Source organism: Oncorhynchus tshawytscha, linkage group LG24 (assembly GCF_018296145.1).
Source record: "Oncorhynchus tshawytscha isolate Ot180627B linkage group LG24, Otsh_v2.0, whole genome shotgun sequence".
In the NCBI taxonomy this organism is placed as follows: domain Eukaryota; kingdom Metazoa; phylum Chordata; class Actinopteri; order Salmoniformes; family Salmonidae; genus Oncorhynchus; species Oncorhynchus tshawytscha.
The window spans coordinates 1,077,538-1,149,626 of NC_056452.1; the positions used below are offsets into that span (position 1 = coordinate 1,077,538).

Genomic DNA, 72,089 nt, shown 5'->3' on the forward strand with positions numbered 1-72,089 from the left:
CTTCATGGTCAAATTGCTGCAAATAAACAACTACTAAAGGACACCAATAAGAAGAAGAGACTTGCTTGGGACAAGAAACACAAGCAATGGACATTAGACTGGTGGAAATCTCTCCTTTGGTTTGATGGGTACAAATTTGAGATTTTTGGTTCCAACCGTCATGTCTTTGTGAGACGCAGAGTAGGTGAACAGATGATCTCTGCATGTGTGGTTCCCACTTGTGAAGCATGGAGGTGTGATGGTGTGGGGGGAGCTTTGCTGGTGACACTGTCTGTAATTTATTTATAATTCAAGGAAAACTTAACCAGCATGGCTACCACAATATTCTGCAGTGATATGCCATCCCATCTGGTTTGCGCTTTGTCCCACTATCATTTGTTTTTCAATGGGACAGTGACCCAAAACACACCTCCAGGCTGTGTAAGTGCTATTTGACTGAGGATGGAGTGCTGCATCAGATGACCTGGCTTCCACAATCACCCAACCTCAACCCAATTGAGATGGTTTGGGATGAGTTGGACCGCAGAGTGAAGGAAAAGCAGCCAACAAGTGCTCAGCATATGTGGGATCTCATTCAAGACTGTTTGGAAGAGCATTAGAGCATTCCTCATGAAGTTGGTTGAGAGAATGCCAAGAGTGTGCAATGCTGTCATCTAGGTAAAGGGTGGCTACTTTGAAGAATCTCAAATAAACGCAGTTGACAGAGGACGTTTATTTGTTTTAATATATATAGAAAAAAGTAAAAATAAAGAAAAACCCTTGAATGTGTAGGTGTGTCCAAACATTTGACTGATACTATATATTACAGTAGGTAACTGTAATGTATAATACAGAATTTTACTTGCCACATTAACACCTTTACTTACCACACTAACACCTTTACAGTGTGTCAGTAGAGCAGCCCTGGGTTCAAATACTCGAAATTTTTCAAATACGTAGTTTGCTGCAACCTGCCTGGAGTGACAGATGGGCGGGGGTTGTAGTTTTGGGACTATCCTATTGGTCCATTAAGCCAGACAAACTCAATAAAGTACAGATTAAGCGTTTGAAATAATTTGCAATAGTATTTGAACTCAGGTCTGTATTGGAGGGCACAGTGCATGCCTGGAGTGGGCGTCAGTTAGTCAATCTCTTGGTCCCAGACATATCCACCATACCAATGCATTGACGTGGCATTGTTATGATTGCTTGGGAAAACTATTTGTTGCAAATTACTGTCACTATCTCCTACTTTATTAGAATCCATTCACAGGGATCAGGTGGCTAGGACTTTTCAAATTTCTCCTCTTCCATGGAGGAATTGGAGGGAGAGCTGTGAGTAGAGGTAGAGTTGGCCACATGACCAAACACTATTCTAAATAATCAAATAACCTTTTATTTATCACGTGCTGAATACAACGGGTGTAGACTTTACTGTGAATTGATTGCTTACGAGCCCTTTCCAATGATGCAGAGTTAAACAATTGTTAAAAACAAAAAATAGTAACACGAGGAATAACCTACACAAGAATGGAGCTACAGTTGAAGTCGGAAGTTTACATACACCTTAGCCAAGTACATTTAAACTCAGTTTCACAATTCCTGACGTTTACAGTTTTTCTCAATTACTAAAACACTAAAACCCATTGGCTGAACAAAGTTCTCAGTTGCCTGGTCTCATTTAGCTAATTATGCACTGTTGTCAATACCTTAAACCATTTCATATGGTAAAACATAATTTGCAGATCTCACTTAGACTTCTCAGCAAAACTCTAAACACATTTTCATTCTCAAAACACATTCTGCACTCTAATGCACATGTCATCCATACTGGTAAACACAAGTGGCAACAATCAAATACGAATAGACAATACATGTCATTGATTGAACACAACCACTCAAAATTGATTTAACCTGTTTCAAATGATGCTATACAAGCAAGCAGTTCAGAGAGCAAACAGGTTGTTGAAGGTGGGAAGGAGAAAGCCTGAGAATGGATAGAATAAACAATGTGAGAGGGCGAGGGCGTATGCGAGGTGGGCGACGAGGAGGAAGAGGAGGACGAAGAGGAAGAGGAAGACAAAGAGTGCAAATATCTGATGAAATTCGAGCAACAGTTAAAGACCATGTTCTTGTCCATGGACTGACAATGAGGGAAGCAGGACTTAGAGTGCAACCCAATTTGAGCCGATTTTCTGTGTCCACCATAGTAAGGACATTCAGAGAAGAGAACAGGTACAGGATACTACTGTATTTTTGTAATTGCAAATTTGCTGTGCTACTCTATATGCAGCTGTTTCAATAGACATTTGTAAAGTTAATCACTGTATGTATTGTACTGCATGAATATGTTTTGTAACTGCTCAACTACGTTTTGTAGAATTGCAAGGCTGCCACATGCAGGTGGAAGGACAGCTATATTCACTCGGGAGCAAGAGGCCGTTACAGTTGGCATGGTCCTTCAAGGTAATTCCAAGGAATCGACAGTGTGAGCATTTCCACAGTTGACCGTGTCCTCCATCATAACAGGATGCGAATGAAACAAGTATACAGAGTACCTTTTGAGCACAACTCACCAAGGGTGAAAGAACTGCGAGCTCAGTATGTCCAAGTTAGTGTACATTCAGGAACATTTACTGTAATCCAGATTGTCTACAGTACTAACACATACTATGTGAATGACATTACTCTTCAGTACATACAATGTATATGAATCAGAAGCCTAATTATACTGTCTCTGTACGACTTACAAAATCCTACATACAGTATATTGTATTTCTACACAGACAATATTTGACTTGGAATCCTTGGACAGACCCCATGAGTTCATCTTTGTTGATGAAGCAGGCTTCAATCTAACAAAGAGGAGAAGGAGAGCCCGAAACATTTGGACAGCAGGCCATTGTTGAAGTCCCTGGTCAACGAGGTGGCAATGTCACAATCTGTGCTGCTATCAGCAACCATGGTGTTCTACAACACCATGTTACACACGGGCCATATAACACCCAGCACCTTCTAAGATTTATTGTCAAGCTAAGATATATTTTATTTGAGCAGCAGGTTCAAGAGCAGCAGGGTCAAGAGCTAAATGAGAATCCCATTCCCACCTATGTGATAGTGTGGGACAATGTCAGTTTCCAACGAGCTGCTCAGGTAAGGGATTGGTTTAACATCAATGGGCAGTTTATGAACTTGTACCTCCCTCCATATTCGCCTTTCCTGAATCCGATTGAGGAGTTTTTTCTTGCTTGTGATGTTGACAAAGTGCTCTGGCCTGACCCAGCCCAAAGACAAGAAGAAGCACATTGATCACGTTTACACCTTTGATTTTTGTCCCTTTTAGTATTGTATACTGTAGTACAATGCATTGTAGACTGTATACTGTACAATGGACAAATTGTATGGCCCTGAACATTGTGCTTTCCATGTATTAACAGTACTGACTGCTCAATAGATTTTGACTGGTTGCAGGTTCATATCAACAAAGAACAAGAATTGCAGTATCACAGAGACAAGTTTGTGAGATGCAGGGTACAGTACTGTAAAAATAGGGGTACAAGGAGGAAGAACAAAAAACAAAATTGCAAAGAGCAAAGCAGAGTAGTAATTTCTGATCAATTTTGAGCTTCTTTGATAGAACATGTTTTCATTCATCAAAAGACAATGACGGAAAAATATAAATATTTTTTTAGATTAAAAATGTACATCTCCCTGAGAATTGTGTGTTTTGAACAATATGTTTTCTATTTTTCGGGGAATTGTTTACTGACTGCTTGAGAATGTATATCATTTTGATCACTTGGTTTATGATTTGAGAGCAGTGTTTGATTTTGAACACAGGTAAAACTGTTTTGAGGCGAATGTTTCATTTTGCGAGAGGAGTCAGAGGCTATGTAAATAGTGCTTGAAGATGAGGTTGTGTTTAATGTTTTCAGGAAATGGAGCAAGGTTTCAGAAATTGTGTTTTAGCAATTGAGAAAGACAGGGAATTTGTACTAGTATTACAGTTTAAGGTCAGTTAGGATCACCACTTTATTTTCAGAATGTGAAATGTCAGAATAATAGTAGAGAGAATGATTTATTTCAGCTTTTATTTCTTTCATCACATTCCCAGTGGGTTAGAAGTTTACATACGCCCAATTAGTATTTGGTAGCATTGTCTTTAATTTGTTTACAGTTTTTTCCAACTGCTTACACGCGTTTTTCAAAACCGTCTCCTTTTTTCAAAACTCTACACACAATTCCCAAAACTGCACACACAAAATGCAAAATGCTTCATATCTCCTTCAAAATGTAACACTGCATTCAAAATGCCATAAACACATGTCAGAATGAAGCATTTGCATCATATGGAAAACACTGCTTTCATAATAGTACATTTTTGGATATACCATGTTGTTATATACCACTGTTAAATCTTAAGCTCTTTGGTCTTTCATAGGCTTATATCGACATTTCAATACAATGTTCTACAGTGAAAGTAATCTGCTTAGAGGGGTAACAAGTTTTTTTTCAATTTTTTATTTTACCTTTATTTTACTAGGCAAGATCAGTTAAGAACAAATTCTTATTTTCAATGACGGCCTTGGAACAGTGGGTTAACTGCCTTGTTCAGGGGCAGAACGACAGATTTGTACCTTGTCAGCTCGGGGGTTTGAACTTGCAACCTTCCGGTTACTAGTCCAACGCTCTAACCACTAGGCTACCCTGCCGCCCAAAGTACACTGTAGAAATAGAAAATATTTATTAGGCCAAACATTACTGTTGTATACAGTAGCATACAACAAAACCATAAACATATGTAAACCAAAAGTATATTCTTTAGAATACAGTAAAGAACACAACTGTGTGTGTGGGGTCCCGGGGGGGCAGTCCAGGAATTGGTATGGGGGGGCAGTCACCAGTGATAAGCTTCATCTCTTCTCTGGCCTGGGTCTGGCCACAATACTTTGTCCACATCACAAGATACGTTTTCTCTTGCCAAACATCGAAGGAAGTATCTCCTACCATGGCGTGTCCAACCTTGGACAAAGGCAACCTCTATGTCCCCACATGCGTCCTCCATTGTCTGGAGAAGCGGCATGCGGGCATAGGGTTGGCGATCATATACTTTCCAGTGCCAGGCTGAGAAGAATTCCTCTATGGGATTTAGAAAGGTGAATATGGGGGTAGGTACAAAACTACAAATTGTGGATGGGTGGCAAACCAGTTTTGGACCAGAACCCCCCGGTGAAAACTAACATTGTCCCATAAAACCACAAATCTAGCAGGCTCCTGATCTGGATCAGGGACAAGCATTGTGTAAATTGCATCCAGAAAAGTGAGCATATGGCCGGTGTTTGAGTGACCCCATTTGAGTGATGGCAGCACACATAGTTAGTTATATTACCCACACGCTGCCCTCGGTCCTATTACATTTCTTCCGCGGCGCCTGGTTTTGGTGAGGTTGAAGCCAACCTCATCCACATAACTATATTCATGGCGAATTACATGGGCATCCAGCTCCAATACTCTCTGTAACAGACAAAAGGATGTACAGATGAGTAAATATGGTATGTCTGGTACTGGAATTAGTGTTGCATACATACATCTACAAAGTCATGTTGCATATTATTGACTCTGTCAGAGTTTCTCTCAAACGGCACCTTGTAAAGTTGTTTCATCGTCACTCGGTGCCGTTGGATGATGCGTTGTATGGTCGACAGGCTTACATCATTGATGTTGTTAAATATGGTGTCATTATTCTAGATATGCTCTCTTATCTCTCAAATCCTAATTGCATTGTTGGCCAAAACCATATTTACAATTGCAGTCTCTTGTACATCTGTCCTCGTCCTCCATCATGTCTTTGCCTTTCCACTCTGTACAGAATTCAAACACAGTATGTGTTCAGCATAGGAACTGTAAACAATGTACAAAAATTTTTTAGTACAGCATGATAACCAACCTCATTCATTCAATGCAGTACAGTAAATGGATGGCTTAGAGTTACAAATGTTTATGCAATACTATGCAGTCATACGTATTTTACAGTACATTACTGTAATGCTAAAATAGCCATTAGATAGTTGCATACCTGTTCTCATTTCTGAAGGTTCGAATTATGGACGCCACTGTAAATCGACTCAAGTTGTGCTGGACTCTCAGTCCAGCCTCTCTCATGGTCAAACCGTGGTTGATCACATGATCAACAAGTGTTGCCCTAATCTCATCAGACATGGCTCTCCTTCCTTCTCTTCTTTGCCCTCGTCCTCTTCTTCCTCTTCCTCTCCCTCCTACTCCTCTTGCTCTCTGTCCATTGTTGGCATCCATTGTTCAAAACAGGTAACCTTTGACCTATTTATAGGCCAATACTACAGGAAAGCAGTGATCTGTTCGTGGTCAGTTAAGCTATTAGTGTTTGCACATGTGAGGAGTGTGTGTGTGACCTGGTGAATAAGTGTAGCATTTTGATTGGTTGTGTTTGGAAAAGGAAAGCAAGTCACTTCGTGTTAGATTTTTGTGTTTTAGGTAGAGAATTGTGTGTAGTGTTTTGAAAAAAGTGTTTTATGCAATTGACAACTGAGTCAAAGGCTGAGTAATAGATTATGGTTTTGGATATTTGGTGTGTAGTTTTGCACTTTGAGTGAGAGGTTTCAAAAATCGTGTGACATGAAAAGATTTTGTGTGTAAGCAGTTGGAAAAAAACGGTAACTTGGTTCAAACATTTCGGGTAGCCTTCCACAAGCTTCCCACAATAAGTTGGGTGAATTTTGGCCCATTACTGCTGATAGGGCTGGTGTAACTGAGTCAGGTTTGTAGGCCTCCTTGCTCGCACACGCTTTTTCAGTTCTGCCCACAAATGTTCTATAGTATTGAGGTCAGGGCTTTGTGATGGCCACTCCAATACCGTGACAGGAATACAACAATGAGTCTTGCAAGAAAGCCCCTGTTGTTCCAGGTGTCTGTGATCTTGAGCTCTGTGGCCGATGTGAGTAAAACTTTGCAATAGGTTTATACTCGCAGGGGGTCCAGGACAGAAGGAATACCAGGGCGCGTTCTCAAAGCATGCCGGCTAGGGATGCCGTCTGGGTCAGCAGCCTTGCGAGAGTAAACACGTTTAAATGTGTTGCTCACGTCGGCCACGGAGAAGGAGAGCCCACAGTCCTCTGTAGCGGGCCGCGTTGGTGGCACTGTATTATCCTCAAAGCGGGCAAAGAAGGTGTTGAGTTTGTCTGGAAGCAAGACATCGGTGTCCGTGACATGGCTGATTTTCTTTTTGTAGTTCGGAATTGCCTGTCGACCCTGGCACATACCTCTCGTGTCTGAGACGTTGAATTGCAACTCCACTTTGTCCCTATACCGACATTTTGCTTGTTTGAATAACTACACTGTTTATATTCGGGCATATTCCCACTCATCTTTCCATGGTTAAATGAGGTGGTTTGCGCTTTCATTTTTGCACGTATACCGCCATCTATCCACGGTTTCTGGTTAGGGTAGGTTTTAATAGTGGCTACAAACAGTGGCTACAACATCTACAATGCACTTCCTTATAAACTCACTCCCCCGAATCAGCGAATAAATCAATGTTATTCTCTGAGGCTGTCCGGAACATTTCCCAGTAGGATAAATGGTTTCTCAGCCTCCAGTATTTATGCTGCAGTAGTTAATGTGTCGGGGGGCTAGGGTCAGTTTGTTATATCTGGAGTACCTCTCCTGTCCTATTCGGTGTCCTGTGTGAATCTAAGTGTGCGTTCTCTAATTCTCTCTTTCTCTCTCTCTCTCTCTCTCTCTCTCTCTCTCTCTCTCTCTCGGAGGACCTGAGCCCTAGGACCATGCCCCAGGACTACCTGACATGATGACTCCTTGCTGTCCCCAGTCCACCTGGCCGTGCTGCTGCTCCAGTTTCAACTGTTCTGCCTTATTATTATACGACCATGCTGTTCATTTATGAACATTTGAACATCTTGGCCATGTTCTGTTATAATCTCCATCCGGCACAGCCAGAAGAGGACCTACATAGTCTGGTTCCTCTCTAGGTTTCTTCCTAGGTTTTGGCCTTTCTAGGGAGTTTTTCCTAGCCACCGTGCTTCTACACCTGCATTGCTTGCTGTTTGGGGTTTTAGCTGGGTTTCTGTACAGCACTTTGAGATATCAGCTGATGTACGAAGGGCTATATAAATAAATTTGATTTGATTTCCAGTAATCAAAACAATCTTGAAGAGTGGATTCCGATTGGTCAGAACAGCGTTTATTAGTACTTGTCACGGGAATATCCTGTTTGAGTTTCTGCCTGCAGGACGGTAGGAGCAAAATGGAGTCGTGGTCAGATTTGCCGAAGGGAGGGCCTTGTATGCATCGCGGAAGTTAGAGTAGCAGTGATCCAGTGCATTGCCCGCACGAGTGCTACAATCAATATTCTGAGAGAAAAAAGGTAGCTGTGTCCTCAAAGTTGCTTTGATAAAATCCCCACTTAAAATAAATTTGATTAGATTTTAAATAAATACAGCCATAGGATAAATGGTTTCCAGTTTGCATAGAGTCCAGTGAAGTTCCTTGAGGACCATCGTGGTATCGGCTTGTGGGGGGATATACAGTTGAAGTCGGAAGTTTACATTCACATACAGTGGGGCAAAAAAGTATTTAGTCAGCCACCAATTGTGCAAGTTCTCCCACTTAAAAAGATGAGAGAGGCCTGTAATTTTCATCATAGGTACACTTCAACTATGACAGACAAAAAATAATCCAGAAAATCACATTGTAGGATTTTTTATGAATTTATTTGCAAATTATAGTGGAAAATAAGTATTTGGTCACCTACAAACAAGCACGACTTCTGGCTCTCAAAGACCTGTAACTTTTTATTTAAGAGGCTCCTCTGTCCTCCACTCGCTACCTTTATTAATGGCACCTGTTTGAACTTGTTATCAGTATAAAATATACCTGTCCACAACAAACAGTCACACTCCAAACTCCACTATTGGCAAGACCAAAGAGCTGTCAAAGGACACCAGAAACAAAATTGTAGACCTGCACCAGGCTGGGAAGACTGAATCTGCAATAGGTAAGCAGCTTGGTTTGAAGAAATCAACTGTGGGAGCAATTATTCAGAAATGGAAGACATACAAGACCACTCATAATCTCCCTCAATCTGGGGCTCCACGCAAGATCTCAGCCCGTGGGGTCAAAATGATCACAAGAACGGTGAGCAAAAATCCCAGAACCACACGGGGGGACCTAGTGAATGACCTGCAGAGAGCTGGGACCAAAGTAACAAAGCCTACCATCAGTAACACACTACGCCACCAGGGACTCAAATCATGCAGTACCAGACGTGTCCCCCTGCTTAAGCCAGTACCTGTCCAGGCCCGTCTGAAGTTTGCTAGAGAGCATTTGGATGATCCAGAAGAAGATTGGGAGAATGTCATATGGTCAGATGAAACCAAAATATAACTTTTTGGTAAAAACTCAACTTGTCGTGTTTGGAGGACAAAGAATGCTGAGTTGCATCCAAAGAACACAATACCTACTGTGAAGCATGGGGGTGAAAACATCATGCTTTGGGGCTGTTTCCTGCAAAGGGACCAGGACGACTGATCCGTGTAAAGGAAAGAATGAATGGGGCCATGTATTGTGAGATTTTGAGTGAAAACCTCCTTCCATCAGCAAGGGCATTGAAGATGAAACGTGGCTGGGTCTTTTGGCATGACAATGATCCCAAACACACCGCCCGAGCAACGAAGGAGTGGCTTCGTAAGAAGCATTTCAAGGTCCTGGAGTGGCCTAGCCAGTCTCCAGATCTCAACCCCATAGAAAATCTTTGGAGGGAGTTGAAAGTCCGTGTTGCCCAGCAACAGCCCCAAAACATCACTGCTCTAGAGGAGATCTGCAAGGAGGAATGGGCCAAAATACCAGCAACAGTGTGTGAAAACCTTGTGAAGACTTACAGAAAACATTTGACCTCTGTCATTGCCAACAAAGGGTATATAACAAAGTATTGAGAAACTTTTGTTATTGACCAAATACTTATTTTCCACCATAATTTGCAAATAATTCATAAAAAATCCTACAATGTGATTTTCTGGATGTTTTTTCTCATTTTGTCTGTCATAGTTTAAGTGTACCTATGGTGAAAATTACAGGCCTCTCTCATCTTTTTTAAGTGGGAGAACTTGCACAATTGGTGGCTGACTAAATACTTTTTTGCCCCACTGTAGGTTGGAGTCATTAAAACTCGTTTTTCAACCACGCCACAAATGTCTTGTTTACAAACTAAACTTCTTTGTCCATAACACAAGTTATTCCAACGATTGTTTACAGACAGATTATTTCACTGTTTCACAATTCCAGTGGGTTAGAAGTTTACATACACTAAGTTGACTGTGCTTTTAAACAGCTTGGACATTTTCAGAAAATTATGTCATAGCTTTAGAAGCTTCTGGTAGGTAAATTCAAGGTGTACCTGGGAATGTATTTCAAGGCCTATCTTCAAATTCAGTGCCCCTTTGCTTGACATCATGGGAAAATCAAAAGAAATCAGCCAAGACCTCATAAAAAATTGTAGACCTCCACATGTCTAGTTCATCCTTGCGAGCCATTTCCAAATGCCTGAAGGTACCACGTTCATCTGTACAAACAATAGTACGTAAGTATAAACACCATGGGACCATGCAGCTGTCAAACCGCTCAGGAAGGAGACGTGTTCTGTCTTCTAGAGAGGAACATACTTTTTTTGCAAAAAGTACAAATCAATGTCTTGAGGAAAAAGGGGGATGCTTGCAAGCTGAAGAACACCATAATAACCGTGAAGTATGGGGGTGGCAGCATCATGTTGTGGGGGTGCTTTGCTCCGTGAGGGACTGGTGCACTTCACAAAATAGATGGCATCATGAGGGAGAAAAATTGTGTGGATATATTGAAGCATCATCTCAAGATATCAGTCAGGAAGTTTAAGCTTGGTCGCAGATGGGTCTTCCAAATGGACAATGATCCCAAAGCATACTTCCAAAGTCATGGCAAAATGGCTTAAGGACAACACAGACAAGGTATTGGAGTGGCCATCACTAAGCCCTGACCTCAGTCCCATAGAACATTTGTGGGCAGAACTGGAAAAGTGTTTGTGAGCAAGGAGGCCTACAAATCAGTTACACCAGCTCTGTCCGGAGTAATGGACCAAAATTCACCCAATTTATTGTGGGAAGCTTGTGGAAGGCTACCCGAAATGTTTGACCCAAGCTAAACAAATTAAAGACAATGCTACCAAATATTAATTGAGTGTATGTAAACTTCTGACCCACTGGGACTGTGATGTAAGAAAAAACAGCTGAAATAAATAATTCTGACATTTCACATTCTTAAAATAAAGTGGTAATCCTAACTGACCTAAAACAGGGATTTTTTTACGAGGATTTACGTCAGGAAATGTGAAACTGAGTTTAAATGTATGTAAACTTCCGACTTCAACTGTACACGGCTGTGACGATGACTGACAAGAATTATCTTGGGAGCTAATATGGTTGGCATTTGATTGTAAGGAATGCTAGGTCAACAAAAGGACTTGAATTCCTGTATGTTGTTTTCGATTACACCACGAGTCATTAATCATGACACATTTACCCCCGCCCTTCTTCTGCCCTTAGAGATGAGATGCTTATTTCTCTCGCATGAAGAATCCCAGGTGGCTGTACCGACTCTGACAACATATCCCGAGAGAGCCATGTTACCATGAAACAGAGAATGTTACAATCTCTGACGCCTCTCTGGAAAGCAACCCTTGTCCTAATTGTGTCTACCTTGTTGTCTAGAGACTGGACATTGGCGGGTAATATACTCTGAAGCGGTGGGTGGTGTGCACACATTCGAAGTCTGACCAGGAGGCTGCTCCGTCTCTTCTGCGGCGACATTGTTTTTGTGTCGGCTTCTGGAATTAGATCCAATGTCCTGGATGGTGGTGCGAACAAAGGATCCACTTCGGGAAAGTCGTATTCCTGGTCGCTCTGATATCCAATAGTACTTCCCGGCTGAATGTAATAACATCTTGAGATTTTCTGGGCTAACAATGTAAGAAATAACATACAAAAAAAAATCTAAATAGTGCTTAGTTTCCTAGGGACTAGAAGAGAAGCGACCATCTCTATTGGCGCCATCTTGAGTTTTCCTTTGTAATCGTCTGCAAGCCCTGCCACATACGACGAGCTTTGGTGCTGGTGTAATAGGATTCCACCTTCCTCACCTTCCTTCCTCTTATATTGTCCTTCTGCATGTTTGATGTCTGACGGCGCAATTTCTGCACAGTGCAGCTTTAATCGTGTTGATTTACATTTGTCATTCTCTCTCTCTTTCACACGCTCTTTGTAGACATACACAAGTATACGCATTCATTTCTTCATTCCAACAGACACTCACTGATGCACACAAAAAAACACACTATGACGCATGCACAGGCGCAAGCAAGCACGCATGCACACACATACACAATATCTGTGCACGTGTCACTGTCCACACACTCTGAAGGTCACCTTTCTCTCAAAGACAGAATTAAGAAGTTTAATAAATGAATGGCATGTCCAGTTCTCATAGTTTATCTGTCATCACTGTTCATTAAGTTTCCTGGGTCTGTCAAGGGGAAGCAGCCCTCTCTGCTCTCGTTCTGTCTGGTCTGGAGACCCTTACAGAAAAACCATGTAATTTTCCACAAGTGACATCATGTGGTTTTTCTGGAAGGGGAGACTGTGCATGGCCTCCACGCTATGTACACACTATTCATGTGAACACACACACACACACACACACACACACACACACACACACACACACACACACACACACACACACACACACACACACACACACACACACACAGCCCCTGTAACTTCACAGGTGTCCCACAAGACCAGGTAAGGGAAGAATCTTTACTCAGGTCACAGGTGTCATCTCAAAACCTTTAATTAAACAGTGTTGAGATAAGGGCCCATTGACTGGGTTGATTCTGGGTCATGGTACATCTTACTTTCTGTGTGTGTGTGTGTGTTCGTTTGCATGCATCTGTGCATGCTTGTTAGTGTGCACGTGTATGCCCACATGCACAGTAACTGAGGTCGTCCACCCTGCGTAAACACTCCATGACTGAGCAAAAGCCAGGACCAGAGAACCCAAGGCTACGTCTCACATGGCACCCTACTCCATATATAGTGCACTACTTATGACCAGGGCCTATTGGACACAGCCAAAGACAAGAGCCAGACCCTCTAATGTCACCTCGGAGACAGGCGCCATGATACAGTGACAGACGGATTCCGCTCAGGAAAACCCCAGGAACACGGATGCTGGAAGTGTTTAGTTTAGACTTCTTCATTTCCCGTCTATAACTCACCAAGATTCTTCCGTCCATTCCCTTCCTCTAATAATTCTTCACCTCCACCACGCCATGAGTGTGTGTGCCAGAGGAGGCTCCTCAGAGGAGGAAGGGGAGGACCATCCTACTCAGTGAATTTCATAAAAATAGTGAATGTTATCCTTTTTTACATGAAAGTATACAAAATATATTCACATAACCAAATAACTAATTTAAAACACACTGTCTATAGTAACCTCAACAACACTCTGTATGGTTTCACTGTGTACATTGACTTCAATACCAAACCTAAGAGGCTTAGGGTTCTCACCCCCTTCCATCAACCTACACAGTATTATGATGACTTCCAGAGGACGTCCTCCAACCTATCGCAGCTCTTGCAGAATGAACTGACATGTTGTCCATCCAATCAAAGGATCAGAGAATGAATCTAGCACTGAAAGCATAACCTACAGCTAGCTAGCAATGCAGTGCATAACATGTAGCGGGTAATTGACTCAAAGAGAGAGAAAGACAATAGTTGAACAGTTATGAACAAATGTATTTCTTAAATTAAGAAGAAGCGAGAGAGTTTTTTTCATCCAGTTTCACTTTCACTAGCTAATTCAGCAATGTTAGACTACTCAATAACCTGATTTCAACAGAGGAAATAGTTGGAATTGGAAGTGTATATACATCTAGTTTGGAGTCATTAAAACTCGTTTTTCAACCATTCCACACATTTTTGTTAACAAACTAAAGTTTTGGCAAGTCGGTTAGGACATCTACTTTGTGCATGACACAAGTAATTTTTTTCAACAATTGTTTATTGACAGATTATTTCACTTATAATTCACTGTATCACATTTCCAGTGGATCAGAAGTTTACATACACTAAGTTGACTGTGCCTTTAACTTCTTATGGCTGGGGGGCAGTATTGAGTAGCTTGGATGAATAAGTTGCCCAAAGTAAACGGCCTGCTCCTCAGTTTCAGTTGCTAATATATGCATATTATTATTAGTATTGGATAGAAAACACTCAAATTTCGAAAACTGTTTGAATGATGTCTGTGAGTATAACAGAACTCATATGGCAGGCAAAATCCTGAGGAGAAATCAAAACAGGAAGTGAGAAATCCGAGCTTCTCAATGTGTTCACCATAGTTCCCAATGAAATCCCCTTGAGATATTAAATATGTTGCACTTCCTAGGTGTTCTACTAGATGTCAGTCATCTATAGAAATGTGAATGAGACTTCTACTGTGTTGTGGGACTGAATGAGAGCAGAATCTATCAGGTGACTGGCAGTCAGCAATTTTCTGATCTCGCTCATTCCGCATGGTATCCACTTGCGTTCCGTTGCTCATCAAGACACAAAGGAATACTCCGGTTGGAACTTTATTGAAGCTATATGTTAAAAACATCCTAATGATTGATTCTGTACTTAGTTTGAAATGTTTCTTCGAATTGTAATATAACATTTTTAAGATTTTGTCCGACGTAATGCTGACCAGAATGAGCGTTTGGATATGTATACCAAATGCGCTAACAAACGGAGGTATTTGGACATAAATAACGGACATTATCGAACAAAACAAACATTTATTGTGGACCTGGGATTCCTGGAGTGCTTTCTGATAAATATCATCAAAAGGTAAGGGAATATTTATCATGATTTGTTGTTTATGTTGACGCCAACACGGCAGCTATTGTGACTATTTCTTCTCTTATTGCATGGTTTGCTTATTCCATAAAGTTTTTTTGAAATCAGACACAGCGGTTGCATTAAGGAGAGGTATATCTATAATTCCATGTGTATAACTTGCATTATCATCTACATTTGTGATGAGCATCATCCGCCATACCGCTCAGGAGGGAGACGTGTTCTGTCTCCTAGAGATGAACGTACTTTGGTGTGAAAAGTGCAAATCAATCCCAGAACAACAGCAAAGGACCTTGTGAAGATGCTCGAGGAAACAGGTACAAAAGTATCTATATCCACAGTAAAACAAGTCCTATATTGACATAACCTGAAAGACCGCTCAACAAGGAAGAAGCCACTGTTCCAAAACCTCCATAAAAAAGCCAGATTAAGGTTTGCAACTGCACATGGGGACTAAAATCATACTTTTTGGAGGAATGTTGTCTGGTCTGATGAAACAAAAATAGAACTGTTTGACCATAATGACCATCGTTATGTTTGGAGGAATAAGGGGGAGGCTTGCAAGCCAAAGAACACCATCCCAACCGTGAAGCACGGGGGTGGCAGCATCATGTTGTGGTGGTGCTTCGCTGCAGGAGGGGCTGCGGGACTTCAAAAAATAGATGGCATCATGAGCGAGGAAAATTATGTGGATATGTTTAAGCAACATCTCAAGACATCAGTTAGGAAATTAAGCCTTGGTTACAAATGCATCTTCCAAATGGAAATTGACCCCAAGCATACTTCCAAATTTGTGCCAAAATGGCTTAAGGACAACAAAGTCAAGGTATTGGAGTGGCCATCACAAATCCCTGACCTCAATACCATAGAACATTTGTGGGCAGAACTGAAAAAGTGTGTGAGAGCAAGGAGGTCTACAAACCTGACACAGTTACACCAGCTCTGTCAGGAGGAATGGGCCAAAATCCTCCCAACTTATTGTCGGAAGCTTTTGGAAGGCTACCCGAAAGTTTGACCCAAGTTAAACAATTTAAAGGCAATGCTACCAAATACTAATGGAGTGTATGTAAACTTCTGACCCACTGGGAATGTGATGAAAAATAAAAGCTGAAATACATTATTCTGACATTTCACATTCTGAAAAAAAAGTGGTGATCCTAACTGACCTAAATCAGGGGATTTTTACTAGGATTAAATGTTAGGAATTGTGAAAAACTGAGTTTAAATGTATTTGTCTAAGATGTATGTAAACTTGCGACTTCAACTGTACATTTATGTTATCTAGCTGCTAAGGCAATCCAACACTTCATCCTGTCCAAGTCAAGGTACATTTTCGGTTTTATTTCATTTTGCCACTGGGGCCCGCACATTACTGCATGATTGAACACATGGATTGGATTGTGGGTTTGCTAACGTGTTAGTTCTAATAGCTATGACTATGAAGTTAGCTAATATGGTGACAATGATGTCGGCTGTGTGTAGTGGTTGTGGCATGAAGGTTTTGCTAGGAGAGGTTTTTTCACCTGATCACAGACAGCTGTTGTGTTGTGCTGGGAACATGTGAGAGGAGGAGAGCGCGTAAATGTTATGATGCAGTTTGTATGGCTGCCATTAAAATGTACTGTGTGTGATCAGGGTTTTATTCATTCTGCCAATTCTGTTGTGAAACTTTTAACGGGATGATATGACAACAGGGCACCATATTCAAAACAACAGAAACCTCATAATTCAAATTCCTCAAACATACATGTATTTTATACTGTTTTAAAGGTAATCTTGTTGTTAATCCCACCACAGTGTACGATTTCAAATAGGCTTTACAGCGAAAGCACCACAAACAATTATGTTAGGTGACCACCAACTCACAGAAAAACCCAGCCATTTTTCCAACCAAAGAGAGGAGTCACAAAATGCACAAATAGAGATAAAATGAATCACTAACCTTTGATGATCTTCATCTGATGACATTCATAGGACTTCATGTTACACAATACATATATGTTTTGTTTGTAAAGTTCATAATTATTTAACAAAATCTCAGTATACATTGGCACATTACGTTCACTAGTTCCAAAAACATCCGGTGATATTGCAGAGAGCCACATCATTTTACAGAAGTACTCATTATAAATGTCGATAAATACAATTGTTAGACATGGAAATATAGATATACCTCTCCTTAATGCAACCTCTGTGTCAGATTTAAAAAAAACTTTACGGAAAAAGCAAACCGTGCAATAATCTGAGACGGCGCTCAGAAAATAAAGAAAATTATCGCCATGTTGGAGTCAACATAAACAAGAAATTACATTATAAATATTCCCTTACCTTTGACGATCTTCATCAGAATGCACTCCCAGGAATCCTAGTTCCACAATAAATGCATGATTTGTTCGATAATGTCCATTATTTATGTCCAAGTAGCTACTTTTCTTAGCGCGTTTAGTACACAAATCCAAACGGTCGTGCAGGTCCACCCAAATGTCGGACGAAAACTTCAAAAATTATATTACAGGTCGAAGAAACTTGTCAAACTAAGTATAGAATCAATCTTTAGGATGCTGTTATCATAAATCTTCAATAAAGTTCCAACTGGAGAATTCCTATGTCTGCAGAGAAGCCATGGAACGCAGGTTGCTATCATGTGTAATGCGCATGACCAGGATGACCAAGAGCTCCCATCCGGCTTCACAACACAGTAGAAGCCTCATTCAAGTTTCTAAAGACGGTTGACATCTAGTGGAAGCCCTAGGAAGTGCAACTTTATCCATATCCAACTGTGGATTCTATAGGGGCTGGGTTGAAAATCGACCAACCTCAGATTTTCCACTTCCTGTTTGGATTTATTCTCAGGTTTTTGCCTGCCATATGAGTTCTGTTATACTCACATACGTCATTCAAACAGTTTTAGAAACTTCAGAGTGTTTTCTGTCCAATTAATAATAATATGCATATATTAACAACTGGGACTGAGGAGCGTATGTGTAGGTATGTTCAGCAGGACCAAATCAGAAAGATAGGTAGGAGCAAGCCCATGTAATGCTTTGTAGGTTTGCAGTAAAACCTTGAAATCAGCCCTTGCCTTTAACAGGAAGCCAGTGTAGGGAGGCTAGCACTGGAGTAATATGATCACATTTTTTGGTTCTAGTCAGGATTCTAGCAGGCGTATTTAGCACTAACTGAAGTTTATTCAGTGCTTTATCCAGGTAGCCCGAAAGTAGAGCTTTGCTGTAGTCTAACCTAGAAGTAACAAAAGCATGGATTCATTTTTCTGCATCATTTATGGACACAACGTTTCTGATTTTTGAAATGTTACGTAGATGGAAAAAAACTGTCCTTGAAACAGTCTTGATATGTTCGTCAAAAGAGAGATCAGGGTCCAGAGTAACGCTGAGGTCCTTCACAGTTATATTTGAGAAGACTGTACATCCATAAAGATTAATTGTCGGATTCAACAGAAGATCCCTTTGTTTCTTGGGACCTAGAACAAGCATCTCTGTTTTGTCCGAGTTTAAAAATAGAACGTTTGCAGCCATCCACTTCCTTATGTCCGAAACACAGGCTTCTAGCGAGGGCAATTCTGTGACTTCACCATGTTTCATTGAAATGTACAGCTGTGTGTCATCCGCATAGCAGTGAAAGTTAACATTATGTTCTCGATTGACATCCCCAAGAGATAAAATATATAGTGAAAACAATAGTGGTCCTAAAACAGAACCTCGAGGAACACCGAAATTTAGAGCTGATTTGTCAGAGGACAAACCATTCACAGAAAAACTGATATATTTTTTATGGTCCAGAATTATAATTTCACTTTGTAATGTCACTTCCTGAGCTCTTGGTATAATAAATACTTACAGTGCCTTGCGAAAGTATTCGGCCCCCTTGAACTTTGCGACCTTTTGCCACATTTCAGGCTTCAAACATAAAGATATAAAACTGTAAATTCAGTCTCTCGATGAGACATACCCCAAGCGACTTACAGCTGTAATCACAGCAAAAGGTGGTGCTACAAAGTATTAACTTAAGGGGGCTGAATAATTTTGCACGCCCAATTTTTCAGTTTTTGATTTGTTAAAAAAGTTTGAAATATCCAATAAATGTCGTTCCACTTCATGATTGTGTCCCACTTGTTGTTGATTGTTCACAAAAAAATACAGTTTTATATCTTTATATTTGAAGCCTGAAATGTGGCAAAAGGTCGCAAAGTTCAAGGGGGCCGAATACTTTCGCAAGGCACTGTATATTATTAAAGCCCAGGGAGTCTACTTATACTTAAGTACATTTTGATGTATTAAAAATACTCTGAACAAAAATATAAACTTAACATGCAACATTTATAGTTACAGTTCATATAAGGAAATCAGTCAATTTAAATACATTCATTAGGTACTAATCTATGGATTTCACATTACTGGGAATACAGAAATACATCTGTTGGTCACAGACACCCTAAACAAAAAGTAGGGGCGTGGATCAGAAAACCAGTCAGTTTCTGGTGTGACCACCATTTGCCTCATGCAGCACTACACATCTCCTTTGCATAGAGTTGATCAGGCTGTTGATTGTGGCCTGTGGAATGTTGTCCGACTCCTCTTCAATGGCTGTGCAAAGTTGCTGGATATTGGCGGGGACGGGAACATGTGTTATACAAGTCAATCCAAAGCATCCCACACATGCTCTACAGATGACATGTTTGTTCACTGAGTATGCAGGAGATGGAAGAACTCCGACATTTTCAGCTTCCAGGAATTGAGTGCAGAACCTTGTGACATCGAGCCGTGCATTATCATGCTGAAACATGAGGTGATGGAGGCGGATGAATGGCATGACAATGTGCCTCAGGATTTCGTCAAGATATCTCATAACTTTCCGTCAATAAAATGCAATTGTGTTTATTGTCCATAGCTTATGCCTGCCCATACCATAACCCCACCGCCACCATCAGCTTTTTGATATGCCACAACTGTCAGGTGGATGGATTATCTTGGCAAAGGAGAAATGCTCACTAACAAATTGAAAGAAGTTAGATTCTCGCACACATGGTCATGGGCTTAAAAAAGAAAACACCTGTACCATGTCTAATATAGAGCTGAAATGTACAGTATTCAATTTTGAATTTTGCATCCCAATATTACACTTAATATACATCACAGACAACTGAAATAACTGTTTGGCATAGAAACACTGTATTTCTGTCCCCAATTTTTTTTTTATTAATTATGAAATTATGATAAATATTAGTAACATTCCACCCATGAGGTAAAAGAGGACACTTATGGTCATTGACTACAGGAAAGGGCTACTTAAACATTAATGCCTTGTGCAAACATTCAAAATAAATTACCTTGTTTATAGCAAACCAAAAAATATATTCCCTGATATCATCTGTCTTAAGTGAGTATAACCTTAAGTGTTTCATATGAGCAACACCCATCAAAATAGCTCAGTGTTAACCTGAGGAGAACAAAAGATGAGAAATAACAAAGCTTGAGCTAATATGCTCCCAATTCCAAGAACATGCCTTTCATTGCACGGTAAGCAAGCCATATGAGCTACATTTCCTATGAGTGCTGTGACCATGCTGAATGAGAGCAGCAATAACAGTTGTTGCTCTCCAGTAGGGCCCCGGGATGTCTTTTTTCAGTGACGTTATGTTTGTGCTCTCAGGTCCTCGCAGCCACCTTGAACGCTCCCCTTATCTGAGGCCCAGGTTGGTCTGGGCCAACATAGCACAGACCTAACTCTGAACTCCAGCTATGCAGATACAGGCAAATAATGGAAACACATGAGTAAATGAGGGAATCAACGTTTATTGAAAGCAGGTGCTTCTACACAGGTGTGGTCCCTCAGTTAACTAAGCAATTTATATCCCATCATTCTTAGGGTCATGTATAAAAATGCTGGGCCAGTCATCAGTTTGGCTAACATTGCCATGTCCACATAGGATGACAACGCCCCTATCCACAGGGCACGAGTGGTCACTGAAGCTTTTGATGAGCATGACAACGATCTCACCAAATCTCAACCCAACTGAACACTTATGGGAGATTCTGGAGTGGAACCTGAGACAGAGTTTTACACCACCATCAACAAAACACCAAATGATGGAATTTCTCATGGAAGAATGGTGTCGCATCCATCCAATAGAGTTCCAGACACTTGTAGAATCTATGCCACGGTGCACTGAAGCTGTTCTGGCTGGTGGTGGCCCAATGTTCTATTATGACACTTTATATTGGTGTTTTCTTTATTTTGGCAGTTACCTTACCTTAATGGGGGAGGATGGGCTCATAGTAATGGCTGGAACGGAATAAATGGAATGGTGTCAAACACATCAAACCATGGTTTCTATGTGTTTGATAAAATTCAATTCACTCAATTCCAGACATTATTATGAGCCATTCTCCCCTCAGCAGGCTTGGTTACTTTGTACAGTGGTGTACACTACCACTGCAAATAAGCCTCACACAAAGGAACAAGACAGAGAGAGACAGTGGAGGTGAAAAAGAGGGAAGAAAACAGATAAGAGCCTAAAAAGGGCTGGGGTCTTGATTGCTTTCCATTTGGGACCTCCATCTCTCTGTGAGAGGGAGTGGTGTGGAGAGGAAGGTGGGTGTGCATTCCTGTCTGTGTGCCTGGGAGGGGAGAGGACTATGGCTGCAGCCTGGGAATGAAGGCAGACCTAAGCCTCTAGGATGTTTAGCAGGTTCTGGGGCCACCTTATCTGCAGGCGTTCTGGCTGCAGAGCCTCCAGACTGACTCCTGCTTAGGTGGCTGGCTAGAGTCCATCTTCGCTGACTCCTGATCAATCTAAGTATACCAGAGCAGCAAGACATAACCATAACACCAATCGGAAGCATGAGACAATTGCCATAATCTGACTATATAAGGAGTAAAATGTGTAAGAGGGAGATCTGACTGGATACAGAGAAAAAAGTGTAAGAGGGAGATGGTGTCTCACCCTGATCTGTTTCACCTGTCTTGTGCATGTCTCCACCCCCACCAGGTGTCTCCCATTTGCCTGCCTTGCCCTAGCGATTGCCTGCCTTACTGCGAATTGCGACCCTTTGCCTGCCTTGCCCTGCCATCCTGTACCTGCCTGACTCTGATTTTGATTAGAATTCTTTGCCTGCCCTGACTTAGCTTTGGCCTGCCACTTGTACTGTAATCAACTCTAATACTATTCGCCTCCTGTGTCTGCATCTGGGTCTTAGCCTGAGCAGTGATAGTACAAACTGACCATGACTGACCCAGCAGACTCGGACGGACTCTGCAACACTGTCTCCTCCCAAGTAGCCACCATTGGAAGACACGAGGAGTTACTGAAAAGCCTTGTGGAGGGACTCCATACCCTGGCAGAACACCATGACCATGCAATCAATACATTACTGGAGCAATTCCGCAGATTCCCTACTTGGCAGCAAGCCACAACAGTAATCTCCCAGACTCTCAGCAATCCCGCCACCAGCGGCGCTTTTCCCCAACCTAACCCAGTGTCCCGAAAACCTTGCTTACCTCCTCCGGAGCGCTACGCTGGAGATTCTGGAACCTGCAGGGCTTTTCTCTCCTAGTGCTCCCTCATCTACGAGCTGCAGCCTTCTTTGTTCCCCTCGGACTGCTCGTAGATAGCGTACCTCATAAAGCTGATGTCCAAGATGGCGCCTGCCTGGGCTACAGCGGTGTAGGAGCAACAGTCCACCATTTGCCTCAGTGTGGAGGAGTTTGTGGCGGAGGTAAGAAACGTGTATGATTCGCCGTTGTCCGGGAGAGAGTCAGCTCGTAAGCTGCTCCAACTATGTCAAGACTCCTGAAGTGTGGCAGACTTACCGGTGGATTTCCGCTGTTCGACACGTTCCTTCATGGATTATTGGAGGTGATTAAAGACGAGCTCGCAGCCTGGGAGCTGCCCATGAACCTCGACTCCCTCATAGCCCTGACCATTCGGATTGATGTGCGGCTACGGGAACATAGGAGGGAATCTGTTTCCTGTCGCCTTTGCTCGTCCTCGATTTCCACCTTACCTCTGAGGAATTCCAGAAATCCCCGAAGTCTACATTTCCGAGTGAATCCGATGTCACCCGAGGTCTCTCGTAAATCACAGAGGGCTGTCGACTCGCCTCCTCCGGAGCCCATGCAACTGGGCAGGGCTAGGTTGTCCCCAGCTGGGTGCTTACGCAGATTAAACAACAAGAGCTGTCTGTATTGTGGAGCTATGGGACATTTCTTATCTACCTACACATAAAAATACCAGGCTCATCAGTAGGTATGAGTACACTGGTGAGCCGTACGGGGAGTATCTCTCACTACTAGCCGTACGGGGAGTATCTCTCACTACTTGTAACACCCTCTATGCTAACCTGTTGTGGTGAGGCTAATCCAAATCCATCCGGGTGCTCATTGACTCTGGGGCCGTCGAGAGTTGTATGGATGGAGCTGGTTATCTCCACTCAACCCCTTTCCATCCCAATGGATATCAGTGCGCCCATCCAGCGCTCTATCGGCAGAGTCACCCACAATATGGTTCCTATCCACCTGCTTGTGTCATGCAACCACAGTGAGTCTATGCAGTTTCTGCTCCTGGAGTTTAGGTACCCATGGTTTTGGGGTTTTCATGGCTCCAGAGGCACAATCCCCTAATCGACTGGGCTACGGATTCCATCATGGGTTGGAGTCAATTTTGCCATCCACATTGTCTGAAGTCGGCAAAGCCTGCCCCTGGATTTCTCCCTACTGGCTTGGGTAAAGCCTTGGATCTCTCCTCTGTTCCCACAGAGAACCAGGATTTACGGGAGGTTTTCAACTCTGCCCGTGCCACATCTCTTCCTCTTCATCGGCCCTACGACTGTGCTATCAACCTTCTCCCGGGCACCGCACCGCCTTGGAGGCGACTTTATTCCCTGTCGGGTCCGGAGAACACAGCGATGTGTCTCAGCCTCCAATATTTATGCTGCAGTAGTTTATGTGTCGGGGGGCTAGGGTCAGTTTGTTATATCTGGAGTACTTCTCCTGTCCTATTCGGTGTCTTGTGTGAATCTAAGTGTGCGTTCTCTAATTCTCTCCTTCTCTCCTTCTCTCTTTCTTTCTCTCTCTCGGAGGACCTGAGCCCTAGGACCATGCCCCAGGACTACCTGACATGATGACTCCTTGCTGTCCACAGTCCACCTGGCCGTGCTGCTGCTCCAGTTCTGCCTTATTATTATTCGACCATGCTGGTCATTTATGAACATTTGAACATCTTGGCCATGTTCTGTTATAATCTCCACCCGGCACAGCCAGAAGAGGACTGGCCACCCCACATAGCCTGGTTCCTCTCTAGGTTTCTTCCTAGGTTTTGGCCTTTCTAGGGAGTTTTTCCTAGCCACCGTGCTTCTACACCTGCATTGCTTGCTGTTTGGGGTTTTAGGCTGGGTTTCTGTACAGCACTTTGAGATATTAACTGATGTAGTACGAAAGGCTATATAAATACATTTGATTTGATAGAGGACTGAGGATCTTACAAATATTGAAAGTGTGTAAATGTATACATTTTTCGCATCATGTTTTTTTTCCATATTTTTTTCTCCATTTTGGGGGGGGGGGTGTGTTAGAATACCATTTTGGTATTTTGTATATAGTTATTTGTTTCAAAATGTATACCTTCACCAATTTGGCCACTTGGGTACATTTGGGCTACTTGTGTGGGACACCTAGGTGACTTCATGATAAATATCATGTAGCACACTCATTTTGGAAGTTATCGTTCTGAAACTTTGCACAAGTACTGGTGCCCTCTTATGTTTTTTGAAATTGTCCCCATCATCCTATCTGAATGTTTGTTATATCTTGTTCATTTTAAAGATGATGATACAAAAATAAAAAACATGTTTTTTTTCATTTTATTATCTAAACCAGATCTATTTTGATATATTCTCCTACATTCAATTCACATTTACACAAACTTCAGAATGTTTTCTTTCAAATAAGAATATGCATATCCTTGGTTCTGTGCCTGAGCTACAGGCTGTTAGATTTGGGTATGTCTTCAGGCGGAAATTTAAAAAAGTAGGGGGTAGCTGTAAGAGGTTATTAATTAACATCCCGGCCATCCTATAATCTAAGCTTGATGCCCTCAGTCTCACACAAATTATCAATGAACCTATCAGGCACAACCCCAAATCTATAAACACGGGCACCCTCATAGATATCATCCTAACCAACTTGCCCTCCAAATACACCTCTACTGTTTTCAACCAAGATCTCAGCAATCACTGCCTCATTGCCTGCATCCGTAATGGGTCCCCGGTCAAACGACCACCCCTCATCACTGTGAAATGCTCCTTTAAACACTTCAGTGAGCAGGCATTTCTAATCGACATGTCCTGGGTATCCTGGAAGAATATTGACCTCATCCCGTCAGTAGAGGATGCCTGGTCATTCTTTAAAAGTGCCTTCCTCACCATCTTAAATAAGCTTGCTCTTTTCAGAAAATGTTGAACCAGGAACAGATATAGCCCTCTCTCCAGACCTGACTGCCCTTGACCAGCACAAAAACATCCTGTGGTGTTTTTTGTGCGTAAATGCACCCCCCCCCACCCCACACACACATTATGTTTGACAGTCTATGTCCTCTTCAGTTTTGCAGTTTTACACAATGTATGCTTTTCTCACACTTTTATGAGCGAGAGTCACTCTGTCTCTGTAGAAACACAATCTCAAAATCAATCATTCATTCAGCATTTACATGGGTGGGTACATAAGCTGTAGATTCATGGCAAAGACATTATGTGGTGGAACAAAAAGTTAAAATAAATTATACAAAGAGAGAATATAATTCATGTACCAATACTTTCATACTGTTTTTTTATCATTGTGCTTTTTAATTTTCTTTTTCCTGCCTTTGTGTACAATGCTAGATGTGAATTTGTGAACATAATTTTATTGGTTCTCTGCCTTCTGGAAAGTATTAATGTGAGCCGCTGCTTGCCAAGAGGGTTATAGGCATAAACATGTATGGCTCTTTATCAAAACAAATTAGGCCATCCGGAGCCAAACATTAACGGTATGTTGTTTGTGAAATAAAAATAATTGTCTCAGATACGGGGCAGGCTGCAGAGGGTGTGCAATTAGTGTCCTGCACAGTCTCAGGGGGTAGGCAAGGCAGAGTATTGCGATTTACCCAATTAGTAGAGTACAGTACAGTATTACCGATTATCTTACCAACAACAAACTACCTCCATCCACCACAAGCCTCATATCACTAAAATCCATGCCTTGCTTGCATTACTATGTACACTACTGTTCAAAAGTTTGGGGTCACTTAGACATTTTCTTGTTTTTGAAAGAATAGTACATTTTTTGGTCCATTAAAATAACATCAAATTGATCAGAAATACAGTGTAGACACAGTAAATGTTGAAAATTACTATTGTAGCTGGAAACAACAGATTGTTTTAATGGAATATCTACATAAGCATTCAGAGGCCCATTATCAGAAACCATCACTCCTGTGTTCCAATGGGCACATTGTGTTAGCTAATCCAAGTTTATAATTTGAAAAGGCTAATTGATCATTAGAAAACCCTTTTGCAAGTATGTTAACACAGCTGAAAACTGTTGTGTTGATTAACCTCTCTAGTTGCAAAGAAAAAGCCATATCTCAGGCTGGCCAATAAAAATTTAAAGATTAAGATTGGCAAAAGAACACAGGAGTGATGGCCTCTGTACGCCTATGTAGATATTCCATAAAAAAATCAGCCGTTTCCAGCTACAATAGTAATTTACAACATTAAGGTCTACACTGTATTTCTGCTAAATTTTATGTTATTTTAACGGACCAAAAAATGTGCTTTTCTTTCAAAACCAAGGACATTTCAAACTGACCCCAATCTTTTGAACGGTATTGTACGTTAAAACTTCTTATGGCTAGGGGCAGTATTGAGTAGCTTGGATGAATAAGGTGCCCAGAGTAAACTGCCTGCTACTCAGTCCCAGAAGCTAAGATATGCATAGTATTAGTAGATTTGGATAGAAAACACTCTGCCATTTCTAAAACTGTTTGAATGATGTCTGTGAGTATAACATAACTCATATGGCAGGCAGAAATCTGAGAAAAAATCCAACCAGGAAGTGGAAATCTGAGGTTTGTCAGTTTTCAACTCATTCCTTATTGAAGATACAATGGGATATTGGTCATGTTGCACTTCCTAAGGCTTCCACTAGATGCCAACAGTCTTTAGAACCTTGTTCGATGCTTCTACTGTGAAGTGGGGGCTCATAAGGGCTGTTTGAGCCAGGTGTCACACACGGTTGCATCTAAAGTTCCATGTATAATACTTGTATTATCATCAACATTTATGATGAGTATTTCTGTAAATTGATGTGGCTCTCCGCAAAATCACCGGATGTTTTTGGAACTACTGAACATAACGCACCAATGTATACTGAGATTTTTGATATAAATATGAACTTTATCGAACAAAACATACATGTATTGTGTAACATGAAGTCCTATGAGTGTCATCTGATGAAGATCATCAAAGGTCAGTGATTAATTCTATCTTTATTTCTGATTTTTGTGACTCTTCTCTTTGACTGGAAAAATGGCTGTGTTTTTCTGTGACTTGGCTCTGACCTAACATAATCATTTGTTGTGCTTTCGCCGTAAAGCCTCTATAAAATCGGATACTGTGGTGGGATTAACAAGAAGTGTATCTTTAAAATTGTGTGAAATACTTGTATGTTTGAGGAATTTTAACTATGAGATTTCTGTTGTATTGAATTTGACGCCCTGCACTTTCACTAGCTGTGGTCACATCAATCCCGTTAGCGGGATCTCAGCCCAAAGAGGTTTTAAGTGATCTGACGTGCCACATTTTAAAATAATTATTTATTTCACCTTTATTTAACCAGGTAGGCTAGTTGAGAACAACCTGGCCAAGATAAAGCAAAGAAATTCGACACATACAATAACACAGTTTCATATGGAATAAACAAACACACAATCAATAATACAGTCGAAAAATCTATAAACGTCATGTGCAAATGTGGTAGGATAAGAGAGGTAAGGCAATAAATAGGCCATGGGGGCGAAGGAATTACAATATAGCAATTAAACACTGGAATGTGTGCAGAAGATGAAATACTGGGGTGAAATTGAGCAAGATAAATAAATAAATACAGTATGGGGATGAGGTAGATTGGATGGGCTATTTACAATTGAGCTATGTACAGGTGCAGTGATCTGTGAGCTGCTCTGACATCTGGTGCTTAAAATCTCTTATGGCTGCGATCCCCATAAAGGGATCAACATCAGGGGAAATTTCAGAGTGACAACTAAAAATACAACGTCGTAACATTAAACATTCTTGAAAATGCAAGTGTCTTACATCCTTCAAAAGATTCGGATCTTGGTAATCAAACTACGTTTTCCGATTGAAAATAGCTATTACAGAGAACAAATACCATGCTTTTGTTTGAGAAGAGCAATCAACAACAAAAACATTTTCCGCCATGACAGTTTTTACATATTCACATCTGAAGGTAAAATTATGACTGACATTCTGATATCTTGCTCCTTTTTCTCTTCCTGAGGGTCCCAGTGATCAAATGAAGTGCCAAAACGGCACTTTGATAAAATCCATTTTTATACCCTAAATCGAAACATTTTGTTACCCGTTTGCGCCGTGAATTCCATCTCTATCATTTTTTTATGGAGCATTCAACATAATTACACATGGTAAACAATTGTTTATCTAGTCATGGTTGGTTTCAGTGCATTCCTCTGGATGTTTGCAACACAGCCAAACATCATTGTTTTTTTTGCGGGGAGTATTGACCGAAGTGAACTGATTTGAAGACAAAGAGCAATGACTACCTTGCGCACCAATAATTTTAGCGAAGCTTCGGTGATTGACTGTATTTCTGCCCAATGACCACTGATCTTCTTGAAATCTAGCTGGGTAGATAGCCAATGAGCTGAGGTAAACGCCAGTATGTAATGGTTTTCGGTTGGACCACCATTCCTGGTTTGTAAATGCACACGTAAGGAACTCCATTCTCGCCTTGACTATCAGAGGAGTTGCTGTGACGCTTGTTACGCGCAGCAGTATTTCGGAAAGTTGTATTTTCAACGATTTCATTGAATACATCATGGCAAATAAATCAGGAAAAACGGAGTCAAAGTCTAAAGTGAAAGTGAAAAAGTGAAAGTGAGACAGATTTTTTGTTTGAGGAATCTTTGAGTGTTATGATTCAAACAGGAAATGAGGAGCTGTTTCTGCAAGGACAGGACGTACTTCTGGACTGGCAAGTGCTAATGCCGTTTTATGAAATATATATAGATATATATATCTATATATATATTCCATGTCAGATATATATATATTTTCCATGTCAGATATATATATTTTCCAATTTTGTATTCAAATGGAATGGAGTAGAACAGCAAACACACACATGGCCACTGCGCCTGCTACTCCTCTCCGTTTCCATATGAAATAGGCATTGGGTGCTGTTCAGGGGAGGGCAGGCCCACAACAATGGCCAGAGTTGAATGGAACAGCACTTCACCTTAGTGACTGTTCCCTCTGCTCTATACAATACATATATGTTTATTTTATGTGATGATAAAAGGCTCAAACAATACAAATATTTTTTTAATGTTTTCTTTCACAGTGATAGCGACTCCGACTGGGAGCACCCAGTGCCAAGCTGCCCGCTCTACCTCTGCACCCTCTACTCTTGCCTCCAGTGGTGTTCATATGCCACAGTTCATTACTGCAGGCATGACTGTGCCTCAGGGCCTAAAGGGCACAGCATGGAGGCGTGTTATGTGTTATGTGTCGCATGAACTGCACCACTTGTTCAGTTTGCCTCTGCTTTACATCAGAAAGAGACTGCTATGGGACATGGCACAGGCAGAAAAATATTGTGTAGAGGACTTCCAAAGGGTGTACTGTTTTTTAAATAATTTATTTTCTAATATTTTTTTTTACATGTTTTTTTTTGTGTGTGTTAGAATTGCTTTTTGATATGTTGTATATAGTTATTTCCACTGTTGTATATAGTTATAGGTCATTTCACCAATTTGGCCACTTGGGTACATTTGGGCAACTTGTGTGGGACACCTGGGTGACTTCATGTTAAATGTCATGTAGCTCACCCATTCCTGAAGTTATCAGTCTGAAACTTTGCACACCTACAGTTGCCCTCTTGTGTTATCCATCAAAATGATCTCCAGCATCCTATCCGACTGTGTGGCTATTCTAGTACGTGTGAAATATGCTGCTACAACAACAAAAAACAGAAAATATATGTTATTTCTTTCTCTTTTCTTCCACCAGATCTACTGTGTTATATTCTCCTACATTCAATTAACATTTCCACAAACTTCAGAATGTTTCCATTCAAATGATACCAAGAATATGCATATCCTTGCCTCTGTGGCTGAGCTACAGGCAGTTAGATTAGGGTATGTCTTCAGGCAGAAATTGAGAACAAGGGATGCAGCCATAAGAGCTAGTGAGGGGGGTAAGAGTCCAGCTTCAGAGATTTTTGCAGTTCGTTCCAGTCATTGGCAGCAGAGAACTGGAAGGAGAGGCAGCCAAAGAAGGAATTGGCTTTGGGGGTGACCAGTGAGATATACCTGCTGAAGCACGTGCTATGGGTGGGTGCTGCTATGGTGACCAGTGAGCTGAGATAAGGCGGGCTTTACCTAGCAGAGACTTGTAGATGACCTGGATCCAGTGGGTTTGGCGATGAATTTGAAGCGAGGGCCAGCCAACGAGAGCATACAGGTCGCAGTGGTGGGTAGTATATGGGGCTTTGGTGACAAAACCCATGGCACTGTGATAGACTGCATCCAATTTGTTGAGTAGAGTGTTGGAGGCTATTTTGTAATTGACATCGCTGAAGTTGAGGATCGGTAGGATGGTCAGTTTTACGAGGGTATGTTTGGCAGCATGATTGAAGGATGCTTTGTTGCGAAATAGGAAACCGATTCTAGATTTAATTTTGGATTGGAGATGTTTAATATGAGACTTGACCGAGAGTTTACAGTCTAACCAGACACCTAGGTATTTGTAATTGTCCACATATTCTAAGTCAGAACCGTCCAGAGTAGTGATGCTGGACGGGCGGGCATGTGCGGGCAGTGAACGGTTGAAGGGCATGCATTTAGTTTTACTTGTTTTCAAGAGCAGTTGGAGGCCACAGAAGGAGAGTTGTAATGGCATTGAAGCTCATCTGGTGGTTAGTTTACACAGTGTCCAATGAACGGACAGATGTTTTCAGAATGGTGTCGTCTACATAGAGGTGGATCAAAGAATCATCAGCAGCGAGAGCGACATAATTTATGTATACATCATACATTTACAATTTATGTTTTTAAATGTATACATTTAAAACATTCATTAAAGCAAAATGACTGCCCCGCCACTTATTTTGTATACAATTCTGGGATGGGTTAGATGGGTTAGATTCCCATATCCCAGACTGTAGCTTTAATGTATTCCCCTATAGATACACTCCAACCAACCACAGAAAGACAAATTGTTTCCTCAGGTATATAAAAGCATAAGGAAGCACAAAGAGTACAGCCATTCCGGTGTGTGTTTGCTCAGGTTGAGGCAAGGCCAGCCCTGAATTGGAGAGGACTGTAGGTTCATGTCATGAGAAGTACATACACCTGGGTAGAGGAGAATGATTCATGATTCATGAGTCCTTGCACACCTGCTCTCTGTTTGGTCAATAGTGCCATGTTTCTCCTGTAAACCACAGGCACAATGCTATCGCTACCCTGGCAAAAAGTCCCAGTCCTTATCTCTTATTGGCTCTGATTGCACCCATTTGGGTCAATTAGGAGTTCTCTCCATCTCGGAGTGTGCGGTTCCTGCTCGGCAGAAGCAGGCCACTGAATGGCTGCTCCGGTTCCTGTGATGTTCAGGCAGGGAGGCCATCAGGTGAGTTAAGAGTTCAGCAAATATCACGAGGCATGTTGTGCTGTGGGCTCACTCCCACACATGGCTGGTTGGATGGTGTGTGTGTGTGTGTGTGTTGGGGAGGGGGGGTTGGTATTGTTGGACATGGCATAATGTGACCTAAAAAACTGCAGTGTTGATAGATACTGTATTACAATACATAACTGTGATATGATGATAGTGAATATGTAAATTCTCACTATGTCACGCCTGCTCCTGCTCTCTGTCGCTCTAGTTTGCCAGCCATTCATTACACACACCTGTTACCATCATTAAGCACAGCAGCACTTATTGGATGCACCTGGACTCCTTCCCGTTGTTGATTGCCCCATCTATAATTGTCTGCTCCCCGGTTGTTCCCTGTGTCTGCATTGGTGCCGCTATTTTTCCCATCCAGACATAATTCCTGTCCTGTTCATGTCCGTTGTTCATGAAATGTTCTCCCTGTACCTGCTTCCTGTCTCCAGCATTGATCCTCACACTATGACTGCAGTACCACTTACAAAACAGTTATTTTCATACAGTATATTGTTATAATTTTGTATGAGACCTGCGCACTGCCTACATCACCAATACCCATCCTGTGTAAGCACATTTTTCAGAGGAGAGGCAGCCTGGCCCTGTTTGCCACAGTGGGCCCTGCCATGTATCAGCTCTAGCCCCGCTTACTATTGTGGGTGAGAGAAGGCCCTGTGTGTGCGCACACACCTGCACGCACACACACGTACACACACCTCCAATGTGTTTTCCTTGGACGGGTTCACTGCGCATCAGGGCTTCACCATCGTGATGAAGCACAGTCCAGCCATTACCGTGGCCGCTGGCAACACTGACAAACCAAGACACGGCCCTGTCCTGTGTTACCTAAACACATATCATACACACACACACATACATTCCATATGAAACCACTTATTTTCAATTTCTCAAAAAGTTGCATTGATCTATTAATTGCTAGAATTTCGCTCAATGCCAGTTTGAGAGCATTCTACCCTACTCAACTTTGTATGACCTTTTCTTTATCCCATACCCACCTGAGAGGGAGCGAGAAAAATAAATAAAAGTGAGACATTTTTAGTTTTAAAAAGTCACATGAATGGTGCAGACTCTTTTGCTGGAAAAAGTACTTTTCACTATTTAAACAGGTGTGCCGTGCACTGTCTAAAGTTGACCTAACGAAGATCCTATGCAGTGGGATCAAAATGTTGTCTGTTTTGTGCATGTTGAATGAATCAGTAGGGAGCTTTACGGACTTCATTCATCCAAGACAATATTCGATCTCATAAGGGATTTTAACAAAGGAGTTGAGAAATAACAGTCTTCCCTTGATGTAACATGTGAGCAAGAGAGGAGAGGGTGTGTCCGAGGGCTGGAGATTACTGTAGGTGCCATATAAATCAGAGAGGTGTTAATGAAGAGGAAGCGAATTCATCTCACGTGTGCGTGTGTGTGTTTGTGTGTGTGTGTGTCATACTCCACCTCATCTCCCCCAGCACTGTGGAGTGTCATTCCCTGACAGGCCCGGGAACAAGGAGCGTTCCAGAAGAATCCTGGAAAACCAGGACACTAACCAGTGGCACTAGCCAGAGGGATGACTGGCCACAGAGGCCTCGGTAATAAAATCTATTTTGTGAGAGACCTGGTCAAGATTGAAGTTCTTCTCTTTCCTGCAGCAGTAGTTGTGTGGTATGATGTGGATGTGTGTTAGCGTCTTGAGTTGTGTCTACACTTGACACTTCTGCTATCAGAATACGAAGATCGCATTGAAAAGATTAGTCTAGATGCACAAAAGTCGCTTTGTGTTCAGATCTGGCTGACCACTACATGAGGTTTTCAGGGATGCATTGTGTCTGGACTCAATCAGGCCCCGAAAGTACATACAGTGGGCGACATCATCAGCACTCTCCAGAAAACGTATGTTTTTTCATTATAGCGTGTGAGGAACGTGTTTGCTGGCCTAATATTTAGAAAAAGGTTTTTGTTTGGCTAGAGTTATGCAAACACGTTTGCTAGCAGGGTAGTATCGTCTTGAGTTGTGTTACGTGTTTGATCTTACTATTCGTATCTCAGACCCATTTGCTTGGCTAACTAACATTGAACCAAGTTAGCTTGGTTACTTGACTGAGTTGGGATTATGGTTAATTGTTTAGCTAGCTACCTAGCTACATATCTTAACAAAAGACTCCACGATGCAAGTATCCATTTCAAGAGAATACCACTGCGACAACTGTTGATAGACATTGGTTAGCTACCTGCAGAGTCATGTAGGGCAGTAATGTCATGAGTTGTGATTATGGTTCATTGTTTAGCTATCTATCTAGGTACATGTCTTAAAAAAGACTCCACTATGCAAGTAACCATTCCGGGTGCGTTCGTAAATTCAGTCTGGCCATCTACTCTGATTTCAGAGCACCCTGGTCTGAGTGTGCCCGAGCACAGAATATTTGATCAATTTACGATCACTCAGCACCAGTTGAATATGGATGGTGTCAGTAAACGTCTGCAAAAAAACTGTCAATAAATTGTTGCCAGCAGCACAGTTTCACCAGCTCTGCTAGGGCGAGTAAAATGGTCAGAGTGGGGTGTTCTCTCATTATCCTGTTTTTGGAGACTAGTTTTTGTTCGGAATTTCAGATGACTGACGTGCCCAAAGTAAACAGGCCCAGAAGCTAGGATATGCATATAGCCTTGGATAGAAAACATGCTGAAGTTTCTAAAACTGTTAAAATAATGTCTGTGTATAACAGAACTGATATAGACCTTTTTTTGAGGTCACATGCCATTTCTGTGCTAGCCTATGGGATATACAAATAGATAGGACTCAGATTGCAGTTCCTATGGCTTCCACTAGATGTCAACAGTCTTTAGAAAAGGTTTCAGACTTGTTTTTTGAAAAATGAGCAAGTAGTTGGAAGAACTACAAGGAGTCTCTCATTAGAAAAGTAGTCTTGTTGGCGCGTGAATGAGGTGCACACTCTTCGTTATTTATCTTCCCTATTGAACATACTGTTCTCCGTCACAAATTTAATCATTTATTTAGATATTAGAGTACCTAAGGACTAATTAGAAACATCGTTTGACTTGTTTGGACTAACTTTACCAGTAACTGTTTGGATTTGTTTGTATGCATGTTAAACGCATGGATTACTGAGATCATTGGCGCCAACTAAACTGACTTTTTTGGATATAAAGAAGGAATTATCGAACAAAACGACTATTCATTGTATAGCTGGGACCCTTGGGATTGCAAACAGAGGAAGATCTTCAAAGGTAAGTGATTTATTTAATCGCTGTTTGTGATTTTGTGACGCCTGTGCTGGTTGAAAAAGTATTTTGGTGTGGGGCGCTGTCCTCAGATAATCGCATGGTATGATTTCGCCATAAAGCCTTTTTGAAATCTGACAATGTGGTTGGATTAACAAGAAATTAATATTTTAAATGATATATGACACGTGTATTGTCATGAATGTTTAATTTTATGATTTTTGTATTTTGAATTTCGCATTCTGCAATTTCACAGGATGTTGTCGTAGGTGTCTCGCTAGCGGTTCACGCGTCAAAAGAGGTTGTGTCTGGAAGTAGCTAGCCAGTTAGCTTGGGTGCTTGTCTGCCGTTTTGAGGTCAGAATGTTCGGATCGATCCTACTCATCGGCAAAAGCATCCAGTGTGCACTCTGAATACATGGAGAGCGAAACGGCAGTCAAGCACCCAAGCACCCAAGCTAACTGGCTAGCTTGCTAGCTACTTCCAGACACAAAATGAGAGAACAATCTGACAGCACAGTTGGAGTCACCAATGCTCTGGATCAGTGGCAGATTTAGGTATAGGTGACATGGGCAGCTGCCCAGGACGGCATCTTAGTGGGGCAGCCCTGGGCACCCGCAGAAAAAAAAATTGGAATGGTAACATTTGCGCAATCGGTTTTCTATCGCTCATTTTGCACGTCACGTCAAAGATATCATGTCACTGTGTGGGACGGTGGGTCGATTAACCCTGTCAGAGTGGGCACCCTGATTCTAGTTTGTGACCTAGGCAGACTACTGCCTGGGAAGGTCTCCCACTCAGAAGTTCGAGATAGTGATGGGGGCGGGGGTAGGTTGACCTCAGGTTTCCCCACTGGAAGCCTGAGGTAGGGGGAGCAGGGGAATCTATCAAATAGCTTACCTCTAATTTTATAAATGCAATTTGTAAAATCAATCACACTACGAAATGCTACCAAATAAACCACAATTCATTCATAATACTGTGAATATATAGCTTCACAGACATTGTTGCATTTTCTTCTGTTTTTTGCCAAATTGTTTGGTTTTATATTATTCTTCACTCTTGGTTGACAGTGTTGGGGGATGTATTGATGCTTGAGTGCCAAATCAACACATACTTATTTTTGAAATGTATGAGTCTTATTTTTTATATATACTTATATAGTTTTAAATGTTATGATTATTTTTGTGTTGTTACAAATGTCTGAATAAAAAATTACAGTTAGTGCAGAATGTTGCTTTTTTATTGGGGGGTGGGGCAGCGGTGGGCTGAAAGGGGGGTTCGCCCAGGGAGCCATTCAAGCTAGAACTGCCACTACTCTGGATAACATAACAGCCTAACCAGCTCTGCTATGGCGAGTAATGTTCAGTGAGCTGTTCTCTCAATTGTATCTGGAAGCTGCTAGCAAGTTAGCTTGGATACTTGACCGCTATATATTTTATATTTGTATTATTATGAACAAAACAAATGCAAAAAACAGAAATATACAAACAAGAGTACAGTGGTTGCTCAACTAAAAGTTTTACGATTATGCTGCGGGATTTGGAGGTAATTTGTGGTTTAGTACTACGTCTACGTCACATTGCTCCAGACCATTTCAAGGGGGAGTTAGAGCACTGATTATGCTTTTGGGTCCCAAGGCACTACTGTGTCTTTAACTGACAATGAATGGGCAACATAAACCAAATAGAAACTGATAATTGTGCATGACAAAATTGAATTTCAATTAACTGAATGATGAGGATGAAGGTGATTGAATTTAGAACCGTGTAACAATTCTGCCGACATTACTCGCTCATCTTACCCCGTAAATCTGTCATCATCATCCATAACTTCATAATATGAAAACCGGTCATTTTTTGTCAAACCACTCACCCCCATCAGAATTTGAACCTGATTCTTATACCCAGAAGGGTACATGTTATCCAATACACCACAGGAGTACATTTTGGTTTGTCCCAATATATTATAGTCTGTTAACATCAAATCTTAATTTTCACTTTTGTTTTGATGGTAAATCAATAAAATAGCCTTATTGAAGATACACAGAATTGCAGAAACGTGAGATGGCGAGTATGCCTACAGTTGTCCAATTGTTTGAAATCAGTGGACCTAATAAGAATTTACAATATGCACACATCAAAATAAAATTGTTCAGGCAATGTAGCATTCTGACAAGACTGACATGAATTGGTCAAATGTAATTAAAGCATTCAGCTAAGGGCTTTTGTGTTCAGATTTAATTAAGTCATAGTCCCCCAGAGCATTCCACAGGTGGCTAATAAGGGTGCATTCTTGCATGCTGAGGGCCATGAAAACGGTGTGTGACCAGGTAATCAGCAAAGTCCTGGATTGCACCATAACCTCTGAAGTTGTCTGGGCCAACAGATTCCTGAAATACACATGGGTGTTGAAGGATGGCTGGGTGGTGGAGGATGTCTTTTTGTTGGACTTAATCCGGATAGCATCCCGGCCCTCAAGGAAGAGCTCCATGTATTCCTTGAAAGCCATCTTATTCATAGCATGGTTTTTGAAATTACTCCAAACTTGCTGAGAGGCAGATTCTTTGTGCATTGATGCCACCAAATACCCAGCCCAGCACATTTTTAACCACCCACTTGAAGGACTGCTCCTTATAAAGGCCCAACTGCATCTCATGCTGACCCAGCAAATGTGCCTAGCTTACTGGGTTGCCACCTCTGAGCAGTACAGCCCAGCCCTGCTCTTTTAGTAGTTTTTGTCCTGTAAATCCTGGAATCCTTATTGTCTGTTAAGACAAGGCTTCGATATGTCAGTTTTCTGAACCTGGGCTCCATGTCTGCTGTGAAAATAAAGGGGAAAGTGTGTATTTAAATAAGCATAAATTATACACATTTTTACCACAGACTGAATTAATAGATGGAACAATAACATTAAATATATCAACTCTAGCTACTTATGTTATCTTTAGCTTCTTGCTAAAGGACATTTCTACCACAAACAGACACACCAGCATAAGAAAGAGCATAGGATATCGCTCGTGCCTTTCGGTTCATAATTAACGACGACCCTAGCCTATTTGATATCAAGACAGTATTTTCCCCATAGCTATGTCTATTCCAATTAGCTAAATTACGTAAAATATAAAAGGAGAGGTTTGATGATGTTTGTGTGACAAAACACAACTATTAGCTATAAAATCACACTTTGTTTATATAGCTAGCTACGGTAAAATGCAAATAATAACTCCAGTTTAGTATGGAAATAGTGGGGTTATCAGACTATTTTAATGCTCAGAGTCATCGGACGTTACTTTGATAACCTGTGTCAGTGTCAAAACACCAGTTTACTAACACGTTAGATAGCGTTACTACACTGTAAATCTTGTTAACTGTGCTAACATATTACCGTAGCCTAATACACTGATCTTACCTGCTAGATAACCTGATTGATGATTAATGAAAACAGCAGACAACAATAAATTGTAGCTAACGTTACTTCAGAAAAGAAAAATAACTTGCAAAAATTACATGAGGAAATGTATTTTTCCATGGTCCTCTTCTAGTGTTTAAAGGTCCCGCCATAGCTATATCCTCATTGATTAATTCTTGGTAACTTCTTGGTTGCACTGGCATCTCGGTTTGATTGGTGAGTGCAATACTTGGTTACTTCTTGGTTGCAGAATTAAACATGCCTATTTATATAATGAATACGAGTTTGGGGGGCTAAAATGATTAAATATTAAAGCTTTAAACCTCACTAAAAGCTTCACTCATACATTCATTATACTTAAACACAAAATGGTTCTCCAGTAGATTTAGAAAAGCTCATCCTTTGTTGAAAAATGGCTTTTTTTGCCTTCATATACTGTACCTCTACTGGTATACCATCAAGCCTTGGTGTATTTCCAGACTGAAAAGATTTTATTACCTCAAAGTTCCTCTTCTGTAAGTTGGCCTTCACACTGGTCTTTCAGTAAATGTGTTCATTTTACATTATTATTATTGTGAGGAAAGAAATCCTGACAGTTAACAACATTCAGTGGAAATGGAGGAGACTGAAAAGAAAACATGCTTAAAATATTTTGCTTCCTCTTTCAAAATATAATTTGGCTGTATCATGGATAACTACATAATTTGTAACGAGTTTCTGTACATTATTTTTGGTAGAATTTCTGTTCTGAAGATTCAAGAAAAATGTAGAGCATTTTTCCCCATTTTCCATTCAATTCGCTTTATTTTTGATCGTTCTTGAATAAGTACCTCCAGTTCTTTTTGTTTTTCCTCCAACCTATTTTGTGCCTCTATAGTACAGTTTCCATTACCATCTACCTGCGCTGTTACTGTCTCTATTTCCTTTATTAGTCTAATCTCTTTTGACCGAATGTAACGCTTGTCGTCTGTGGAAGGAGAGGAGGACCAATGTAAGTAAGTGTTCATATTTTAAATATTTGAAAGAACACTGAAAACAAAACAATAAACAACCAACGAACAGTCCTGTAAGGTGCAAACCAACACTAAACAGAAAATAACCTCCCACAAAACACAATGGAAAACAGGCTACCTAAATATGGTTCTCAATCAGGGACAACGATTGACAGCTGCCTCTGATTGAGAACCATACCAGGCCAAACACAGAAATAGAAAATCATAGACAAACTAACATAGACAACCCACCCAACTCACGCTCTGACCGTACTAAAACAGAAGACAAAATAAAGGAACTAAGGTCAGAACGTGACACCTAAACTGCTTTTGCTTTAATGATGAGTGTTGGATTGAATGGCCTCTAAAAGTACATTTGAAAGTATCCCATACAATAAGGGGATCTGTACAAAAAAAGTAAATTATGAATTATTTTGTCTTAGTTAAGACCATATTGTCATCCAATAGGCTTTGATTAAATGTTCAATATCCCCGTGGCAATTCTGTAAGAGTTACAGTGCCTTGCAAAAGTATTCATCCCCCTTGGCGTTTTTCTTATTTTGTTGCATTTACAACCTGTAATTTAAATACATTTTTATTTTAATTTCATGTAATGGAGACAAAATAGTCCAAATTGCTGAAGTGAAATGAAAAAATAACGGAAAAGTGGTGCGTGCATATGTATTCAACCCTTTTGCTATGAAGCCCCTAAATAAGATCTGGTGCAACCAATTATCTTCAGAAGTCACATAATTAGTTAGATTGCACACAGGTGGACTTTATTTAAGTGTCACATGATCTGTCACATGAGCTCAGTATATATACACCTGTTCTGAAAGGCCCCAGACTCTGCAACACCACTAAGCAAGGGGCAACACAAGGAAGTGACACCACGAAGACCAAGGAGCTCACCAAACAGGTCAGGCACAAAGTTGCGGAGAAGTACAGATCAGGGTTGGGGTATAAAAAATATCAGAAACTTTGAACATCCCACGGAGAACCGTTAACGCCGTCATTAAAAATGGAAAGAATATGGCACGACAACAAACCTGGCAAACCAGTGTAAATTAAATTATACAACCCCCCAAAATCTATTTTAAATCCAGGTTGTAAGGCAACAATATAGGCAACATATTGTTGTAAGGGAACAAATAATGCCAAGGGGGTGTATAGTTTCGCAAGCCACTGTATATGGAGGCCAATTAGATGGTGGTCCGATCGCATTTGGTCTCCTATTAATAGTTTTTTAAAATTATTTTAGTTTTACTTTTGATGCCAGCAAAAACGAGACTAGGAATTCATCAAGACGGCTAGCTTGATTAATCCTCCTCTATGTATATCTCACTAGGTCAGGGTTTTTCAACCTCCATATATCCACTTGTTGTAATGTATCCATGATCTTTGTAATCTCATTAAGTGCTTGAGGATGATAGTTTGTAGAATGATTTTGTTTCCGATCCATTGAGGTACATAAAACCGTATTATAATCTCCCACCATAATAGATTATTTTGTTGCTAGGGAGCTCAATAGATTCATATATACATGTATACTACCATTCAAAAGGGGATGCTGCCATCAGAGACGGGGTCAATCAACCCTTCATAAGTTTCGCTGTGAATACTTTGCAAACAGGCTTCCACATGATTTTAGGCTATAGTTCTGTTGAAAAAAAGGAGAACTCCACACACTGCTCTTGCTGGTATTGCTGCTTTTTATTTTTTATTTAAGCTTACGTGTCTGCCTCTGGGACAGGCTCTGATGAAGGCCAATAAGCTTTAATAAAAAAAGTGATACTAGCAAGAGCAGTGTGCAGGTTTTTATTTTATTTCCAGATCTCTTTGTTACCTGCACCTGGAACAAGAATAATCAGATGTGTGAGCCTTTTTGAATTTTGAGGCTACATGGCGACACTGAGCTTAACAATAATTGATCATTTGAAAAAACAATGTGTTCCTGAGTGCAGGTACATCAGCATTTCTGCAGATACATGACCAACACATTTGTACACTCATCATGGGTGGGTCTCCATGTTCCGCCACGCACTGTACTTCTATTTTATCCAGGTAATTCAGATGTCATCATACTCTTCAAAGGACAAAAGACCACCTGATTCCCTGCACATTGCAGCTCCTGCTAGACAGTGATCTCTATCTGATTGCTGGCTGGATGGGCACTCACTCCTTCATGGTGGTCCTGCTCTGGCAGGAATCAGTCCCGCATTCATATATTTGCTGTTGGGGGGCACCATTAAGACTACAACCATTGCGTTGGAGGATTGTCCTGATGTTGAGCAACGGAAAACAATTGAGTTTCTATGTATTACAATAAAAGATGTAGTTATATCATCATTCTGGAATTATTATCTCTACAAATTCAAGTTAATGTAAGTAATTCTTGGCATATGTTTATTTGCTGAAGCTGGAGGGTGATACAGCTGTCTGAAGACCAAAAGGCTGCAATCAGGTGTTTGGCTGACATTTGGGACCTCCCTGGTCTCACAGCTAAGAACAGAAAATGGCTGTAAAACCGTCTACTACAGCATGCGGTAATCAACCTTTTCCAGAGATCATTATCTGAACGATAGTGACTGTTTCCCTAGCTTATTTTTTTAAATCTAGTTATGTGTACTGTACCTTATTCCTGCTTTTATTTAAGTTTTGTGAAGATAGATTGTGTTTGAAATGTCTAATCGTGTCACAGCCTACTCGGAGTGGTGGGTTGGAATCAGGCGCAGAGAGCAGGGTTCAGTAAATCGTGATTTATTCTCCGGCCAAAAAACGGTCACGCCAACATACAGGGCGCATAAAACAGACCGGAGAATACAAACATGAAAACCACAACCAACAGAGTAACAAAAAACAATCCCGCATAAAACAATGGTGGGTCAAACTACTACATATAGGGAAGCTAATTACACCAAAATACACACAGGTGAAACTAATAAGACAAAACCAACAGACAAACGAAAAAGGGATCGGTAGCGGCTAGTAGGACGGTGACGACGACCACCGAGCACCGCCCGAACAGGCAGGGGAGCCAACTTCGGTGGAAGTCGTGACATCGTGTGTTTGTTTTGCAGGTCTTGGGAAGAACCATTCGACAAATAAAACAGTTGCGATGGGGCATCAAAGTGTGGTTCCGGCTGACCGAAAGAAAATATGTGGTTCCACTAATGTTCCCCTGTGAGGCAAACATTGTGTGCAGCCCTGCGCTAACAACCTAATGCCACATGTTATCAAAAGGTCAATGTTCCTTTTGATATTTCAAAACGGTTATTCATGAAGCATACTTGTTTAGTATAAAGCATTAACTGCCTCTACGTGCTTCTGCATTTCATACATTCAGTACATCTCAAATGTTGAACACAGCTCTTCATTCTCCAATGAATTAAACTGGAACTGTGGAGTATGTTTGAAAAAACTTATTTTAATTCAACAAGTCTAATGCAGTTACCCTGTTTTAATAATTTCTGTATTTATGTTTGTCTCTGGACTTATCCTATGTTTATCTATTCATTTGTTTAAACTAGATTATCTTTGATGACAGTATCTGGCCTGGGTTGACAGAAAATAAGGATGAAGAGGATGATGAAGCGTACCCTATCCAAATGAGGTGTCGCATTGTGGGATACCTCTGGCTATTTGTTGAGACTGGTATTGTCACATCTGCCTATTATTGTCCTTTTTCTATCCCAAGTATTGTGCACCTGGGCTCCAAAAGGCTAGTTCGATAGTTATTGTGCTTGCGGAAAGTAAAATAACTTGTCATTCAATTTCTTATTTTACTTTGATTTCCACAATGTGGAAAAGTAACAAGCTGTTTGAACTTTCAAAAATGTCTACACATGTGACTATCTCACAACATACATCCTTCTCCCTGTGGATCTCCAGCTTATTAGCTTTCAGTTGATCTCGGATTTCTCTCACTCACAATAGAGAGAGACATGGTCCTCTTGCATAAGTATAATTTAGTTCTAAGGATGAACAAGGGTTTAGTTATTTATTAGAGGGAATATGTCTAAAACATGTTATGGGGACTAGGGTATAATTATTTCAATGAACAATTTAGAGCCTGTTAGTGTTCAATGAAAAACTGTCAAACAAGACTGCTTTGAGCAAGCCTACTATTTTTGTTTCATGTCCTCAGTAGGGGCCTTTCAGTAATTCACCTTTACTGCTCAGCATTATTGCAATACCCATACAGTACAGAAGTCATTTTAATATTTTCTTCTCTTTTCGCATCAACGATACTCATGTAACTCTTTAAGTTCTGGAAGGGATGGGAGATCCTCACAGGAGATTTGGAGATTGTGTGTGTGAAGATCTCCCGAGGTCGTCTCCTTGTTTCCAACCAATCCGTCTGCCAGGGCACTACACTGAATTTGGGGAGTCCTGCGTCGCACTTGCATAGCCACTAGTGACACAGGCTTTGGGCTAGTCTACTGTTGCCACACTCAAGCACTTCTACTTGCCTCTATCCTGACTATGTAGTTTGGTTTTGTGTTCATAGATAGCGAGAGAGAGATCATTGGGAGATCTTTCCAACAATCTATATTCAAGTTCAACTTTGATATAATCATGAACATCATGGTTTAGAATTTTTTTCGTGGGCAAACAAATAATCCTGGAATGTGTTTTAGAGGGGCAGTCAACAGTTTAAACAGTGTTCTCCCCGTTTTGGTAAAAAGATGAGGGAGGGCTCGGGAGTTATATAACCCCTTGCCAGTACGTAGACCAAGCTATGCATGCAAGGACTGGCCATCAATGATATCCAAATTTAACAATGTTTTGAAGCTATATAGTGTTTCTTTACATTTACTTTGTTTATAAGAATTTGAGTAACACAACCTTTTTGGATTCAGATGGGGGTAAGATAGTAGTTGAATTAATGAAGCATTTATTGTTAGTCTTTAAGAATCCATTGGTACATAATTAATGTTCTCAAAAATGTATGCAGCAACTGCAGACTGGCCATTTAAGTCAGTAAAATTGCATAATGTACCCTTATCACTTATGGCATTCTGTGCCATCAGCTTTTTGCTCCTGTGAATTATATTATTTTTGTTTAAATGGGTAAATAATTGAACCGTGCACCAGGGGTACTTGTGACTGATTGCTGAAATAAAGAGCCTGTTGGAGTATTTCATTTATTAATATGATTGCAGTGGGTGTTGGACATATAGATCACGTCCGTGTGACTCTGAAGGGGATAGGGGGTCAACCACTGACAGAAGCGCTGTCATTTCTAGCTCAGAGTGGGCATTCAAACTTGGGGACTATAAGTCCTCTTTCCGAGGCCTCATAGGTCATCACTTCACTCTCCCAGTCAATGTTTGGGTCTAGAAGGTCCTAGAAAGGAAAACATCTTAGATATACTGTAGATGTCTTTGGCAGCAATAGTATATTTTTTGTAGGCACTAACTCTGCCACGGTTGTTGGACAAAGCCTGTAGGAAAATTTGGCTTTTTGGATAATGACCTAAAATAAGGTCTATGGTAAACAGACTTAGGAGATCTTATATGTTTTGTTCTATGAGAATCTTCATCAGCTAACATCAATTTGTGAATTTTGAAGCATTTATGTAATAATAACAATCATTTTAAAAGCACAAAAAACAAGGCTTCATAATGGTCATGTTAGCTGACTGATATCTCATAGAACAAAACATATTAAGAGCTAGGCCTGTGTTAACTTCAGACCTTATTTTTGGTGTTAGCCCAAAACTCTATTCTTTCCACATTCATTAAGTACAATGACTGAACGAACCAGGTAACTCATTTCCACTTTTTAGGTCAAAAGTAGTGTGCCGACAGACATGGAAGCTCTGTTCCTAGCGCGTAAGCAACTATGCAGTAGTTTGTGTTATTTCCTGTACTGTACCCCACTCTTTAATGTGCTCTCTCCCCCTTTTATTCTCTCCCTCCATTTGTCCTCTTAGCGCACGGATCCCGTTAACGGGATCAAAATCGACAACATCCGGTGAAGCTGAAGCATGTCAAATTCAATTTACAAAATTGTAATATTAAACGTTCATGAACAGACAAGTGTCCAACATCATTTAAAAGCTTAACTTCTTGTTAATCCATCCACGTTGTCAGATTTCAAAAAGGCTTTACGGTGAAAGCATAACATGCGATTATCTGAGGACAGCGCCCCCGTATACAAAAGCATTAAAATCATTTTCCAAACCAGCAGAGGCGTCACAAAAGTCAGAAATAGCCATAAAATTATTACTTACCTTTGAAGATCTTCCTCTGTTTGCAATCTGAAGGGTCCCAGCTACACAACAAATGGTCGTTTTGATTGATAAAGTCCTTCTTTATATCCCAAAAAAGTCAGTTTTGTTGGCGCGTTTGATTCAGTTATCCAATAGTTCAACATGCATCCAAAGGAATCCCAAAAGTTACCAATAAACTTCATCCAAAGAAGTCAATGTTTCTAATCAATCCTCAGATACCTTTTAACATGTTAATAAACTATAAAATTTAAGATAGAATGTAGTATGTTCAATACCGGAGATAAATAACGAGGTGCAGGCCCTCATTCACGTGTGCCACAGAATACAGTCAAAATGAGAGCCACCTTGAAAAACTACAACTACTAATTCATTTTTCCAAAAACAAGCCTGAAACACTTTCTAAAGACTGACATCTAGTGGAAGCCATAGGAACTGGAATCTGTGAGTTATTTATTTGTATTTCCCATGGACAAGCGTTGAGATGGACAGTGACCCCAAAAACAAAACATTCTGGGTGGATTTTCTTCTGGTTTTTGCCTGTAATATCAGTTCTATTATACTCACAGACATTATCTTAACAGTTTTAGAAACGTCAGAGTGTTTTTTTATCCAATGCTACCAATCATATGCATATCCTAGCTTCTGGGCCCAAGTAACAGGCAGTTTACTTTGGGCATGTCATTTATCCAAACTTCCGAACACTGCCCCCTAGCCCTAAGAGGATCTTATAAGTTCTGTGGTTTTTGCAGAGACCCCAGTATTTTCTGTTGTGGTAAGCACTACTATTACATCCTCTCAATACTGCATTTCACAGAACAATTATTACAATTATTATTTTTCACAAAATGGAGATGTACAGGAGGGTTTTAAATGGATGGTGTTTGATTTGGCTGATATGGTTTTACTTTGCTTTCTGTCTCTCCTTGTTTTTTGAACATGTGTGTTTAATAATAGGAAACACTGACAGGGTCCCCTAGTGGCTATGAATGTGTCAGTGGATGAGTGGATAACTACAGCAATAGGTTTATAATCAAGTGGCAATGGCCTCCAGTCTGTCGTTGGGTGAGGAACAGAGGGTCAGGGTTCTGGGCCATTATTCATAAAGCGTCTCAGAGTAGGAATGCTAATCTAAGATCAGGTTCACCGTGTTCATACATCATAGTCCAAAAGTCAAACCTAGATCAGCACTCCATCTCTGAGATCCTTTGCCAATACGGGGCCTGGTGCCCCATGTATTCTTCAGTCTAGCCGTCTCCTGAAAAGTTGAGCCTGTGTTGAAGTTTTGCTCCCGAGTGGCGCAGCGGTATAAGGCACTGCATCGCACTGCTAGAGGCGTCACCACAGACCCTGGTTCTATCCCAGGCTGTACCACAACCGGCATTGATCAGGAGTCCCATAGGGCGGCACAGAATTGTCCCAGCATTATCCGGTTAAGGGAAGGTTTGGCCGGGGTAGGCCGTCGTTGTATATAAGAATGAGTTCTTAACTGACTTGCTTAGTTAAATAAATGTAAAAAATATAGTTCTCTTTGGCTCTCTCTATGAAAAAGATTTGCTGTGATATTTATTCTCATTAGCTAGGTTTCCATCCAATTGGCGACAGATTTTTATGTGAATATTCTAAATTCTGCATCGAACAATATGTGCATTTTTGCACCAGAGATTTGTTTACATCAAATTGACTTGTTGTGAATAAAAGGCTGTGTGTGATGATGTAGTGCACATATATTACTTTTGCTGTTAAATTCCCATTGGGTTTCCATCACATTTTTAACTCTAATGCATAGCACGTGCACTCTACCCAACAGCTGCCATATACAGTGCAGGTATAGCCTTCATGATGAGATTATTATGGACAAAAGAGCAAGATAATTTTTATTTGTCAAATAGCAGCAAATCATTCATCATGTCACCAGAATAAGACACTCAATATTTTAATCCTACAGACGAAGAACCATATGTGACAATTTTTCCATTTTAAGATAATCAGTTCTTTTTATATTATTTATGGTTGACAAATAATTCACCATACCCATATCTTCCAACAACAATTTATATTTTTTTATTTCAAAAAATATTTTTTTTATTGCCGTTTTAATTTTTAGAATGTGGAAGAACAGTATATCTCCAGCGATGATTTCAGTTTGTGGAAGAACAGTATATGTGACATTTTGCATGACTCTTGGCTTTTTTAACATCTGATATGATGTTTTAAGTACTTTCAAGTACAGATGCCCTTCATGTAAATGCAATATGTAGTTAATTCATTTGTATGGAGGTTCATTTAAAGGTGGTCTATCAACTTTAGCACTGATGACTTTAAAAAAAAAGTTGAGTCATGAAATCTTAGTCTCATTTAAAATGAAGCCCTCAATGTGAACATACCATAGAACTACAAAAATATAATACAATTAATTTAATCAAAACAAGCACAACTTGTAAATATCAAATATGGATCAATGTGATGTGCCAATATGCCGGTCCCTAAGGCCAATATTACAAAACGTTCAGAAAACCATTCTCTTTGTGTTTAACACTATGATCAGCAATTAAGTTTTGAATTGCATTAAACCCATGCTAAAGGCAAGACGTTCTTCTGTACTGAGGTGACGGCAGTAAATAAGTATTACCTGCTTAGAGTTAATGCTAAATGTGGTGACAGAGAGAAGTACTGTATATTGTAATTAATAAAAAAAGGAATCAAGATCAAATGAACACTCACATACTGTATGTGACGACTTATTTGTTTTTAATTCATTCAGATTAAAAAAGGTTCAAATGATCACACACAAAATAATTATCAACAGAACACATTGTACATAACATTTTCTACACTAGGAACAACATCTTAAAATTAAATTAATTCAATATATTGTGCTGGTTCAAATCATACACAAATTGATTCACATAGAAAACACCTACAATACATTTAATTTCCTACAATATGGGTGACATGTATTCAGATTCAACATACTATACAGGTTCAGGGGATCATAAACCCACAGAAAAAATGGTTAATTATGTAGCTTGGTTTAGCAACAAATGATTCACTCTGCAGTGATTCATAAAAAGAGCGTGCAGCAGCTGACAAGTAGTTGAGCATGGTCATCAAATCTTGGTACTTGTTTTTCTTGATGGGCAGAGGACTCTCATATGCTCTAGGGCAGTGGCTTGCAAAATAGGGAGGTTGAGGTGTAGCTCCTTGTTTTGGTTTGGAGATCAGCCACGATATCCATCCCTCAAATAGACTGTGGCTCTGTCTGGTGTACAGATTCCAAGGATCCTCAACTGAAATTAGAACAGAAACATTTTAAGTTCCTGACATCAATAAACAACTTTCACAGTCAAGCATTAGGATATTTTATTGTTAGAACAATTAATAAACTATTCTCTGTGCAATACCTGTGACTTTTAACCACATCACTTAGGTGATCTGTAGACCAGCTGGTCTCTTGAGGACAGAATCTGGGAGGTGCCTGAAGTCTTCACATTGCATCCTAATCACCTTGAATGGTTTTGCTGGTTGTGCTTCAAGTATCATCTTTGAAACATCATCAGGTGTATGAAGGACTGACACCTTGCGCCTCTTCTCAATGGTGGCAAAAGATCGATCACAAGGAAGAAAAGAATGAGCAGAGACCATGAACTTCTGCTCAACTTGGGTAAAGTAACCCATAGAGACGAGCATCGACATCAGATTGAGCATCCGCCAGTTGTTATTCTGCCCACAGCATCTGTCACTGAAGATGATCAACTTGCGCACCTCTGGTTTGGTGAGTGGCGTGAATTTTGTCTTCACCCACTTCATTATGCAGCTTGCCACCTCAATGGACCCACGGTGTGCAATCCCCTCATGCCAAATGTACATTTATGCAGGATCTTCTTTTCCAAGTTCCTGGATGCAAAAGTTCAAATTTGACAGCTGCCGCTGGTAGTAGACATTGGAGTGGGTCAGATTAGGGGTGTACATCACCCCCTGTAGATCCACAGAAATGACATGGCAGTCAGCATTGGCTTTAGCCCACTCAGGGTCACTTTGAAGCTGTATGTATGCCTTTTCGGCTTTTCGATGGTGCAACTCACTTTCAACTGCAATCTTCTTCTCCTCTTTAGATGTTGCTGCTGACATCTTCGTGAAGAATGCGTCACATTTACCACAGGTGTCACTCCTGGGTTGGCCGAAATTGAGACTCTGCTGTTTGGAAATGTCCCTATAAACCCAGAATTTTGCAGATGATGTGGTATTCTTCTCTTTGTAGAGTCGGTACATTCGCAACAAATTCAGATCAGGGCTGAGGTATTCTCTGTGTACATCCCCCTTCATCCGAGAGTAGTGGTTCTGGGTTCTTGGGAAAGATAGAATGTGCTCCTTGATGCCCTCTTTCACTGTAGCATGTATCTGATGTGGCCTGTAAGGAGACAACAAGATGTTGTTAAACTTGTATTCTCTCAATGGTCTAGGGACCTGCCTTAGAGTGCAACTGTGTCGCTATAACCGGGGTACAAATCCCGGTCCCGCCATTGGCGTTTGTGGCCGGGGAGCCTTGTAGGTGAGAATTAGACCAGTGCTGTCCGGTGGGAGGGGGAAGGTAATCGGTACTCAGTCCTCAATGCTCAGGTGATAGTTGGGCAGCTTAATTACAATCATTTTGTTTAAAAGCATTTTTATATTTTTGTTTCAGAATTCGCTATTCATCCATTCGATACTCTATGTTAATGTTTAGTTGATTGTTTAGAGCACTGCTATAGTGAAATAATCCAGGCTGGAATCCATAGCGCATTACCTATTGCTATGCTTCCCTCTTCCATCTTCTAAAGAAGACGTAGCCTCAGTAGCCTGATCTGGAGACCCTGAAACCTCACCTGCCTCAGCTAACTTTTCCTGAATAACCTGACCAAAACAATTACATGTCAATTAGCAGGTTATTTAAAGACTAGTACAGAGAATACAATATGTTTGTAATTGATATTCATATAGACATTAATTCATATTTTCACTTGCCTGAAGACGGCTGTTGGTTAGCTGGAACACAGACATGTGGAAGAACCTTGCACACATTCAATCTCTGGCCTGCTTGCTGTACATGGTATTTGAATGTTTGTTTCCGTCGTTTGTTCTCCTTTGGATCCTCAGGTTTACGTCTCCATTTCACCTCATGCTGCAATAAAAATTGACAATGATGAATTCAGAATTTAATATACTGTAGCACATTCAGGATATTGCTTGATCAGGACCTCCATCTTTCACACACTCCCAATCTATACACATAATGAGTTTGTATTGCACCGTTGTGTAACAGCACTTTTAGAGTTAACGTTAATGTACGTATCATTACTGTCAAAGTTAAACTATGCAAGTGTTCAATATAGCTATTATAATAATAGGTGTTTTGTCTTATTTCTAACCTGTTCTAAGCCGGAAAGAATCAACGCTTGTTGTTTCTCGTATGGGACAGTGTAGAAACTGTTGAACAAATGCAGCTTGCGCTCATCAGTCAACTTTCCACAATCCTTTCTGCACGTCGTGGAACACGCTCTTTCCTGCAGGATACAGTGTAACTAGCTAGCTACTGTAGCCATGTCGAATCATCCGGTGGATGGAGAAAAAGTAGCTAGCAATAACATTTGTAACGATAATGTATGAGTTATTAGCCAACGAACTTGAGCTAATATGTTGTCTCTATAGTTACAAATTAGACAACCCAGAACATACATGTTAGTTACTGTACTCTATAGCTAGCTAGCTTGATTGTTTGATATACGGTTCTTCCACATACCTCTTTTGGACAGCTTTTCCCAGTTTTTTTCTTGACCCTTACGATTTGTATAGGGTTTTCCCGCATCCCGTAAGATCTTCCTTTGCCTGTCTTCCCATTCTTTTAGTTTTGTTTTACGTTTCTTTGCCACATTTCTGCGATTTTCATCAGCAACAAAAAGGTTATGCGCTTGTCTGTCCATTCTGAGTGGTGCACATAAACGGTTATTCCACAAGAGCTATCTTTAAATTTAAAATTATTGTTAATTAGCACGTGGAAAGCTTGTGAAACCGGTTCACTATAGAAAAAGGTTATCCAATAATGATTTTTCATGTATATCTCTTTTTTTTTGTAAATGTCACATATATGGTTCTTCGTCTGTAGGATTCATTTATTGAAAGGAGCATCAAGTTTTTTGCACTTTAACCACCCTGTGAAGTTCATCAGTGTCACACCCTGACCTCAGAGAGCCGTTTTATTTCTCAAGGTGTGCTGTGAGGTGGGCATTCTATACTTTGTTTTCTGTTTCTTTATTTCTATGTTTTGACATGGTTCTGTGTTTTTGGTATGGTTCTCAATCAGGGACAGCTTGGTCTCTGATTGGGAATCATATATAGGTAGCCCTTTTTCCCTCCTTTCAGTTGGATAGTTTACTTTTGTTAGTGGCACTATAGCCCTGTAAGCTTCAGTTGTTTCTTCGTTTGTTGTTATGTTGGGGACATTTTAAATAAAAGGAAAATGTACACTCACCACACTGCACTTTTTGGGCCACTTCTTTTGACGGCCGTGACATTCAGATCATTTATTTAATCTGTAGCTTAATAAAGGCATGCTTTCCCTAGTTGTAGTTACATCTATTTGTTTATAAAACCATTTTATAAAAATTTCTTGCATAATTTATTTTACAGACACAAAAATATCCAGCTTGTCTAGCATATTTTGTTTTGTCAATATGTGGAAAGTTTACTCACAAATTTGATGTTTCCATCAGGCATGTCGTGACATTTTTTTATCCGATGTACAGTCCCAGTCAAAGGTTGGGACACACCTTATCTTTCAAGGATTTTTCTTTATTTAGCTATTTTCTACATTGTAGAATAATGAAGTATCAAAACTATGACATAAAACATATGGAAACATGTAACCAAAAAAGCATTAAACAAATCAAAATATATTTTTAGAGAATCTTCAAAGAAGCCACCCTTTGCCATGATGACCGCTTGCACACTCTTGGCCTACTCTCAACCAGCTTCACCTGGAATGCTTTTCCAACAGTCTTGAAGGAGTTCCCACATACGCTGAGCACTTGTTAGCTGCTTTTCCTTCACTCCACGGTCCAACTCATACCAAACAATTGGGTTGAGGTTGGGTGATTGTGGAGGTCGGGTCATCTCCGCAGCACTTCATCAGCGGCAGGGTAGCCTAGAGGTTAGAGCGTTGGACAAGTAACCGGAAGTTTGCAAGTTCAAACCCCCGAGCTGACAAGGTACAAATCTATTGTTATGCCCCTGAACAGGCAGTTAACCCACTGTTCCTAGGCCATCATTGAAAATAAGAATTTGTTCTTAACTGACTTGCCTATTTAAATAAAGGTAAAATAAAATCAGTCTCCTTCTTGGATAAATAGCCCTTACACAGCCTGGAAATGTGTTGGTTCATTGTCCTGTTGAAAGATAAATGATTGTCCCACTAAGCGCAAACCAGATGGGATTGCTAATCGCAGCAAAATGCTTGTTAACCTGTCGAGTGTAGGGGGCAGTATTTTGATGTTTGGATGAACATCGTTTGACATGTTTCTAAAGGACTGTAACAGAACTTTTCGAGTTTATGTCTGGATGAAATGCTGGCGCCTCATGAAGATGGATTACTGGGCTGAACACATGACGGCTATTCCTCTGGCTGTTTTGGGTTCTGAGCGCCGTTCTCAGATTATGCTTTTTCCATTTAAAAAAAAAAATCTGACACAGCGGTTGCAGTAAGGAGAAGTCTATCTTTAATTCTGTGAATAACACTAGTATCTTTTATCAATGTTTATTATTAGTATTTCTGCAAAATCATTGTTGGTTGGTTGCAAAAATGGATCCCCCGAGCTGACAAGGTGAAAATCTGTCGTTCTGCCCCTGAACAAGGCAGTTAACCCACCGTTCCTAGGCCATCATTGAAAATAAGAACGTGTTCTTACCTGACTTGCCTAGTTAAATAAAGGTATTAAAAAAATAATAATAAAAAATGTAAAAATCGGAGCCCAGAAATACAGATTTCCGATTGTCATAACTTGAAATCGGCCCTAATTCATCGGCCATTCCGATTAATCGGTCGACCTCTAGAACCAACTACTATATTTAAGGACATCATTTTAGCAAACTTTTACTCAACCTTTCTCCCTTGCTAGACATTCAGTTGAGAATACTGATTTAGCATGCTTATTGTCCAGAAGAAACTACATCCATCTTTATCTTGGACAACTTTATCTTGGACTGCAGAGCAAAAATCAGGACCATACATTATACACAATACTAGGTATGGCGATAATACCTAACTACTGGGTAGGTTTGGTCACAAATGGGTCTTCCAAAGGGACAATGACCCCAAGCATACTTCCAAAGTTGTGGCAAAATGACTTAAGGACAACAAAGTCAAGGTATTGGAGTGGCCATCACAAAGCGCTGATCTCAATCCTATAGAACATTTGTGGTCAGAAGTGAAAAAGCTTGTGTGAGCAAGGGAGGCCTACAAACCTGACTCAGTTACACCAGCTCTGTCAGGAGGAATGGAGCAAAGTAGATTGGTCACAAGTCAGAAAAGCAATAAAATTAATCGCTTATCTTTAATGATCTTCGGATGTTTGCACTCACGAGACTCCCAGTTACACAATAAATGTTCCTTTATTTTTATTTGTTCGATTATTTCTATATCCAAAAACCTCCATTTGGTTGGCGAGTTTTGTTCAGAAATCCACAGGCTCGTGCAGGTCATGACGGGCAGCCGAAAATTCCAAATAGTATCTGTAAAGTTCGTAGAGACATGTCAAGCGTTTTTGACGTTGATATCCCTTTAAATGGAGGAATGCAATGGAACAGAGGTTTCAGGAAAAACAGCACTTCCTGGTTGGATTTTCCTAGGGTTTTCGCCTGCAATATCAGTTCTGTTATACTCACAGACAACATTTTGACAGTTTTAGAAACTTTAGAGTGTTTCCTATCATAATCTGACAAGTATGTTCATATTCTAGATTCTTGGCCTGAGAAATAGGCAGTTTGATTTGGGTACGTTTTTCATCCAAGCATCAAAATACTGCCCCCTACACTCAACAGGTTTTGTGTGCCTTGAATTCTATTTAAATCATCGACAGTGTCACCAGCAAAGCACCCCCACACCATCACACCTCCTCCTCCATGCTTCACGATGGGAACTACACATTCGGAGATCATCCGTTAACCTATTCTGCGTTTCATAAAGACACAGCGGTTGGAAACAAAAATCTCAAATTTGTACTCATCAGACCAAAGGACAGATTTCAACCAGTCCAATGTCTATTGCTCATGTTTCTTGGTCCAAGCAATTTGTTTCTTCTTATTGGTGTCCTTTATTAGTGTTTCCTTTGCAGCAATTCGACCATGAAGGCCTGATTCATGCAGTCTCCACTGAACAGATGATTTTGAGATGTTTCTGTTACTTGAACTCTGAAGCATTTATTTGGGCTGCAATTTCCGAGGCTGGTAACTCTAATGAACTTCCCCTGCAGCAGAGGTAACTCTGGGTCTTCCTTTCCTGTGGCAGTCCTTATGAGAGCCAGTTTCATCATAGCGCTTGATGGTTTTTTGCAACTGCACTTGAAGAAACTTTAAAAGTTCTTGCACTTTTCCCTGTTGACTGACCTTCATGTCTTAAAGTAATGAAGTACTGTCATTTCTATTTGCTTATTTGAGCTGTTCTTGCTAACATATGGTCTTGGTCTTTTACCAAATAGGGTTTCTTCTTCATACCACCCTTGTCACAAAACAACTGATTGGCTCAAACACATTAAGAAGGAAAGATTTTTAACAAGACAAACCTGTTAATTAAAATGCATTCCAGGTGACTACCTCGTGAAGCTGGTTGAGAGAATGCCAAGAGTGTGCAAAGCTGTCATGAAGGCAAAGGGTGGCTACTTTGAAGAATCTCAAATTCAAAATATATTTTGATTTAACACTGTTTTGGTTACTACATGGTTCTATGTGTTATTTCATAGTTTGATGTCTTCACTGTTATTCTACAATTTAGATAATAGTAACAAAAATAAGAAAGACCCTGGAACGAGTAGGTGTGTTCAAACTTTTGACTGACACTGTACTCACATTAAAGGTTGAATGGAAACCTTGTTATTGACTGGAAATATTGTGACGAAGTCGAATATTTTCTTGTTTTCCTTTGAATGTCAGACCAGAATACAGTAATATCTCAAATGTTTGTATGTAATTACCATCCTTCCCCAAAAAACTGAAAATAAATCTTTATTTGTTCATTCAGAGTGGCAGTCAGAGGTGACCCGTAACTATAGTTCAAGGGGTAACACTCCATGTGGGTGTGGTTATAGAGGCTGAGAACAGTATCTGCCACTCAGTCAACGTAGAGGAGAGTGGGGCAAATTGAGCCAAATGTGTAGGTTAGCCACCCTTATTTCTAGGAGACCATACGCAAAATGTATCATCTGATCAAATATTTACAGTGGTTCCTCCTTTAAAAGTTATGAGCTTACACCGCGGGACTTAGAGGTACTTATCGTCATGGCTTCATTTTTCCAGACCACCATAAGGGAGATTTAGAGCACTCATTATGCATTTGGGTTCCAAGGTTTTTATGTGTCCTATCATATCGAGTGATTCCAATGACGAATTTGACACGAGCCACCCATCCCTGTGTGAAGAGGGCTTACAAAACATTATGGTGGAACCAAATGTAAGTAGTTATAACAAGCCAGGAATTTTTTTTACAATTGAGAGGAATATGTTAATGTAGAGACAAACATTTGTGCATATTTTTTTGTCATGAAGTTAACTTGCGGAATAGCGATTTTCATAAATTATCTGACTAGGTAACATTAGCCAGCTGGCTAGTGTTATGACAAGAGAATTCATTTGTAATTTGTGTTTAATGTTTTAGGGACTCTTGAGAAAACCAGCAAAACAGGCTGTCATCTTGTGAAACAGCGGATGTAAAGAATCTAGCTAGCTAACGCATTTACTGCAAATTGAATGTACAATTGTCTAAGCTTGCCTTTCAATGCAGCTGAAGTAACATAGCTATTGTGAAGAAGAGGATAAAAAATAACTGTATGCCTATTGATGTGTAGCTAGCTACAGTATGTAGCCGATCTGTGTATGGACCCTAAAACATTTGGTATGAATATTAGTTCAGAACCTGTCTATGAACCTCCACTATATCATAGCTGTTGTATCAACTTCAAGTCTGAATGGCATTAATGAAGCCTGTGGATAGAGTAGAATATAATAACTTTATTGTGCCAAGGATGCAAGTCCTATATACATGTACTGTAGTTATTACCACACATGAGATCCCCACATTGTAGCCTGAATATTGAATATATTCCCTGATCATTTACTCTTCCTTAGCAAATAAAGGTGCGGTTCAGGTATGAATCTCTGAGACATTATTTTTCAGTCATATCAAACTCCAGTATTTGAATGATGCTGTGTCTGCATGTATGTATTACAATTATACACTTCAACAGTGTTTACCAGTCCTGCTCCTGAGACATCGATGACTAAACATTAGTCTATTAAATAGTTACAGAAACATAATTTAAGTAAAGGCTGATTTGTAACACATACAGTGGGGCAAAAAAGTATTTAGTCAGCCACCAATTGTGCAAGTTCTCCCACTTAAAAAATATGAGAGAGGCCTGTAATTTTCACCATAGGTACACTTAAACTATGACAGACATTATGAGAAAAAAAAATCCAGAAAATCACATTGTAGGATTTTTAATGAATTTATTTGCAAATGAAGGTGGAAAATATGTATTTGGTCAATAACAAAAGTTTCTCAATACTTTGTTATATACCCTTTGTTGGCAATGACAGAGGTCAAACGTTTTCTGTAAGTCTTCACAAGATTTTCACACACTATTGCTGGTATTTTGGCCCATTCCTCCATGCTGATCTCCTCTAGAGCAGTGATGTTTTGGGGCTGTTGCTGAGCAAAACGGACTTTCAACTCCCTCCAAAGATCTTCTATGGGGTTGAGATCTGGAAACTGGCTAGGCCACTCCAGGACCTTGAAATGCTTCTTACAAAGCCACTCCTTCGTTGCCCGGGCGGTGTGTTTGGGATCATTGTCATGCTGAAAGACCCAGCCACGTTTCATCTTCAATGCCCTTGCTGATGGAAGGAGATTTTCACTCAAAATCTCACGATACATGGCCCCATTCATTCTTTCCTTTACACGGATCAGTCGTCCTGGTCCCTTTGCAGAAAAAAAGCCCCAAAGCATGATGTTTCCACCCCCATGCTTCACAGTGGGTATGGTGTTCTTAGGATCCAACTCAGCATTCTTTGTCCTCCAAACACGATGAGTTGAGTTTATACCAAAAAGTTATATTTTGGTTTCATCTGACTATATGACATTCTCCCAATCTTCTTCTGGATCATCCAAATACTCTTGAGCAAACTTAAGACGGACATGGACATGTACTGGCTTAAGCAGGGGGACACGTCTGGCACTGCAGGATTTGAGTCCCTGGTGGCGTAGTGTGTTAATGATGGTAGGCTTTTTACTTTGGTCCCAGCTCTCTGCAGGTCATTCACTAGGTCCCCCCGTGTGGTTCTGGGATTTTTGCTCACCGTTCTTGTGATCATTTTGACCCCACAGGGAGATATCTTGCGTGCAACCCCAGATCGAGGGAGATTATCAGTGGTCTTGTATGTCTTCCATTTCCGAATAATTGCTCCCACAGTTGATTTCTTCAAACCAAGCTGCTTACCTATTGCAGATTCAGTCTTCCCAGCCTGGTGCAGGTCTACAATTTTGTTTCCTTTGACAGCTCTTTGGTCTTGGCCATGATGGAGTTTGGAGTGTGACTGTTTGAGGTTGTGGACAGGTGTCTTTTATACTGATAACAAGTTCAAACTGTTGCCATTAATACAGGTAATGAGTGGATGACAGAGGAGCCTCTTAAAGGAGAAGTTACAGGTATGTCAGAGCCAGAAATCTTGCTTGTTTGTAGGTGACCAAATACTTATTTTCCACCATCATTTGCAAATAAATTCATTAAAAATCCTACAATGTGATTTTCTGGATTTTTTTTCTCATATTGTCTGTCATAGTTGAAGTGTACCTATGATGAAAATTACAGGCCTCTCTCATCTTTTGAAGTGGGAGAACTTGCACAATTGGTGACTGGCTAAATACTTTTTTGCCCCACTGTAAGTAAAAGCTGGATGAAAGAACACCCAGTGCTGCTTACCTGAGATGCCATCATCACACAGTCCTTCTTCGTAGGTGTCCGCTATGACTTCCTTTGTGTCGGAAAAAGGTTGCTTTCGGAACAATTATTTTTGATTGAAAATATAAAAGGGCACAAATGTACCTCCTTAGCATATAACAATTTGCCTGAGAATAACTACACCTTTATACAAACTTGCTACTGTATGCAGAATTATTGACGCACAAGCAAAAATGCTACCATATCATGCCAGCACACCCACAAGTGTGCCACTCAGTTGCAGAATGATGACGCAAGGAGGAGGGAAAGGAACAAGATGGGAACAACAACAATTTGTTGCAAGTTGGGGAGGGGGGCTAATAGCTGAGCGATAGACTATTCAACCTTTACTAAAGAAGTAGAATAGGAGGAGGGCTCACGCCTAGATCGGCTATCACAGACCATATTTTCCCTAACGACCAAGGGGTAGCTTGCAACTCCGAGTAATAAATTAATAAATATATTACCTTACAAGTTATGTTGGCTGACAGTTTGTTAGCTACGCTGTCCTTACTAACCACATAGCATTTCATTACAGCAGTATGTACCGGTATGTTAGCTAGCTACCTAACGTTAGTAGTTATACGTAAAGCTTGACAGTATTTTAACTGCCCAATGTTAATTGACTTGATTATTCCCGTCATTCTTAGCTTAGCTAAATGGTATAGTTGTTCTGCATTCTCAATAGACATTCTGGTGCTTTCGTAAATTCGCTCTGACTATCTACACCGATTTCAGAGCACTCTCGTCTGAGTGTACCAGAGTGCAGAATAATTAATTTACGAGCGCTCAACACCGGTTGAATATGGCCGGTGTCAGTAAACGACAGCAAAAAAAGCATAATTCAATTGTTTCCAGCTGCACAGTAACAGTCACCAATGCTCTGGTTAACACGAACACTGCCTTACCAGGTCTGCTAGCGCAAGTAAAATGGTCAGTGGTCTCATTTGTCTGGAAATAGCGAGCAAGCTAGTCAACGTTAGCTTGGGTGCATGACTGCCATTGTAAGGCTAGAACGCTCAAATCAAGCCTACTCCTCTGCCAGAATGTCCAGTGTGGGCTAAGAGAGCGAAACGGTCTGAATTTATGTGCGTCAAGTTGTACAGTGCCATATTTTCTGTTCCATCATAACGGAAACAGATAGGGTTTTCTAATTTTCATGGAATAGAAACACCATAATATTAATCAAATTAATTAAGCATGTACCAGTAAAAAGTTTGAACACACCTACAATGTTGAAAATAGTAAAAATAAAGAAAAAAATCCTAGAATGAGTAGAATAATAGTGAAGACATCACAACTCAGCAATAACACCGGTCTCCCACGTGCCACGCATTCTGTAGTACAGACATGGCCTGTGTAAGGAATTAGGCACTTTCCCATGTTTACTACAGTATGCATTCTAGACTGCACAGCTGCCTAATAAACAAATAGACACATTTCATTAATAAAATAATGATAAAAAAATATTGATTGAAAATGCAAATGTTTATTTTTTATTTTTTATTTCACCTTTATTTATCCAGGTAAGCTAGTTGAGATCAGGTTCTCATGTACAACTGCGACCTGGCCAAGACAAAGAAAAGCAGTGCGACAGAAACAACAACACAGAGTTACACGGAATAAACAAGCGTACAGTCAACACAATAGAAAAAAGAAAGTCTGTATGCAGTGTGTGCAAATGGAGGTATGGCAATAAATAGGCCATAGTAGCAAAGTAATTACAATTTAGCAGATTAACACTGGAGTGATAGATGAGCAGATGATGTGTAGTGATACTGGTGTGCAAAAGAGCAGCAAAGTAAATAAAAACAATATAGGGATGAAGTAGGTAGATTGGGTGAGCTATTTACAGATGGACTATGTACAGATGATGTTTAAAGTTAGTGAGAGAAATGTAAGACTCCTGCTTCAGCGATTTTTGCAATTCGTTCCAGTCACTGGCAGCAGAGAACTGGAAGGAAAGGCGGCCAAAGGAGGTGTTGGCTTTGGGGATAACCAGTGAGATATACCTGCTGGAGCGCATGAAAGGGGTGGGTGTTGTTATCGTGGCCAGTGAGCTGAGATAAGGCAGAGCTTTACCTAGCATAAACTTGTAGATGACCTGGAGCCAGTGTGTCTGGCGACGAATATGTAGTGAGGGTCAGCCAACTAGAGCATACAGGTCGCAGTGGTGGGTGGTATAAGGCGCTTTGGTAACAAATGGATGGCACTGTGATAGATGGATCCATAACGAATTACTATGGGAATAAATATCACTGATTCACAGAAATATTGGAACACAGTTGTCTAGCAAACAATTTAGAATCCTCCAATCCTGTAGCCTGCTCCCAACCATCACGTTGTACAGCTGAAACCCTGAGGGTTTCCGTTTTCTCTGAATAGAAACACCATAATATTAACGTGTTAACGGTACAGGTTCCCCTAGGGGTACCACACCCCCCCGGCTCAACTGAAACAGTGGCGCACAGAATGCAAAAATATTCTTGGAAATATTTAACCTCCACACATTTACATGTCCAATAGCTCAAATGAAAGATAAACACCTTGTTCATCTACCCAGCGAGTTAGATTTCTAAAAAATTTTACGGCGAAAACATAGCACATATGTATGTCAAACCACCACAAAGACACAGACGATATGTAGCCATTTTGTCGAACAAAAGATGCAATCACAAACGCAGGATTAAAAGAAAAATAATTAACTAACCTTTTGAAAATCTTCATCAGATGATAGTAATAGGACATGTTACACAGTACATTTGTTTTTTTCAATAATATGCAATTTATATCCATAAATCTCCGTTTACATTGACGCCATGTCCGGAGAAATTATAGATAGCTCCGCCAGATAACAGTAATACACATCATAAACTTTGACTAAATATACATGTTCTACATATAGTTAGAAAGATACACTGCTTCTTAATGCAATCGCTTTGTCACATTTCTTTTTAACGTTACAGAAATCATTCACTATTCAATAATCTGAGATGGCGCTCAGACATAAGCAATATTTCTCCGCTATGTTGGAGTCAACAGAAACACAAAATTACAACATAAATATTCCCTTACCTTTGATGGTCTTCGATCAGAATGTAGTGGAAGGAGTCATACTTACCCAAAACATTGTTTGGTTTCAAGTCGTATGTCTTTGTATTAGCATATGCTTCAAGTTCCAGCTGAAATGCATCCAAAATGACTTCTGGTCCCGAACAGTTGCGCATCAAAATTTCAAAATTACATATTATATGTTGACTAAACTGGTCAAACTAAGTGCAGAATCAAGCTTTAGGATGTTCTAAACGTACAAAACAATTATCTAATCTATCGGACATTCTTGCTTCTTCGCAGGCATTCTGGAACAAAGGGACGTCTCTCCAAAAAGCGCGCTCTCGTAACCTTGTATTTTCTCGCGACACTCAGTCTTTTGCCTACCAAAGGGTCAAAACTCGCGGGATTTGCACAATTAAACGCTGTACTGAATGAGGACATCTAGTGGAAAACATAGAAAGTGTCTCCAGATCCATAACTGGTTGGGAAGGGTGGGGGCGACGACGTCAAAGTTGCCCCAAATTTCAGACTCCCAAGAATAGTTTGGGAGATTGCCTGCCCTGTGAGTTCTGCTACACTTACAGACATAATTCAAACGGTTTTAGAAGCTTTAGAGTTTTCTATTCAATAATAATTATTATATGCATATATTAGCAATTTTGGACAGATTTTTTTTTTCAGTTTACTATGGGCACGCAATTCATCCAAAGGGGGCAGTATTGTTCCGAGCCTTAACAGGTTTTAATCAAATTAATTAAGCCAAATTTCTTATCGATCCCATATACTATGTTATTACAAAAAAGGTTTTAAATTCTCTGGTAAATGCCAATATGGAATACTATAAAATGCTTCTCAAAGATGCCCTCTGGTGGTCAAGCAATAACTTGCAGTAACAGAAAAAATGGCTGAAAATGAAATGATGCCACAGAATACTGCAGCAGCACGCAAGGGGGGCCGCAGTTTGACACAACTATAGTATAGGAATAAATATAACTGAATGACAGAGCATGGGGACTGCTCTTTAAAAATCAGTCAGATTTTTGTATGGAAATGTAAGGATTATTTTGAACTTCACTCCAGTCAATTAGTAGCTAGTCCTACTCCCGACCGGTCACGTTGTACAGCGCCATATATTGATGACATGTTTGATGACATGTACAAATTAACGAGTGATTGATTGATGTACTGTATATTTAAGTAGGCCTTTATGATAATAAGTAAGATACGTGAAAACAGCTACAGTAACAAATGCATTTTCGTTTTTCTGGAATGAAAAAACAACATATAATCATCAAATTAATTAAGCTACATTTTTAAAAATCCATCCTATATAGTCTGTTCCACTAAACGCAAACCAGATGGGATGGCGTGTCACTGCAGAATGCTGTGGTAGCCATGCCGATTAAGTGTGCCTTGAATTGTAAATAAATCACAGACAGTGTCACCAAGAAAGCACCCCCACACCTCCTCCTCCATGCTTCACGGTGGGAACCAGAAATGTGGAGATCATCCTTTCACCTACTCTGCGGTAGCCGAGCGTCGCTAGCGTCCCACCTGGCCAAAAGCCAGGGAAAATGCAGAGCGCCAAATTAAAATAAATTACTATAAATGTCAAACTTTCATTAAATCACACATGTAAGATACCAAATTAAAGCTACATGTGTTGTGAATCCAGCCAAAATGTCTGATTTCAAAAAGGCTTTTCGGCGAAAGCAAACGATGTTATTATCTGAGGATATCACCTCCGTAAACTAAAGAGAAAGCATATTTCAGCACAAAATTCGTGACACAAAACGCAGAAATAAAAATATAATTCACGCCTTACCTTTGATGAGCATCTTTTGTTGGCACTCCAATATGTCCCATAAACATCACAAATGGTCATTTTGTTCGATTAATTCCATCGATATATATCCAAAATGTATATTTATTTGGCGCGTTTGATCGAGAAGAACACTGAGCAACGTGACTACAAAATATCTCAAAGGATACCTGTAAACTTTGCCAAAACATTTAAAACTACTTTTGTAATACAACTTTAGGTATTTTTTACGTAAATAATCGATAAATTTGAAGACGGGATGATCTGTTTTCAATACAGGGAGAAAACAACCTGAAACTAACTTTCTGGTCACGTGCCTCTAACAAACAATACACTTCAAGATGGCCATACTTCTTCATTACACAAAGGAATAACCTCAACCAATTTCTAAAGACTGGTGACATCCAGTGGAAGCGATAGGAACTACAAGAAGGTCATTTAGCAATCTGGATTCCCAATGAAAACCCATTGAAAAGAGTGACCCCCCCCAAAAAATCTGAATGGTTTGTCCTCGGGGTTTCGCATGCTACATAAGTCCTGTTATACTCACAGACATGATGCAAACAGTTTTAGAAACTTCAGATTGTTTTCTATCCAAATCTACTAATAATATGCATATCTTATCTTCTGGGGAGGAATAGCAGGCAGTTGAATGTGGGCATGCATTTCATCCGGACGTGAAAATACTGCCCCCTGTCACCAGGAAGTTAAAGTAATGATGGACTGAAATGAGTAGGTGTGTCCAAACTTTTGACTGGTAATCTAAATATGGAGACTGTTTAGTGACAAAAATAAAAATCTATGTAAAAAAAAAAGTATAATATATGGAGGCTGTTAAAACAGCCTCCACTCTTCTGGGAAGGCTTTTGACTAGATGTTGGGAACATTGCTTCGGGGACTTGCTTCCATTCAGCCACGAGCATTTTAGTGAGGTCGGGCACTGATGCTGGGTGATTAGGCCTGGCTCGCCGTCGCGTTCCAATTACTCCCAAAGGCCAGTCAAGTTCTTCCACACCGATCCCGACAAACTATTTTTGTATTGACATTGCTTTGTGCACGAGGACATTGTGATGCTGAAAAAGGAAAGGGCCTTCCCCAAACTATTCCCCAAACAAATACCTCTTCCCCCTTTTTCCTCTCTCTACCCTACTGATGTTACATTTGCAAACCCCTTGGTTAACATAGAGATTCTGTGAACATCAGAAGGTGGGGGGAAATTAACTATATTCTGGTAATCCGACCAATTGAGCATATGCGGTGCTACTTAATGAATATGATGTCAGTTCAGTTGTCATCTGGGACATTCTCATCAATGATAAGATGACATAAACTCTACAGTGGAACGTCTACACAGAGTTATCGGATTCACATGGAATTGTTGTTCAATTGAAATGTTTGAAAATGAAATGTGATTTTAACTTCTAAAATGTGAGATTTTGGTTTTCATAAGGTTAGGGCTCCGCTCAATCAGTGGCCCGCCCCAGTGGCCCGGCCCCTGGGACATGGGTTATAAAACTTTTCAAACCTCTCCCTTCCTATATAAAGCCTTGACGACAATATAACCTCTTGTTCCGAGGATGTGAGGACGACAGTCTGATGTCAGAATGGTTCCGATAATCACTACAGAACGAAGCCAACATCAGTGTGAGCTTTGGTTGCGAATGGTATGAACTCTGAACTCTTATTCACTACAGACGTGATACCTCCTAGCCGTTGAATTAGCAACAGCAGCTGAAAACGAGGGTTAGGAAGGAACAGAGTATCCTGTCTATCACACAACAACGTTACTACAACATATCCAATTGACCACCAGAGACATTCTTCAAAGGATAAAGGACTCGGTTTGGCAACACGGACTTCCATCTCCCACCAACCTACCGAAACGCAGCTCAGAATAAATATTTATTGCATTTTCCTTTTCCAAATGGGCGGTAATTTAGAATGCACGTACATTTTGTGACTAGGGGGCAGTATTTTCATTTTTGGTAAAATAACTTTCCCGAAGTAAACGGGATATTTTGTCAGGACAAGATGCTAGAATATGCATATAATTGACAGCTTAGGATAGAAAACACTCTAATGTTTCCAAAACTGTAAAAATATTGTCTGTGTATAACAGAACTGATATTGCATCTTGTCCTGACAAAATATCCCGTTTACTACGGGAACGTTATTTTTCCAAAAATGAAAATACTGCCCCCTAGTCACAAAAGGTTAAAATTGAAAATCAGATTCTTGGTATGACCTTCTTAAAACAATTCCACATGATTTAGCAGAACCCCACACCCATCTCCCTCAGTTTAGACAGGTCTTAGACTTAAGTGCCAAAAATAAGGGGTTTATTAAAATCCTTTAGTAACCATAGCATCCGTTGACGGCCTTTCTTTAAATTACAATAGTGGCCACGAACTTCCTTGAAATTCTAACAATAATATATTTGTAAATATCGCAAAATGAACTAGCTAACAACCTGTTGTCGTATTCGCTTGGCTGTTGTCATCAACCAGAAACCGAAAACAGTGTATGCTGTCATTTGACTTTTCAACGTTTTTTTAACTTCATTACTCAAAATGACAGCGCTGAAGCAAGTGAAATAAGGAAAGAGCAGATATATGTCTGGTGTTGCCGTCAAACTTGGAATAGCTCACAGATTAGCAAGTCCCGTAATGTCATGATTACTTGGTTGGTACAGGCCAGCACATCAGTGGTGGAGCTTGAATGATTGTGCTCCGTCTCATGGCAAAAGTTGCAGTGTTTAGTTTGATATAGTCAGCTAACTAGATGGTTATTTTGTCTTGGTTCTACCGATGTAATTCATGTGGAAATGGCCATTGCTATAGCTAGCTAGCTAACTAGTTAGTCTGTCAGACAAGAAAGTTGTGTGTAACAGTAAACCCTGCCAGCTCCTATCAGTTATATTGAGCACCTTGGAACCAAATTGCCTTTCGAATGTTCTATTCCAAAACCATTGCTCTGCATCACAATGCCAACTTCGCTGTTGCTGGCAATGAGACCTGCCCATATTAACCTTGTAGGCTTACCTCAGGTAACTTACTATTAACAAGGTTACAGCTACTTGGTGACTAATCTCCTGTGTACACATTGTGGTGATCCACAGTGCTAGAGATGGCTGGCGCCTAGCCATAAAACGGTAAACATTCTCTGGTCTTGGTTAACCATATTTATTTTCAGAAAAATGTGTAAAACCTAAACAAAACCCATGTCCCTGTCCTCTTTTTCAAGATGTGGCCGATTTTAAACAGCCAGAATAGATTTATTTAATTAAGAAACAACCTTTTTTCGACCATTTGTTTCTAAATGCCTGCTGGGTAATTTGATATGAGTTGAAATCTGTTTGTTGTTAGGCATTGAAATGAGCGAATGCTGCACAGGTTCACTGAGTTGCAAACCAAATGGATAGGTCTATCTCATTGATTTGAAGATCTGACGCAGTTGCTACCTCAGAATGTAGTATTCTCAGAAGGCCACAGGGAGGAGCATAAGAGCTATTAACCCATAGTTTTTTTTTTACCTTAATGATTCTAGCCATCCCGGATCCGGGATCGTGAATACAGCCTCAAGCTCATTAGCATAACACAACGTTAACTATTCATGAAAATCGCAAATGAAATTAAATAAATATGCTAGCTCTCAAGCTTAGCCTTTTGTTAACAACACTGTCATCTCAGATTTTCAAAATATGCTTTTCAACCATAGCAAAACAAGCATTTGTGTAACAGCATTGATAGCTAGCGTAGCATTTAGCATAGCATTCACTGGCCACGATAAATAGGTTATACTTAGGGTTAGGGGTTAAGGCTAAAATAGGTTATTCCTAGGGTTAGGGCTAAAATAGGTTTCACCTAGGGTTAGGTTTAAGGTTTTTAACTTCTTCGATATAGGGGACGCTCATTTAATTTTTGGGTAAAAAAACGTTCCCGTTTTAAACAAGATATTCTGTCACGAAAAGATGCTCGACTATGCATATAATTGACAGCTTTGGAAAGAAAACACTCTTACGTTTCCAAAACTGCAAAGATATTATCTGTGAGTGCCACAGAACTGATGCTACAGGCGAAACCAAGATGAAATTTCAAACAGGAAATGCCCCAGATTTTGAAGGCGCTGTGTTCCAATGTCTCCTTATAATGGCTGTGAATGCGCCAGCAATGTCGTTTCCCCAAGGTGTCTGCAGCATTGTGACGTATTTGTAGGCATATCATTGGAAGATTGACCATAAGAGACTACATTTACCAGGTGCTCACTTGGTGTCCTCCGTCGAAATTATTGCGTAATCTCCAGCTGCGTGTATTTTTCCATTTGGTTCAGAGGAGAAACCAAACTGCCACGAATGATTTATCATTGAATAGATATGTGAAAAACACCTTGAGGATTGATTCTAAACAACGTTTGCCATGTTTCTGTCAATATTATGGAGTTAATTTGGGAAAAAATTTGCCGTTGTAATGACTGAATTTTCGAGTTTTTTTCTTAGCCAAACGTGATGAACAAAAACGGAGCGATTTCTCCAACACAAATAATCTTTTTGGAAAAACAGAGTCTCCTCATTGAAAACATCCGAAGTTCTTCAAAGGTAAATGATTTTATTTGAATGCTTTTCTTGTATTTGTGAAAATGTTGCCTGCTGAATGCTAGGCTTAATGCTATGCTAGCTATCAATACTCTTACACAAATGCTTGTGTAGCTATGGTTGAAAAGCATAGCATAATCTGAGATTACAGTGTTGTTAACAAAAGGCTAAGCTTGTGAGTGAATATATTTCTTTCATTTAATTTGCGATTTTCATGAATAGTTAACGTTGCGTTATGGTAATGAGCTTGAGGCTATGATTACGCTCCTGGATACGGGATTGCTCGATGCAGATACTATTACATTACTAAATAGCATTTTCATTGTTTAAAAAAAAACATATATTTTTCTTATGTGGTTTGAACTGGTCGTGACCTAGTAACCTCTATGTGAAAGTACATTAATTGGCGTGGGATAGGTGGGGCAGGTTTGAGACTGAGCTCAAGAATTAATATGAAAAATACACTATTTCTCAGCTGCCTCACCAATGTCTTTATGTGAATTAATATATTTCAATTGCTAATTATTTCCAATAGTTGGCAGCATAAGACCACGAAGCATCAGTTATAGGCCACAAGCAGCAGTATGATTGATAGCAACCAAAGACTATGTGTCCCATGATTTTCAAAAATGTTCACTCATTACTTTAGTTAGCTATAGCTAGACAGATAATCTCTATCTCGTATTAGGGCCGTGTTGCTTTTGGGAGAGCAAACCATTTACTGTAGCAGGTATTGAACCCTGGCCAAATTATTACCAGGCAGATGCACTGACCTCAACACTAGTATATACCCCTTACAAAATCATCTTAATATCTTATATGACAGTGCGAGTGGAAAGACAAAGAGTGCATCTGCCATAGCCCAGCAAGAGATTTCATCATGCAAATTTACCCCAACATGCCCCTCCCTCGCTTGTGCAAGAAGGTAGAGTGCTCACTGCCACTACAAGAATGAGCTTGTTGAGTTGGCTACTGTACAAGAAAGCAGAGCGGCTTGATGCTGGTTGATGAATTTGACAATGAATGTACCCATTAAAATACATTTTTGGTCGACCAGAGGTGACTGAATTAATGTTCAGGATTATTGATAATCATTATACTGCCCTCCCAAGCAAAAAGGCAGTAACTGCTCATTTGGTCGAAAATTAGTTAATGTCATTTTTGTTACATTAAATCCATGCTTAATCATGTGGATAAGTATCCTGCCTCTATTGTATTGTGTTTTGGAGAAAATGGGGGTCGTATTAGCAGTAACTGCAAAAAGTTGCTGTGAAACCAAGGTAACTAGTAACCGAATTTACTGCCTTTTAGCTTGGTTTCAACCTGCCCTTGGCTGCAGTTACTGCGTTCTACCTTTGTATCATATCATTTTATTCTGATAGTGATGCAATCGAACCTGTTTGACACTGACTGACAGCTACACACACATACAGTGCCTTGCGAAAGTATTCGGCCCCCTTGAACTTTGCAACCTTTTGCCACATTTCAGGCTTCAAACATAAAGATATAAAACTGTATTTTTTTGTGAAGAATCAACAAGTGGGACACAATCATGAAGTGGAACGACATTTATTGGATATTTCAAACTTTTTTAACAAATCAAAAACTGAAAAATTGGGCGTGCAAAATTATTCAGCCCCTTTACTTTCAGTGCAGCAAACTCTCTCCAGAAGTTCAGTGAGGATCTCTGAATGATCCAATGTTGATCTAAATGATTAATGATGATAAATACAATCCACCTGTGTGTAATCAAGTCTCCGTATAAATGCACCTGCACTGTGATAGTCTCAGAGGTCCGTTAAAAGTGCAGAGAGCATCATGAAGAACAAGGAACACACCAGGCAGGTCCGAGATACTGTTGTGAAGAAGTTTAAAGCCGGATTTGGATACAAAAAGATTTCCCAAGCTTTAAACATCCCAAGGAGCACTGTGCAAGCGATAATATTGAAATGGAAGGAGTATCAGACCACTGCAAATCTACCAAGACCTGGCCGTCCCTCTAAACTTTCAGCTCATACAAGGAGAAGACTGATCAGAGATGCAGCCAAGAGGCCCATGATCACTCTGGATGAACTGCAGAGATCTACAGCTGAGGTGGGAGAGACTGCCCATAGGACAACAATTATTCGTATATTGCACAAATCTGGCCTTTATGGAAGAGTGGCAAGAAGAAAGCCATTTCTTAAAGATATCCATAAAAAGTGTTGTTTAAAGTTTGCCTCAAGCCACCTGGGAGACACACCAAACATGTGGAAGAAGGTGCTCTGGACAGATGAAACCAAAATGGAACTTTTTGGCAACAATGCAAAACGTTATGTTTGGCGTAAAAGCAACACAGCTCATCACCCTGAACACACCATCCCCACTGTCAAACATGGTGGTGGCAGCATCATGGTTTGGGCCTGCTTTTCTTCAGCAGGGACAGGGAAGATGGTTAAAATTGATGGGAATATGGATGGAGCCAAATACAGGACCATTCTGGAAGAAAACCTGATGGAGTCTGCAAAAGACCTGAGACTGGGACGGAGATTTGTCTTCCAACAAGACAATGATCCAAAACATAAAGCAAAATCTACAATGGAATAGTTCAAAAATAAACATATCCAGGTGTTAGAATGGCCAAGTCAAAGTCCAGACCTGAATCCAATCGAGAATCTGTGGAAAGAACTGAAAACTGCTGTTCACAAATGCTCTCCATCCAACCTCACTGAGCTCGAGCTGTTTTGCAAGGAGGAATGGGAAAAAATGTCAGCCTCTCGATGTGCAAAACTGATAGAGACATACCCCAAGCGACTTACAGCTGTGATCGCAGCAAAAGGTGGCGCTACAAAGTATTAACTTAAGGGGGCTGAATAATTTTGTACGCCCAATTTTTCAGTTTTTGATTTGTTAAAGTTTGAAATATCCAATAAATGTCGTTCCACTTCATGATTGTGTCCCACTTGTTGTTGATTCTTCACAAAAAAATACAGTTTTATATCTTTATGTTTGAAGCCTGAAATGTGGCAAAAGGTCGCAAAGTTCAAGGGGGCCGAATACTTTCGCAAGGCACTGTATATTGCCAATCTAGGGATACAACACCATGGCACAGCATTCCCGGGGGAAAATGATGGTTGAACTTGCTCTGAAATGCCGACATCCAGACACTGGTAAGAACTATCTAGCTAAGTAGATCTGACATCAAAATGAATTAGCTAGCTAGCTTACTAGCAATGCTACCTGCTCTCATCGGAGATCTGCAATTGATACTAACGTCAATCTATTAGCCATATAATTAAATATATTCTGAAATTTCATCTGATGGTTTCTTTGCATCAGAACACCATGCACAGGATTTCTAGCCAGTAACAGCCACCCAGCTACTGACGCACCCCTACCTAGCTAGCATTAGCAATGAAGCAATAGATTTGTGCTACATGTTCCCATAAGAGACGATCAGCAGTTTATACTAGCTTCAATCTATTATACCTAGAGTTAATATAATCCCTATAGTTGTATTCTGACATTCAATGGGTTATTTGAATCCGTATAGTTACACCACACACACGATCTCTAGCCAACTGA

At 40.3% G+C, this 72,089-nt stretch overlaps 1 long non-coding RNA gene across 1 annotated transcript; it reads left to right on the top strand.

Moving 5' to 3' along the window:
- Window positions 1–40,460: 40,460 nt before the first annotated feature.
- Window positions 40,461–44,715, top strand: LOC112223331. The gene is made up of 4 exons (XR_002949285.2): window positions 40,461–40,501; window positions 42,002–42,128; window positions 42,663–42,825; window positions 43,113–44,715. It is a non-coding gene; the product is annotated as an uncharacterized LOC112223331 (long non-coding RNA).
- Window positions 44,716–72,089: the final 27,374 nt, after the last annotated feature.